Source organism: Dipteris shenzhenensis, chromosome 22 (genome assembly GCF_047967505.1).
Source record: "Dipteris shenzhenensis isolate YYH24624 ecotype China chromosome 22, Dip_SZ_1.0, whole genome shotgun sequence".
NCBI classification, from domain to species: domain Eukaryota; kingdom Viridiplantae; phylum Streptophyta; class Polypodiopsida; order Gleicheniales; family Dipteridaceae; genus Dipteris; species Dipteris shenzhenensis.
Window position 1 is genome coordinate 6,112,193 of NC_141617.1, and position 72,089 is coordinate 6,184,281.

The following is a 72,089-nucleotide window of genomic DNA, read 5'->3' on the forward strand; positions in this document are numbered from 1 at the left end:
TCATGATCTAAAAAATCTTAGGGGTTGCCCTATCTTTCATAAGTGCTATAAATTCCATCTTTTCCAGGAATCTCATTGCATTTTCATACGGCATTTCCCAATACTTTGGGAATTCCTGTGCCATCTCTCTCACCTCTTCAACACTACAACTAACTGCATAGCTTCACACCTATAAACTGAAGTGCACAGTCCTCCGTGGAGGCACCAAAACGTGGATGGACAAAAGCAATAGAGCCTAATCCGCCTTCACAGCCACCCTCATCCACGTTTAAAACAACTGAATAACACTATCAGAAGGTAAAAACCTTTCATTCAACATCCTTGTCTCTACACCCCTCTACATTCAGCACATACACTGGCCACATTTCCTTTGGAAGCCTAACAACCTCAGAAAGAAACCCAATGGACCACACAGCCCAACACAAGCTCCTACTGAAGCTCACAAAGCATTCGGATTCATAATGCATCCAATCCCACAATTCACCAGACAACCACCCACAAAGTGACCATGCTTATTATATCTTTCCCAAAGATCATCAACAAGCACTGGTAATGATGCAACCCACCATTCTTGCTCATCTCTGCCTTCAAGCGATAATAGCTACCTCATAGCTATTCTCTTGCTGACTCTATGCCCACCTCATGTAGTAGTGAATGATGCGCTCCTTTTAGAGCTCTCCTCTGCCCTCTAAGATCCCCCGATCCTTCCCCTTTTGCTCATGGAGCTCCCACAGATCTCTAGCCTTCATAATTCTCCTCCGCTCCACTACGAACCTCTGCTCACAGAGCTCTACTCTTCACACCCAAGGTATTCTTCCCGAGCCTCCATAGTGGCGATGCTATGCCACATCAAAGATGCAACCAAGTCCCCAAGCCTCCATTCAAGCATCCGTCGACCTCTTCAGCAAAAGCCCTCGATCTCTTATCGTCGCCTACTATCCTCCCACTCACGAGCGTGATCCTCCTCAATCGCAGAACCTCCCCAAAGCATCCGTCCCCTCGACATCATGGAGCTCCCACATGCAGTAGCGAGGCATTCCACCTCTAGAGATCTCCTTTTGCCACCTTTTCAAAGCTCCCAAAGCTCCCAGCCAGCACAATCCATTTCCCCACAGCCTCTGAGCTCCCATGCTCATCCCCTTCAAGCTTTAGCCGCTCACGGTTCTTCCTCCACCCCTACGAGCCTCCATTATCTCAGGTCCTCCAATGCGTAGTAGCCACACCCCCTCAAATCCTAGAGCTCCCGCCTCCGAGTACACACACCTTCCTAGCCTTTGGAACCTCCCAGGCCCCCCATCAGTGACGTGATTCCCCACCACCCCTAGCTCTTCTCCCCCTCCTGTGAGCAATCGACAACCAACTGCCTTAGTCTCTTCCCGTAGCTGCTCCTACAGCATCCCAGAGCTTCTGCCTCTTCCAAGAACCTCCTCTCCTATAGTGGCGACACCTCTAGCTCGGAATCCCTCGATGAGCTCCCCTACTTCTGGTTCCCGATCTCCTTTACGCAATCTTGGCTCCCTCTTCCACCACGAGCTCACGTCCCTTTCTGTGCACCATGATCCTTCCTACCATGTCCAAGCTCTTGACTCCCTCCTTCTCTCTGCGCATCGGCCTTTGGAATCTCCCCCTGCACAACACAGTAGCGACCCATAGTTGCGTCCCCTAACACCTGGCGCTTCTCCCACACCTCCTTTTCGTGATCACTGCTGCCTCACAGCTCCTCTTCTCCTCATGGAGCACACACCTTCTCCCAAGGCTCTCCTCCTCCTTTCTTAGCGACCCCAGCTCGCAGAACAAATGATCTCCACTGCTCCCTCTGAGCTTGTATGCTCCCCTCTTGCTCATGGAGCGCTCACAAATTCTTGGCCTTCATGTGATCTGAGCACTGTAGCTTTTCCTAGGCTTGCTCTCTGAATCCTTCTTCTAAAGCTCTCCAGCTTTCCTCCATAATGCTCCCCCTCCCTACCAATGTATCGTCTCTTCCAGCAAGCCTCCCTTCTCTCGGACTCTCCAGTAGCTCCCTCCTTCTAGAGCTCATGAAGCTCTCCGGTGTCTTCTCTCTCCCTGCAATCTCGCCACCTCGCCATCCAAAAGCTCCTCGCCTCATCTTCACGTAGCCACCTTTGCTTGGATACTTTTTTGATATGTGCCACATCATCTTTTACCTCTTCACCACTCTCCCACTCTCTACCAAACTTTATACCATGGCTATTAGTGCCTATATTCCAACCTTAGGCATACCAATGCACATAACCTCCTAACTAGCATTTAATGCTCACTTCCCTGCAGACTATCACACAACCATGAAGCGAATCCTGACACACTGGAAGCAAGGCATTCTCAACAAAAAAAACTCATGCTTTCATGCACATATGGCATAGGACAACCATGAAGAACACATGTCATCCCTCAGCAAAACACCATCACACTCTGATACCATGCTCTGGATTGCCTGCTGCAACCAAACTACTTTCCATCATCTCCCAAAAGTCCCTATAGAAGTGTCTCCCATCTCAAGGAAATATCTACATCAGTGTAGAGTCCCTCATGAGGGTGTCCATAACTCAAATCCACAACCAACTAGCTATGTACATAGCTAGGCACCTACCCATTAGCATGCAACAAGTGAAAAACATTTTTTCATTTTTGTCCACACAACGTGGCAAAGCCATGCAAAGGCAACGTGTTCAATGCTTGTGACACCAAGAGCAACCTCGCTTCATCTACCAAACCACATGGACTTGGACCCAAGTTGCACCAAGAGGAGAGATGAGACTGAGCACTACAACCGAACACAAGGAGGGGAAGCCATGCACCATTAGAAGGCTTAAGACAAAAGCCAATAGGGCCAGGCAATAATAGCCATTGTTAGAGGTTGGAAAAGGAAAGCCAAGTGGCACATGACCTCCGCATAGGTCAATACAACAAGGGCTACTACCTCTTATGAGAATAAGGGGGCTGAGCCAATACTATACCTCTCTGACAACCCAAAAAGTAGAAGGGAGACACGAAGACCTCTAGCATCGAGTGTTGGGAGCTCTTATACTACATGAAGGGAGCCAAGTGAAGGTAGATAAGTAAGAATTTAGAGCTCTTAACCCATATGATTGTGAGCGTTCTGTCCATAGCAAACACATCCAAGAAGGTGGTGTAAGGAGAATAGGTGATGATGTAGAAGGCTAAGCTGATGTATAAAATACCACCAATCAAGCCATGGCAACGACCAGTAGAAGAAGTGAGGTGGCTAAGGGAGCCAAGGTAGCGTAAAGGCATGTGTGCCAATCTGGGAACAATCAAGAGGCACCACAAACACATGGAAATAACTTTCTATGCACCATAATGTAAAACATTGTGCTAAAGGCCAGGTGTAGAGAAGAGAGATGTAGTTGGGGAGAAGGGAAAGCATACGGAGAAAACCATGAAGAATGCGCCTAGAAGGGAGTTGTGAATGAATGCTATGTGAGTAAAGCAAGGAACTGAGAATAAACTCCAGCCATGCAAGCCATCATCAACAAGGTAGAGGGAAGAATTCATAACGTTTGGTTATTCTAGCAGGCTATCGACTAAGTATAAGAGGAATGCAATGATAAAAAGGAGCCGCAGGCAAAGGAAATGCCCCACCAAGAAGGTGGCGGTGCAAAATGGTAAGTAGAGGGTGGTGAAAAGAGGGAGGGGAGGTTTTTTAATTAGGCGTTGGGGTTAGGGTTTTTAGGCCGAGTTTAGCAAGGGGTTTGGTTAGTTAAGGGCATGGTTAGGTAGGAGACTTAGTTAAAAAGGGTGCAAAAGAGCAAAGGCGAATTAGTTAAAAATGGTTGGAGGTAGGGTAAAAGAGGGTAAGGAGGCTAGTTTTTTTTTGGGGGGGGTTTTGTGTGTTTATGAATAAAAGTCCATTAGTGTGTTTTGCAAGGACCTAAAGAAACAATGGAATTAACCTCTTAAAAAAGTTGGGGCAATTAATTCTGTATAAAAATAAAAAATTAAAATGGGAAAAAGGTTAGGAGTTTGTAACATCAAGATTTTAAAAAAAAGGGAAGGGGGGGAGGGGGAGGGAGTAGGTAGATCAAGTAAAAAATAGGAGAGATCAATTAAGGGTTACCAGTCATACACATAGAATAACAATTAAATGTTATTTATCATACAAAGGGGTTAGTATTATGGGGGGGAAAATAATGGTATGAAAAAAGTGGAGAGCTTTGTGTATAGAATTAAGGAAGAGTTTCAGTATGTAGGTAAAGCACATACGAAATTGCATAAAAAGTATATAAGAGCTTTGATAAGAAATGACAATAATGTTTTTGCACAAAACAATTTTGCAAAAAAATTGAAGCTTGGTGAAGTTCTGATAAGCATCTCTTTTATTGAAGAGGAGAGTCTGCATACCTACCACATCCAACAAAAAAACAGGTAAGAACCAGCTTAACTTTAATTGGGAAGACAGGTGTCATAAACACCCCTCCCTTGTTATCAAAGTCACAATAAAATAGTGGCTTAAACACAGACTTAAAGAGCTCGATGTGGACTTTAAAGGTGTAAAAAAAGGGGCCTAGAGAGAATTTGAAAAAAAGGAAAAAGGAATTAAATTTTTAGTTTTAAAAAGTAATAAAAATAATTGGGGGAAAATTCAAGTGAAATTAGGGAAAATTATGGGGAAGGAAGAGGAGAAAATAGGGAAGAAAATAGGAGAAAATTGGTTAAAGATGTGGGGACGGGGGGTGAGAGAAAATTTTAGAGCTTTAAGAAAGAAATTGAAAAAAAATTAGGAGGAATCATGAAAAATTAGGGATAGTTTGTGAGATAGAAGGAAAAAGAATTAGAAAAAATAGGAAAAGGGAGAATTAAGAAATTAAGTGGATGCAAAATAAAAAGGAGAATAGTAAAAGTTAGCCCAGCTCACAGAAGGCCATGGCCCAGCAACAATGCCTGCTCCTGCATCGCGACCTCTGGAGCGAAAGACATGGCTCCTCCGAGTGCGAAGCCACAGTAGAAACGGCCACGCTCACAGCCAGCAGTCGCCAATGCCAAAGCCTTCTCGTCTAATGGTCTGTGCGCCTCTCCAGACGCGACTTTCTCCATCGACGACTGCTTCAGCCTATCTTCCAACGAAGGTCCAAACGATCTCCCTCCAGTGCATCGCCTCCTCCAACAGCGTCTCCAGCCGCAACTGCACGCTTCACAGCACAGAAGCTAGAGCCTCTACACCGAGCGGCGCCTCCTACAATGGGCTCGACGGCCGCCTCCATCGACTGAGAAGACAACGGAATCCAGAAGATTCCATCCGAATCTTGATAGATTCCGGCTTCTCACAGTGTGACACGTGGCCCGTGCGCCACGTCATCTTATTTGCCACGTGTCAATCCTATCTGCCATGTCATCAACCTATCCACATTGCCACATCAGCATTGACATGTTAGCAATCCACGTCAGCACTACCACGTCATCATCCACTGCCACATCATCACCGAGTGCCACATCATCACTGACTGCCACATCATCACCGACTGCCACATCACCATCGACTGCCATGTCACCTGACACATCATCTGTGCCACATCATCAGCCACGTCACCTGTGCCATGTCATCTGTGCCACATCATCAATGCCACGTCACTTGTGCCACGTCATCAATGCCACATCACCTGTGCCACGTTAGCATTGCCATATCACCCTGCTGACATCATCTGTGCCACCTCAGCAGTCCAGTCAGCACTGACCCTCTGCAGGCACAGTCCCTTGCCAGGCACACTGTGCACACACTGCATGTGCACACTCCTGCCACCTCAGCACAGAGCTTCACTGGCACACCTCTTGCTAAGCACAGTGCCACATCACTGCATGTGACTCACAGTGACACATCATCATTGAGCACCATTTGCACTCCTTTTGCCCCTCCACCTAGATCAAGTCATATCTCTTGATCCAGGAAGAATTTAAGGGTGCTCCAAAAAGGAAAGTCGCTCGGTTTTTCGTGCTCTACGTGCTCGTTACATCATGCACACATTTCGGTGCAAGTTACACTCACATTTGAGCCTCGCCGAAAAAACCACTTCCTTCACGCACATTTGCCTCTACATCGATGCATCTGACCCAGCACTTAAAAAGAACAAAAGAAAAGGAATTATTTGCTACTCTTTCATCGATCGACGGTTGGTTTAGATCTAGATCAGAATAGACTAGATCGCCATAGAGGGGACGCTTTGAATTCCCCAAGTTGCCAATCTAAGCCATGCCCGAAATTCTCGACTAGTACCTACTCGGAGTCAGTCCATACGCTCACATCCGATTTCACATCATTACATTACCTGAAACCTTACGTTCATCAGTTCAGTGAGCAGACTTCAGAGTACAGAGGCATTGCAGATTGGTTCAGTGGGCAAATAGCACTTGATTTCACACACACATGCCACCATTGTAAAGCCTATTTGGCTATCTCACGGCATCGTGCACATCATCTTTCAGCCTTGTAAAGCCTCTTGGCTATTCCCGGCATCATTGCCACAAGCCTTGTAACACAGATCAGATCTTATGTACTGCAGTTCTATCTTCACCAACGGTACAGAGATTTCACTTAGCATCTTCAGTGTTTTTGCAGTTGATTCATACAGAGTTTTCCAGGACACTTTTGAGTACATTGTTTGCACCATGTCGACTAGCAACCTCAATCTGGAGGCATCTGCTAAGTTAGACAACTCCAATTACGGTACATGGAAATACCGAATGGAGACCATTCTTGTGCTTCAGGACAAATGGGAGTATGTCGATGGATCTATACCTAGACCATTGGCCGCCAGTCTACATCTACACAAACAGTTTCTGCACTAGTAGCAGATCCTGCCATTGCCCGAGCTCAAGCAGAATGGGATAAGAAAGACAAGTATGCCTATCACCTGATCAAGCAAAACGTGCAAGATGTCATGCTAGGACAGCTCAACACAGTTAAGACATCAAAAGAAGCATGGGATATGTTCGCAGCTCTCTACGAGTCCAAGAACACATCCAGGATTCTCACCCTGAGAAACCAGATCAACCAGAGTTTCCGCAATAGCAATGAAACCGGTCATGCTTATGTACTCCGCATCAAAGACTACAACAATCAACTTGCAGTAGCAGGAGAGACTATGAATCCCGCAGAAATGGTTCAAGTAATCCTGAATGGACTAGGAGAAGGATATGAGAATCTAGTCCAGAGTATTGCCATCCAATGGCAAATTCCAACACTGGAAGAACTTCAGTCAGTTCTACTTGGTGAAGAACTCAGGACTCAGGCCATTCAAGCACGTAAAGGTCATTCTAATGATCAGACATTCACAGCTTCAGACAGAAGCAGAGGCAAAGGTAGAAACAGAGGTAGATCATATGAGAAAAGTGGTCATCATCAACAAAGTCAGCATCAGCATCATCCTTAGCAACATCAAAATCAGCAAAGAGGAAATCATTCCAACCGAGGAAGATTTCAAGGACGAGGGAATGCATCCACCAATGTGTCAAACATTCAATGCAACTATTGTCACAAGTTTGGACACTATGAAAGAGATTGCCGCAAGAAGCAGTATGACCAAGGCGGTCAATCCAGTAGTAATCGCGAGAGAATTCCCGAGGAAGAGGAAATCATCGTGGTGGACACTCACAGTCATTTTGCAAATGAACATGGCAATATGTTTCTTGCAAGTGAGGAATTGCATCAGACTGATACAATGCACCTAGACACTGATTTCAATCCTGAAGAGGATTTCAGCTATCAAGTCGACCAAGTGGAACAGGATCCTTGGTACATCGACAGCGGTGCATCATCTCATATGACAAATCATCAGGAATGGTTCACAGAAATGAAGCCATTAGAAGGTCAAAAGAATGTCATCTACACATCAGACAATACACCGAATCCGGTTCAAGGGACAGGTGTTATCCCTATGAACAATTTCACTGGTACAAAAGGATTAGTCAAAGATGTGCTCTATGTTCCGAAGCTCAGCAAGAACCTTTTGTCAGTAGGTCAAATGACGGAACACAACTACAAAGTCATCTTCGACAGTGATGAATGCACTATCAGAGACAAATCCAAAAGAGGTCAGCTAGTAGCAAAAGGTGTCAAGGAAGGACGCTTATACAGGATGCTAGCTACAGTACCAGATAAGCATGCCATGTCAGCTCAAATGCAATAGATGCCACTATCTGCAAAATGGCACAAGAGATATGGTCATGTCAACTTCAAGTACTTGTTAGATCTAAGGAATCAGAATATGGCAATTGGGATTCCGAAGCTACAGTTTCTTGGAAAAGTTTGTGAAGCATGCTGCTTCGGCAAACAAAAGCGAACCAACTTTGTCAGAAGTACCTCTCGTGCACGAGGTATTCTTGATTTGATTCATACAGATGTATGGGGTTATGCCCAGACCCGTAGCATCAATGGTTCACTTTATTACTTGACCTTCATCGACGACTACAGCAGATATTGTTGGGTCTACTTTCTGAAAGAGAAATCTGAAGTGTTTGCCAGATTTCAAGAATTCAAAGCCATGGTAGAAAACCAGACAGGCAGAAAGATCAAGGTCATGAGATCAGATAGAGGAGGTGAATACATGTCTTCAGCATTCATGAACTTTTGCAAAAATCACGGCATTCGAAGACAATTCACATGTGCAGATACTCCTCAGCAAAATGCAAGAGCTGAAAGGAAGAATGGGACTTTAGCAGACGGTGCTAGAGCAATGCTTAGTGAAAAGCATCTTCCGAATCAGTATTGGGCCGAAGCAATAGCTATAGCTAACTACTTGCTTAATCGGCTTCCTACCGAACCGATACAAGGTATGACTCCTTATGAAGCATTCACTGGACACAAGCCACGCATTGGGCATCTCCTCATATTTGGTTGCATAGCATATGCCCACATACATGATGATCATCGCAGGAAATTGGATGCGAAGTCACGCAAATGCATCATGGTTGGCTACAGTGACGAAAGCAAAGCATACAAATTGTATGATCCCATCAACCGCAAAGTCATTATCTCCAGAGATGTAATCTTCGATGAGGAATCAGAATGGAAAACCTCACCTACACAGGAGATAGAAGCATCGACTTCACAGTCATCTACAGAACAGGTTGATGAAGAAGAGCAAGAATTGCCAGCGACACCCCAAGCAGCGCAACAGCTCAGGCGGTCTACTAGGGAAAGCAGACCACTAGCCAGATTGACATCTGCTCAGAAAGGCAAAGCAATTCAGGTGGAAACCACCAACTATGCTCTTATGACTACCATCATGGCTACAGAAGAGCCAGTGTACTTCGAAGACGCAGTAGACAAGCCAAAATGGCAAACTGCTATGAATGAAGAAATGGATGCTTTGTATAAAAATAACACTTGGGAATTATGCGACCTTCCACCAGGAAAGAAGGCCATAGCCAACAAATGGGTATACAAAGTGAAGTACAATCCAGAGGGCAGTATTCAGAGATACAAAGCCAGATTAGTTGCAAAAGGATTTGCACAACAATATGGCCAAGATTATGATGAGACTTATGCTCCAGTAGCAAAGATGGATTCCATACAGTTCTTGATATCACTAGCGACACTCAGTAAATGGAATGTGTATCAGCTCGATGTCAAGAATGCATTTCTCAATGGTTATCTAGACGAGGAAGTCTACATGCAACAACCAGCCGATTATGTTGAACCAGGAAAGGAGAACAAGGTTTGCCATCTCAAGAAAAGTCTCTATGGCTTAAAGCAAGCACCCAGAAGTTGGTACAGCAGAATTGACAAGTATTTTGCTGATCTAGGATACATGAAGTCCAATGCAGATCATACTCTCTACTACAAAGTTCAAGGGGCAGATATTACTATTGCATTTTTTTACGTCGATGATCTGATTGTGACAGGAAGCAAGGATAGCTTCATCAGAAAATTAAAACAACACTTATCTACAGAGTTCGACATGAAAGATCTTGGACTTATGCACTATTGTCTTGGAATTGAGTTCTGGAGAGATTCAGATAGCACATTCATGAGTCAGCTCAAGTATGTTGACAGTCTCCTGAAGAAGTTTCATATGGCAGATTGCAAGATTGCAGCCACTCCCATGGAACAGAGTTTGAAACTTACTAAAGATTCAGAAAAGAGCCTACAGTCAATGACAGATACTACAGGCAACTCATTGGATCTCTTATATATCTGACAATCACACGGCCAGATATTTGTTATGCAATAAGCTCACTAGCACAGTTTATGGCAAATCCAAAACAGTCTCACTGGAATACAGCCAAAAGAGTCTTGAGATACATCAGAGGTACAAGACAATTTGGGATAGAATACAGAGGAAGTCATCCACGGTTGCATGGATACTATGACAGTGACTATGCTGGAGATCATGAGACCAGGAGATCGACACAGGAATATGCATTTTTCCTTGGTCAAGGTGCTATATCATGGTTGTCAAACAAACAGCCAACTGTTTCTTTATCTTCGACTGAAGCAGAATATAGAGCACTCACTACAGGTGCATGTGAGGCTATATGGCTCAGAAGACTATTATCAGAAACAGATTACTGTGATGAGTCAAAGCCAACAACAATATACTGTGATAATCAATCGGCTCAAGCATTGGCCAAAAATCCAGTATATCACTCCAGGACAAAGCACATTGATGTTAGAGAGCACTTCATCAGAGAAAGAGTGTTACTTGGTGACATCACACTGCAGCATTGTGATAGCAAAGAAAATGTTGCAGACATCTTTACCAAACCACTCGGTAAAGAGCTATTTGAGAAACACCGACTAGCTCTTGGTTTGATGCAGAGGAAGGACATTCCCATTAAAGGGGTGTGATGGAATGTAATGCTCAGTCCTTCTTCGATTCCTCAGAATCATCATCTTGAGGGAAGGCCTACTTCATGATGTTGATCTTGAGGGAAGGTGTTGAGAGTTCACGCTCAACATCATGTGATCATGTGTGCATAGCACCATCACGTGATCATATGTGCATAGCACTAACCTTATAGAGTGCTATAAAGGAAAGGGTTAGATCCCCTAACCCTAACCCTAAAAGGGTTTGTATATATTCTATTTTTTCAACTAATTCTAGTGTGTACAGTTAGTCATTTGTGGTGTGCTCTCTAGCTGTGCCCTCTCTCCTCATCTCCACTCTTCTCCTCTCCCCTCTTCATATTTTGTCAGAGATTTTATTAATTAAAAGGGGAAAAGGTACAGTGATAATAGAGGTGAAGGGGGACAAGGGTTAGATTTAAAAACCTATGAAATGAAAAAAAGAAGGGGGTTTAAGTTTAAAAAGGAGGGCATAAATGAAAAAGAGCATTAAAGCATGGATCTGTCACTTGTGACTCCAACAAGGGCTTGGAGGGAGGTGGCAGTATAACCGAGGGAGATTTTCTCGCAAAAGGCACGAGATGTGGAATAAGGCATGCGTGTGGCCATCAGAGATTCTATAGGAGAACACAAGCATGGCCAGCAAGGAGCAGAAGCCGTGGATAGTTTTGGAAGGCAGCGCCAGGGTGCTAGACTGTAGACAAGTTGGGAGTGGCGTCAGAGTGGGCAGGGTAGGGCAAAGACTAGAAAGTCGAAGGCTTGCCGAATGGTGGATCGTGGAATGAACTGGATAGGAGTGGTGAAGTTAGAGGAAGGGAGGGCGAGTCTTAAATAGGAGGAGATCTAAAGTTGGGGGTGAGTATGGAAGGGAATGGTCGGGTCTAGCAGAAACATAAAAAGGTTTGGGAGAGGAATAGTCGGGGTAGAGGAGCAAAGAACTAAGGAGAAATAGGGGAATGGGAAAAATGAAAAAAATCTAAGAGAAAATTAGAGATATAAGAGGAAAAAATAGCAATTAAATTGGCGAATTTAGAGTGTTAGAGAAATTAAATTGGAGAATTTAGAGAAAATTAGGGAACAATTGTTATAGGGAGAGGAAAGATTAATGACAAAAAAAAGGTGGAAAACTTTAAGGGAAAGTTAAGAAAAACATTGGAAAAAAGGGAAATATTAGGAAAAATTTTTGAGAAAAAATGGAAAATATTGGGAGAAAATAATAGAAAGGATAGGAAGAGGGGGTTGGGTTTGGGGGGGGGGTTGAGAGAAAGAGAGAGAGAGAGAGAGAGAGAAATGGTAGAGAGAGAAAGGAAGAGGGTAGAGAGAGAAAAGAAGAGGGTAGAGAGAGAGAGAGAGGGGAACATTTAGTGGAAAGCAAAGGGGAAAAAATATGAAAATTTAGGTGTAGTGGGATAAATTAGGAAAATAAGAAACAAAAATGGAAAATTTTTAGCAAATAAAGAAAAAACAAGAGAAAATATAATAAATAATTTTTTAGAAAATTTGAAAAAAATAAGGAAAGCTAAGGTACAAGAAGCGGGGTAAATAATTAACATTTTTTTAAAAGAGTTTAGAAAAGTAGAGAGAGAGAGAGAGAGAGAGAGAATGTAGGGAAGAAAGCAAAAAATAAGAAAATGTTAGAAAACTATTCAGCAAAACATTAAAAAGTAAAGAAATTTAGAAATAATGGAAATAATAGGCAAAACTAGGGAATAATTAGTGGAATTAGGAAAAAATATAGGAAGAACTAGGGAAAAATAGGGGAGAATAGAAAAATTAAAAGAAAACTATGAAAATTAAAAAAGGTGCTAGGTTGGGGTAAACTAAGAGGTTTTAGGGGAGTTTAGGAGAAAGAGAGGGGAGAAAAGAGAAGAGAGAGTGTGAGAAAAAAAACTAGAGAGAGGGAGAAAGGGGGAAAGGTAGTATAAAAGGGTTTTCAAGGGATTATAAAGGGAAGAAAAGTACTTAGTATGTTCAAGAGGAAAAAAGAGGATAGTAAGTGTGTGTGTGTGTGAACTTTTAAAGACAAAAACACTTACATTTAGTTCTTCAAAAAAGACATTACTCCAAAGTAATAAACATGGCTCAGCATGTGGGGTATCCATTATATACACAAAAAAGTACGGATAACTCAATTTGATAAGCTTGTAACATGTTTGCAAATGAAATTGAAGGAGCTCCACTCACCTACATCCATCCACAAAAAAGATATGTTAGAACAAGGACCTTTTATTGTGGGACTGCAAGCTTCAATGCACACCTCCACTTGTATCAATGTCACAATATCAAATGCACAAAAAAAATTATCAAATACATATCCTTAGCCTGAGGTACTTCATGATGCAACTCAGTGCTTGAGTCGTCATCATTAACAATGTTCCAATAGAAGTTCATACACCCTAAAGTTACAAATCTCTCTATTAAGTTCTTTTTTAAAGTTGGCAGGTGTTCCATAAAGAAGCTAACAAATCAAGAAATCATATTTCATAGAGCCAGTTATGACCATTAATATGTGAATGGTTGTATGACCACTAGGAAAATGCCATGCTTGCCCTATTTTTATTTTTCATAATCCTACATGCGTTTGTTGGAAACCCCCATGTGTTTGGGGACCAGTCATGTCCTTGCATCCATGTACTATTTTGGGAATAGTACACCATGTTGACTATATGAGTCACCAAGAATGATCCTAAAAACATTTTCATAAAACCACAAGTGTAGTGGTATGAGCATCATAATGAAATCCTTTAATGATATATACCACAAGATGGCCTAGGATTCTTCATCAAAATATTAAGAATTAGTGAGTTCATAAGCATTAAGAAGCCACATAGTAAAAAATAGAGAAGGTTATATCACATAGTGGCCACTCATGTAAAGGCGCACGAGATTAACTAAGTGTCCATTTATGTAAAGGAGCATGAGAACCCCATGAGAAGAACTAAGTGTCTAGTCTCAAGCAGCATGTAGTAGTTGGTCCCAGTGTTTTCCTCAGAGTATTTATGTGCATCGTGAGATCTAAGGGAAGCGGTCGATCAGCACATACCCGCGGTGTTCCCCTTCATAGGACTTAGGTGAGATATGGATAATTCTGTGATTGAGGCTCAGTGAGAAAATGGAGCACACAATCAAGGCATTCAGAGGCTCTTTGCAGATTGGTGATGCCAAGCTGGTCGCAAAGCATGTATTTATAGGTTCATCATATATTGGCCAACCCGGTTGGTTCACAAATAGTCGGTGGTGATCCAAGCAAATTTGTGGGAGTCGCTACACTAGTCGGTTCATTTTAACGTCGTTTTATGCATGTATCCTTAGTTTATGTTTATACATGTAATTCCAAGCGTCACAATCGGGTTGGCACATGTACAAACATTGAGTCAGCTTCATGACTCGTCATCGCAGGAATTCATCCTTATGTAAATTCATGCATGTATTTTGCATGACTATTATGTTTTATCATGTGTAAGTACCCCTCTTTTTGAAATGGAATGATTAATAGGGTTGTCATGTGTAATTACCCCTTTTAAGATCATGCTCTCTTTAAATTGTGACCATTAGATTCCATTCTATGGTACATTTTCTTGACTTCACATTGCCGAGCATGAATAATCATGGATTTTATTTCTTGTGACGCTTAGGTCTTTAGAGAAACCTCAGCCCAAGAAACCTTGTTTCTAACCTCTCAAACAAAAGTAACTCTCTTGGCTACTTGTGATAGGTTCACAAAATTCCACATGCCCTTAGAATTTAGCACTAAGTTTGGATCTAATACCAATTGTTAAGTTCTAAGATTTACCACACACACAAAACTATTCCGAAAAAGACACCACAAATGAGAAAAGCTCACATGCTGAAAACATTTCAAGCACATGTAATATGAAACTACAACAAGTTAAATCCACATAGTATGCTCAACTCACAGACATGAATCTTAAAATAAGAGGGGAGTCAAGTGTAGACAAAATGAACCTTGCATTGAAGACTGATGCAATGACCTATGGTCTGCAACTCATTGCTACTAGACTTGTGCTACATACAACAAACAAGACTCAAGGACTCAATGCAAGACTCCCTAGGCATACCTACAAGTAGTTGGTTAAGAGAAAATCAACCTCAATTGATCGACTTTCATTACAGAGACTCTACATGCTCATGGCCTAGATAAAATAGAGAATGCAAATCATCGCCTTAGCATGAATCTTAAAATAAGAGGTGAGTCAAGTGTAGACAAAATGAACCTTGCATTGAAGACTGATGTGATGACCTATGGTCTGCAACTCATTGCTACTAGACTTGTTGCTATGTACAATAAACAAGACTCAAGGACTCGACGCAAGACTCCCTAGGCATACCTACAAGTAGTTGATTAAGAGAAAATCAACCTTAATTGATCGACTCTCATTACAAAGACTCCACATGATCATGGCCTAGATAAAAGAGAGAATACAAATCATCGCCGTAGCAGATTAATAGGAGCCACCAAAGAAGCTCCCATGCACACATTGCCACCACTACCCCGACCACCACCATGAGCTCTTCTAACATGTGGTCTCCATGCATCGTCGTCTATCAACTCCACCAATGAATGAACCACCTTATGAGCAACCAATCCCCTAGAATGTTCCAGCACATTCAACCAAATTGAACAAGTTTCCTGCATCCACCAACCAATTGGACAACCACTAAAACAAAGTCCTATTAAACCTTTGCAAGGATGAGCCCTCCCATAGTCCAACAAAGAGAGGGGTATACATTGGAATGTTGTTTTAAACAAATATTGCAAGTATTTAGGGATAGTAGGATGATTATTATTACCTAAACAAAGTCCTCTTGAACCTTTGCAAGGATGAGTCCCACCCTCACTCCAACAAATAGAGGGGGATAATTCCTTGGAATGTTTTGTTAAACAAATATTGCAATGATTTAGGCATAGTAGGATGATTATTATCACTTGGAAAATATGAAGACTAGGATTGTAGAGAAAATTAACAATTGATAAAGCACATGGTGAAGATTATGATTAGAGAAGAACATAGTAGAACGGTTGTGGTTAATTGTTTATGTTTGCAATCATCCACCAATGATAGGTATAAATAAGCCCTAGGAGGCAATATACAAAACTATTGTCAGTATGTTGATAGTGCGCCCTATAGTTTGGGTTCCAATTCCCTGGATCCTTTGTGATGTTTGAGCTCAAACCATAAAAGATGACATATATGAGGCCATTTTGATCATGGAATATCACTTGGTAGCACAAGATTAAGAAGTCTTATTCACCATTTCTTCAAATTCTTAGAGTGATATGACAACAGGGTTCCCTACTATATGACATATCTATTCTAAAATTAGGCTAGAAATTAAAATTTTTGGTTTGAAACCAATATGGTAATTGGCAGTGCTGTTTGGCGATTAGAGTATGATGTGAAGTAGCTTACAATACTGCATTGTCTCCTACATTGCTAGGTTGATACTTTGTTGTATAATTATGAGTGGCTTTCCAGGGCTTGTTAAAGATGTTGAGTGCACAAAAGGGCATGGATTTTGAGTACACAAAAGGCTATGGATGGAGTATTTAATACTCTAGTAGAGCTCCATTCAATGGCTGGATGAAGGTTTTCCCATTTTCACTAAAATTCTTAAGTGAGTCTGTGGGGACAGCATAAATAGATGAGATCCACACACAACCATCTAGGCCCATTGCAATAATGCAACCAAAATGCATGGAAAAAAGGTGTTTTCTACAAAAGAATAACGCATTGCTTCCAAGGATGGAGGAGAGTCCTTTGTATCCTCCTCATTCATGTGGACCATAGAGCTTTCTGTGGAATTGGTGGACATCACAACAAAGCAAATGATATGGTGCATTCCTTGGTTATGCCACCACATTGTCACCTCCCAAAATTTTATCTTTATAGCCTTCAAATTTTCCACAAAGAGAAGGAAGATACTCCCCCAATGGCTCAGGAATGGTGTTGGGGAGTGGCCGAGTGAGTTATGGGAACCTTGGCTTGAGAAGCGCATGAAGGGGAAAATCATGGCCATGTCATAGGAATATTGATGTAAGGGGAGAAATTACCATTCTCTAAGTCATGGTCATTGGTTTCAAAAATGGAGCCTCAAGCTCCAATGTGCAATCCAAAAATTTTTATCGGGGATCTTGAGCTTGCAGGGACTTTGGGTCCTGCAGAGAAGGGGATATAATTGATGGTGCTTCGTTAGTTGGTAGAGGGGGCATATCATTGCTCAATATATAGAGGGGATGGTAGAGGCATTGGTTGATTAGTACTATTAAAATTGCTCGTTTGGCTGGTCATTTTCTAGTGATAGAGGATCATTTGCTAGTGGGGCTATTATAAGAGTGGGGAGGTTGGTCTTTAGGAGGAGAACATGGCATATTATCATTATTATTTTCCTATATGTCACCTTACTACCCATTCTATGTACTAAGACCAAACATATTGAGAGCTTCAGTGAGCTCATCCCTATCAGTTCTTGCAGGGTATTCAACTATATTGTAAACACTGGTTCAATAGAGTATATTGTAAATTCTTATGGGGTATTCAGCCAACTATATTGCAAATACTAGTTTAGTTGCAGATGCATTCATTGCCTCTTTATATTCTCTTTGGCATGAGATCATCAATGTTGGAGGATTGGGGGGTGAGAATGGATTTCACAAGATAGGTAACTATACACAAATGTTATATAGAATATTAAAGTGGAATACATACATGAATCCATTAGGGCTAGGGTTAGGGTTAGGCTATGACCCTATGCCCTTATGGTATGGTTCAATTTACGCCATCCTTAACATTCCCTCTTAAATTGCATTAGGTAAGTAGAGGGTGCACAGACAAGATCTTTTTTTGTGCATATGATAGCAACCATAACTGAAGAAATTAGAGTAGTATGTGCATGTGTGAGCACAAAAACTATGCAATGGAAGTCTGTAAAATGAGTACAACTTACAAGATCTTGTTCCCCTCTTAAGTTGTAGGTCATCCTTCAACTTTGGGAACAAAACCCAGAGACTAGGTTCAAGGGATGAGGGAAGAATGCAAAAAAAAAAAGAGAAGGCCACATGGATCAAAGGCTGCATGTTGAATGTCAAAGCTAAATATGTCATATTATGTCTCTATGAATTGTAAAGCTACTCTGTCGAAGAATCCCTTGATCTATGCAGCTTAGAGTTCATGATTTGGGAGGTTGTGACATTTGAGGATATCACCAACGCAAAGAGTTGATAGCATCGTCTGAGGTGTACTCTAGTATAGTAATCTCTATTAAAAGATGTGGTATCACCAATGCAAAGAGTTGATAGCATTGTCTAAGGTGTGCTCTAGTATAGTAATCTCGGTTAAAGGATGTGGTATCACCAATGCAAAGAGTTGATAGCATTGTCTAAGGTGTACTGTAGTATAGTAATCTCTGTTATAGGATGTGGGATCAAAGGAGATTGCATGGTTGATGTGGATAGAGTGATCCATGGGCTACATAAAAGATGGGACTAAAGGCACAATTATGGTACTATGATCTGTTAAAGAGCCCCAAAAACTGACAAGGTGTGGTAGCTTGTCAAACTTGTATGCTCAACTATTTTGAGCTATTGTGTGTATGGTTGAACATCCATCAATAAAAGATGTAACATCTAGAATAAATCATGGTGGTGCTGATGGTAAAAAGGCCCAGATGCCTGAAATACAAGTAAAAGAACATAAGATGTCCCTTAGGCATGTGAATTGTTGAATAATGATGTAAAGATATATCTGAAGTCTTGGATCCAAAAAATAATAAGCATCAAGTATGGATAGTATATGAGAGCCATAAGCGTATGTTAGAACACTGACGTTTCCCAAGTTGGATCTATGGCTAAACCCAATAACGTCCACTGCACTCTTGCATAAATGTCCTCATGCTAAGGAATGATCTATTGGTCACAAGAGGTGGTGAAAAACTAGAGCCTAGTCCTTACAAGCATATGATGCAATCGTTTCCATTCTCTCAAGAGCAATGAGGTGAGTATCAAAATTACATACTAGTATCTACCCTTTGACAATAAAAGGTCAAAGTAGGCTCTCTTTCTGATCATGGATCTCATCCAAAGTCATGGTTGGAACAACATTAGAATGATCACAGTGTGAATACCTCCATGCTAGAGATTTGCCTGGAGCTCCATCCTAAGGCTTACTTTTGTACCATCAAGAGTGTCTACCCATGAGAACATTGTGAGGAGCTGCTGATGTGGGACTTATGCTGAAACAACACTTTGATACTCCCATTAAAACCAAAGTGTTTCATTAGCATGATCCAACTATGTGGATGTGAGAGTACTTAGGAACTCTGTGAACCAAGTCATGGTGGAAGAATAACCATATGCCAAAGGTCAAGCCTATAGCAAAATGATGACAAAAATGTGCCAGGAATAGCAATGGGACCATACAAGGCTGATGCATTTGTAGGAACCAATGACAAAAAATTATCAACCAGATTGATTGTAGATGGGTGCATTGTGTTGAATCAATTGATATCACTATGTCAAATGTATCACGTTGTGATGAAGTGCCATTTACCAAGAGGACACAGCTAATGTCAGATGTATGACTGTGTACATCAATGATGGAACCGAATGAACAACATTGGTGGGAGCTAATCTAGTGATTCAAGCAATGGCTCAAGTGGATTAGTAGAGTTGGATCTCCTCTAAGGCTAGGTTACTCTATTCCTAGAGTACACATCGATCATAAAATGTAGCAACAGAGTTTTGCTTCCTTCATTTTATGTATTGGTTTAAGATGTTGCAATTGATCAATAGATGATTTTGATGATGATGATGATTCCAAATTGTGAAACGTGTAAAATGTAAATCTGAGGTGCTTAGCGTGTAGAGCGTGATCTACTATCATTTTTTCTCTTTACACCTCTATAAAATTCCTTAAGGATCTAAAGTTATGGACATTTGAAATTGTGCCAAACTTTGTCCAAGGAGTTGTAGAAAATTGTGATGTGGTACTGTGTGTTCACATGTTGATTACAAAAGTGTGTCAATGTGGCACAATGTGCTTAGGTGGCACATGATGATAAGGCATGATGATGGTGCATATTGATGTGGCCTATTGACATGGTTTGGCACTTCTAATTCATGTGATGATGTGGTACTTATTGATGTGGCACTACCAGGAGTGCGGATGAGGGAGGTAATTGTGAGGTGGCTTGCTGTGACTAGACTTCGTCTCGTGGCAATGATAGGGCCAACCATAATCGAGGGGTTTAACCATAATGATATGGAAGATAAGACTACCACATGTCATGACCTAAGCTTCTGCAATGAAGCTCAAGGTCATGACTATGGCTTCTATGGAGAAAGGTGGAATGCATAGATTAGGAAAATGGAGATGGAGCTACTCGTGTCTCTACCTTCATTGTGTCCGTCTATCAGAGCCGTGGCGTTAGCTTCTAGTCTTGTGAAGTAGTCTTGCTTTGCATTTGTAGCATCAAGTTTGTCGGTGTCTTTGTGTCACACCTCTTCTTTGTTGTTGTTGGGATGTTTGCGTAGTTGTTGTCTATTTGTTGCTTGCCGTAAATGAGGCGCCTGAAGATACATTGTTTTGGATGTCTTTCCTTTAAGTATTGTCTAGCGCTACTTGCGTTTGGTCCAGTTGTGTTGCATGGGTGATGTAATGTTGGCTCATGAGTCACATAGGTCTCTTTGCTGTCCTAAGCTTTGTTTGTGTTAAGTCAAATGTGATGCCTGCTTGTTGAGTCATGTATATGGTTGTAGTTGTCTTCTTTTGTTGATGGCCGTCACTTGTTGCTTGCATGTGGTTTAATTTGTATTTGTTGCTTTGAAGTTTGAAGCTCTTTGTAGCCATCTAGGATGCCATTGTTGATGTCTTTGCTGTCTAGTGTTGCTACCTTCAAGTCATGCTGTTGTTTTGGTCATTAATGTATCATTTCATTGTGGATCTACTATGGGTTTGAGAATTTATTTGCTCATGGTTGTGCCTTTGTATGCTACCTTAGTAGTTGTAGAGTACCTTGCCCTGCTATTGCAGTTGTGCGCCTTTACTTCTCTCTTAACTATCATAACGCTTGATTGGATGAAGGCTAGATATAAACTAAGAAGTATGCTTGTAGATCGAGAGTATCTTAGGAGAAAGATACAACCGATCAAAATTCTCTCACAAAAATCTCCTCAAAACCCTTACAGAACTTCACTAAACACTCAAGCCTTTGAAAAATTAGAAATGAACCTCCGAAAATCTTTGAAATCACTCCCTCTCAAAGAACATAATCACTAAAAGAATGATGTTATGAATGATGGAATTAGAAGTTTTTTGAACTGAAACGGAGACGAAGAAGAGCTAAACGAGATATGAAGATATGTCAAGAAAAAAGGCTTGTGCCTTGACAAGAGCAAGGGGCTTACACTCTCTCACAATGGATAGAACATGAGTGGCTCTAATACCATGAGTAGCATGACCCATCTCCGACGGGTTATCCTTCAAGTCCAAGGTTAGCAACCCATTTTCAAGCAACATAATTATAGGCTTTGCTTACAAATCTCAATATTTGAATGCTTTTTAAGGTAATTTTTAAATTGGATCTGACTAAGACTTATCATCGCTTTAGAATCCTTTATGTCTAAGGGGTGTGTGTGTGTGCGCGTGTGTGTGCATGTGCATGCGTGGGTGTGTGTGCGTGCATGCATGCACACATGTGTGTATGTGCATGCATGTGTGCGTGCGTGCGTGTGTGCATGTGTGCGAGTGCGTGTGTGTGCGTGCATGCATGCATGCATGCATGTGTGGGTGTGTATATATCGCGAGAGAGTGGGGCCCCATGCCACCTACCCACACCCACAACCCCCCCCTCCTCGCTTCCCTCCTTCCCCCCCCCCCCCACACACAGTGGGCCCCTATGCTGCCAACACAACAAATGTAAGTGATCCACACACAACTTTATGATGCCATGACAAAAATCAAATCCTAAAGCATCATTATATTTGCCCATTGTGGGTAATATTATGGACAATATTCACAAAGAAACATTGGCAAGAACTTCCTCCATCAACTCTACCACGGTAATGCTCAATTTTCCAATCATTGTGGTCTTTTATCTATGAATTTTTTCCAATATCTTGTTTTCCTCTTTTACATAGTAATGAGAGAGTAACGAATAAATTTAATGAAATTTAGTTTGAGCGAAGGAATAATAAAGGTTCCCAAGGTGGGTACACTTGGCAACTCGCTATTTGCTAAATGAGCTCATGGTTTCGATTTTGTAGATAATCCAACATAGAGGCCATTGCTTCAATAATCTAGCTTCATTGCTGAAGGAATATAAAACATCTAGTCGAAGAACTTGGGTCAGCAATCTGAGCTTGTGCAAGAGAAATTTAGAAATTTAGATGTATCACTTTGTATTTCATATCCCTAAATAGCATTCTTCTGATCTCTACAGCTTGCTTGAGTTGTAAAGGGAGGTGAAATATTGTATGTGATTTGAGAAGATGAGAAACATATCGGCTTTATCTAGAATTCAGGTGAAACAGCTAATTGAAGAAGCAAAAGCATTGCCTCTTCAAGCTATCCTCTTCCCTCTTACAGCTCGAATTGATCATCGTTTGCCTTCGCTCACCAATCATGCTTTGGGGATAGGCAATGCAATACCTTTCCAAAAGTTGCAAGCTTGTGCAGTTCTCTTTCCTCCAAATCATTGGGAATTTTTGAAGTTGAAAAGGTGTTATTCACAACATGGATGATATGCGTATTTAGGAATGCACCATAAGCAGCTCACTATTGTAATTTTTATTCTAGGTCTGGAGTGACCTTCAATGGGGATACTTTTGAGACTTTAGTGGTGGCCAAAATCAAGAAATATCTATGGAACAATCACTGGAACCTCATCATCACCTTTACCACGAAGATGCTGAACCACATGCTCCCAATTTGTGGACCTATTGCGAATCCCATCAGCCTATGGCATGACAATTTTATCCGTCACAAAAGCGCTCTCATTTTCTTTTACCGGAAGAAAAACCACCGATAAAGAATCATCAAACATAGCACATAAGCTTTACCGATTCACAAACCGCGGTCGAGTGATTGGGCATTCCTACAAAAAGATCTCTGTTTTTGGAAGCTACATCCTGCGGCTGCGGACGCAAATCTATTTTTCGTCTAGTCTCCATCTCGAAGGAATGTTGTTCCGACATGGTTAGCTGATGACGTTTTTTGAGGGTTCTACTTCATCCCCAGAAATGTATAGCACAACATCATCCCGAAATCCTTCTCTTGCAAAGTTCTGTAGCAGAAACTTTATTGTCGGGGGTACTAACGCCGATAATTTCATGGTTTCATGGACATACAGATTGCACTAGATTCTATATGCCTACATCTCGAGAATGTAAATTTGATGCCAAATCCGTCTCACGACGATGCAAAAGATGTAAATTTCATAGTTTCACAGCCTGCACCCGATTTGGTAGGTTTCTCCCTCGGAAAAGATGCAACCTGAAGATGTAAATTTCATGCCAAATTGGTCTCACGACGACGGAACAAAACTCTGTCGTGATAGTGTTGCAATGGCATTTCACCAAAATCGGAGAGGGCGAGGAGTTCATATCTCTCATCGCTACTAGGATCCGTTGAAAACAAAGACGTGTTGTACGCCATCTTGGTCAAAGATCCGTCCAAATGCTCTATATATTCATTGAAAATGGTGGCATGGCTTTACCTGTACAGGGCTTTACTAGTACCGATTGCAATCAATTGGCACATAAACTTGTAACTGCAACGTTTGAATTTGTGCCACGTGGAGAGGAGAGCCCTTTGATTAACACGTGGCTAGCCCCTTGATTGACACCTCAAACTTAGAAATAAGGAATATATAAGAAAGATAAGAAGGTATAAGATAAGATAAGATAAGATGTTGGAGATTGAGGGGAGAGAGTGGAGTGCATACGGCAGCTATGCTGTAAGTGGAATATATAAACTAACCCCTTAGGGTTTGACCCTAAAGGATTAGGGTTGGGGTTAAGTTTGACCCTATGCCCTTTGGTATGGTGCAATTTACAATATCCTTAATAATTTATTAGTCTTGACGAAGGATGGCCAATTTGTGCTCGATTATGGATAGAGCCCAGGGTTTAGGTCTAGAAGGCGAGACATCATCCATGAGAACCTCGTCATCATGTGATAGGGTAATTATCAAGGCCAATGCATCCACATCAAAACTAGGAGATCTAGTATTTGAACTCGACACGAAGAAACCAATTTAGGCTTGCTTCACACCACTTGTATGCTTGACTTACAATAGAGGTGCTTGTTAAAGGTGGAATGGACCCAATGGTTAGTGAGTTGGGCGGGCCGGCCCACCCCTCCTCCTTTTCCTACCTAAGGGCTAGTCACCCTCGATTGCACCAATCGGAAGCCTTGGCTGGCTTTGACAACCAATAAACCAGGCTGCATCAGGAGCTTAGGCTGGTTCGTGTGGAAACCACACCATGATAGACTCGTTCGTCACATATCCCTTATGAATTACCCTCTCTTGACCTTTCAAAAGGTGCTGTGAAGGGCGGCCATCCTAGTTGGCCCAGTATAGGAGGGGCGCGCCGGGACACTGACACAAGTGCAGCCCATGAAGGCCGCTCACGGCATGGGTCAACTTCTCGAACTGCTGCATGATTGGCCCATTCCATGTCCTCCAATCGCTAAATGTTGGTGAAATCCTGGTGATAGTCCGACGACGGCCAGCTCGGTGGCCATGCTCCAATTCACCATGGGCAGGCCGCCGATAAATTAGGAGCCCGATGATCGCCAAACCATGGACCTATGGCCATCTTAGGAGGTGATGTGAATGCACCCTTAAGGTTGCCCGGAAACGAGCTTGAAAATCCTCCTTCAATTCACAAGGAATGTTGAAATCAGGATAGGTTGAAGCGCAAGATGTCCGACACAAAGCCAAAGTTGAAGCTTAAACGGGAGCACGATGGCGATTACGAGCCTCTCAAGATCAAGTCCACCAAATCTCCAAAGGATCTTGTCAAGAAGGAATCCTTTCCGTCTAAGAACCACCCCGAAGCCCCGCTCAAGAAGGATCTGCAGTTAAAGAAAGAGCAGGAATCGCCTGTCAAGAAGGTCTCTGAAGGCCATGCCAAGATTGACAAGGCAAAACGGGAAGTCGAGACGGGGAAAATCGTAAAAAAGGTCAAGAGAGAAAACGAGCAGGTGAAGAAGGAATCCGAACCCCATGGGAAGAAGGAACCGGAAACCCCGCTCAAGAAGTACTCCGAAACTAAGACGGAAAAGTCGAAGTCGGAAACCGTAAAAATTGTGAAAAAGGAACCGCTCGCAGTCAGCACAGGCAAAGTGAAAATCGTGAAGAAGGAGGAGGTAAGGACATTTTTAGGGCTTTCTAGTGAGTTTTGCTATGTGGCTGTGTCTTCCATACCCATCGAGGAAGGAATTGACTAGTGTGAGGTGGACGGAAGAACGTTTTGAACAAGAATTGAGTGTCTGATCATGATTTTCCGTTCGCCCCTGACCTTCAAGTTGGCCTTTCTGTTTCGTGTGTAGCGTATAATTTCTACTGGCAAGACATCATCATCAAATGAGAAGAAAAAGGGGTCGAAAGAAGAAGCCGACAAAAAAGGGAAGAAAGTTTATGATTTACCCGGGCAGAAGCATGAGCCTCCAGATGAGGTTCTCTTCGGTGCCTTCTTTCTGTTTGGAATAGAGTCTTAGCCTTCGCTTGGGCGCATGAGCTGCACCATTTTACTTGAAGACATTTCACATTTTCGGAAGATTTTTTGTTCATTTCACTTTCCACTAAGTTAGTGTTAGGCTTTCTTGAAGGGAGATTGGCGGACTGATTCTTATATTTCTTGGTGTGTTTATCAGCGGGATCCACTGAGAATATTTTACGAGAGTTTGTATCAACAAAATCAAAAAAGTGAAATGGCGGAAGTCTGGTAATTGGAAGCATCTTCTCTACTTTCGTAGCTTTTCTCCAAGCTTAGTGATTGTAGTCGTTGCAGGGAAAATGATATATTTGCATGAGTGAACAATTCTGGTTCTGGTATAGTGCAGTCTGATTGCTATGGTAGAAAGTTCTTTTGTCTTCTTCTGTGTTTCTTTGGGGGGGAGGGACCCGGGGGAGGGGGGGCGGCTCTGGATGTGTAAGCTTCTGCTTGTCTTTTAAGCTATGTTCGCTCTATTCCAGTCGTTTAGGTTTGAAAGCAGCTTCTGTACACGATCTGCTGGATTGAGTTTTGTATTTATTTTTAGCTATTTAATCACGTGTAGCTACGTTAAGTCCGTCTCCACACTTGTTTCCCCGTTAGTTGCTGTTTCCATCGTTTAGACTTTGTGATGGATTTTAGTCATTTGTAAGCTGTCACCTGAGTGTTAAGGCAAGTTTTTTATACCGGCCTCCATGTGCCAATGACATGCATACTGAGCCCTCGTTTCAGAGGGACAGCAGCAAAGTTTTGCCCAGGGAGTTGCACCCACAGCAAGGGCTATGTGGAGACAAGGCAATATTTGGCCTGGAAGCAAAAACAGTCAGGTTGCAAGTGAAAGGGCTTTGTTACTGCAAGACCAAAACTAGTAAGCAATGTAAGCAAAGCAATATTGACTGACGAGATGGAGAGGAATGAATGAGTTATTGTTTTTCCACACCTTTACTAAAGAGTTGACTGAAAAGTATTTGGGCACTTTGCGTGCATCGTGCCCATTTCTGAGGATAGGTGCCTTTAGGGCATAAAAATAGGCAGGTGGGACCCATTTGGGTGGCCTCCGGACTAGTTAGTGAGCTCATTGGGCAGCTCATGGTGGGCTCGTTTGGCCAGCCTGGTTAGGTTGAGGTCGGCTATAGCAGCCCTCCCCCATGTCTATTTAAAGAGGGTACCCCATTGCTTCCCATGTCACCAAGTCAGCAAGCCGAGAAGTGTACCTTGAGCATGGATTGTGATAATTCTTTCTATCTTACATGGTGCGTTGCCCTATCAGCTAGATTTAGATTTAGATGGTCGTTGGAGAGAGACTAAAATGAAAATGTTTAGACTTCACAAGCAGTTGTAGCTTGAATGAAGAGATTTTGGACTACCTTTTGATTAGCCTTCTCCTTTAGTGCTAGCCTTCATCATGGCTGAGTCTGCCCTTCACCTCCGGAGTGCCGACAGAAACTCAGTACGAAGACTTTGTATAAATGGATGCTCAAGTATGTGTGGGTGTGTGGATTTGTATGTGTGAGAGCATATTTTTATACTATGGTCTACACCCACTGTTGGGCGCTGATGACGTCAGTGGGGATGTCATAGTAGCTAGTCCCTGCTATGCATGATGGAGTTTATGGTTTTCAACCTTGTGAGTGAAAAACAGGACCTCAACTTAGCATGGAGGTGTCAGCCTAGCCTCCCATTTTGGTATACCTCAGATTAGATTATTCCCAGCCTTGTTTGGCCTTGACATTGATAACTGACTTGGAGGGTACTCAAGGAGTAGATGGGTTGGCCGAATATGTGGTGCCAGTGTCTGCTGAAGATGTGTTTTCCTCTCCTCCACTGCAGCTGGCCTTAAGCAGCACCTCAATCCTTATCATGACACCTACTGGTCTCATGACATTTGTTTCAACTCATCTTATGTGTGCTTGGTTTCTTCTCATGACCTATATTGATTATTGCGCAACTCCCCCTTGCTGAGCAAGGGGTATGCATCCCTGATTATGCTATGGATGTGCTTCTGGCCACACTTCCAGGACCCCAGATGAAGCTATCGCAATGAGCAGGCAATCAGCCATCTGTATGTTGGGCACCAGAGCTTTTGGACATCTTGTCTGATATGCAGTAAGGTCATAGTCTGTCATGTAGAGTTTGGGCCATCAACAATGGACATCGGTACCTAGATCTTTTGATCGTGCTTCTGGTGAGGCAGAAATTGAATACAATAATTAGCGTTGGACCTGGATTGAAACCCACACAGTTTCACCAAATTAACAGGGATCACTTTCTTCTAGTTCATGGACATGGCTTCGTGCAAAGGCCTATGTACATATGTGTCATATATACAGATTGCTATAGGTTAGTACATATGCGTTTTTAGAGGATGAGTTTGGGAATGTTCCTGGATTCATCTAGGTATATGCTTCTGCCGTATTAGCGGACATGCAAATTTCACCTTGTGAAGTTTTCGTCCATGTTGCGGCCTGCTGGTATTGCGATAATTCTTTCGATCTTAAATGGTGTGTTGCCCTATCAGCTAGATTTAAATGCTCGTTTGGGAGAGACGAAAATGAAATCGTCATGGCTGAGTCTGCCCTTCGCCTCCGGAGTGCCGATAGAAACTCAGTACGAAGACTTTGTATAAATGGATGCTCAAGTATGTGTGGGTGTGTGGCTTTGTATGTGTGAGAGCATATTTTTATACAATGGTCTACACCCACTGTTCGGCGCTGATGACGTCAGTGGGGATGTCATAGTAGCTAGTCCCTGGTATGCGTGATGGAGTTTATGGTTTTCAACCTTATGAGTGACTATCATGAGATTGAAACTGCACTCTGTTGTGTTTTTAGAGGATGAGTTTGGGAATGTTCCTGGATTCATCTAGGTATATATAGGTTAGTTCAGATTCTCATCACAGACGAGTTAGGCCTGATACAGGACACTGAGAAGCTCCATGAGATTTGAGATTGTCATGGCGTTTGATTTATAGGAGACTAGGACAGTCGACTGAAGTGTAGCCTACCGATACATTAGAGGGTAGTTTTGTAGTGAGAGAGGGTTTCAAACACGTCTCCCCCATCAGATACACAAACTAGAGTTGCAAAGCCTGGCTTATCCTGGAGGTGAGAAGACAGACATTTGACGAGGTCGTGACGTGCACATTGTAAGGACCCTACCCCGACTTATCAGATCCTTCATATAGGAGCAGCAGGACCATCGATGGAACTGAGAACGGGAGGTTTCTGTCCAGATAGAATAGGGCACTCAACACTTCATTCACTGTACAATTGGCTTTCCCCCTTCTATGTCTGAGATCTGTATTTGTTGTCCTCTCGCCTGCTCTTTGGGCCTGACACGCAATCATTGTGAGGTGGCCTGGCTCTGTGATGCTGCCAGGAGGGTATCCTGAATGGGGCGTCTGCTCGCTGTCCTCATGCAGGTCTGGCATGGCTGGGAGCCACCTCTGGGGCCCGTGCTTGACGGTGGTGACTGAGTGTAGTCTCATCTCCTGTCAAGATGTCAGTGATCCACTGCTGCCTACGATTCTGATGTGTGCTGGTCGCATAAGTGTGCTGAATCGTGTAACCTCTAGCACGACGAGAGCCTGGGTATTCAATGATGCTCCACATCCTGGAACCAATGTGCAAAGAGGCAGTGTTATCTCCCATGCAACTCATAGTATTGAGGGCATCTCATGAGCATGTGCTCCTCTGTCTCCACCTCCTGCAGGTCACACAGGGTACATTGTTGCAGCAGCTGGCGGCAAACCTCAGCCCATAGCAAACTTTACTCTTTTAGGAGACTTTAGAGGTAATGAGGGGATGGGTTTTCCTATGGTGAAAGGAGTTCCCCTCAGGATTCAGAAGTACCAAGACGTAAGGGACTTCTTAGTAGCTCCTACTTGAAGTGGATGTGATTTTAGGAAAACCTTGGCTTTATGACTTTTTGCTAGATAGTGATAGGTAAAGGATCATGGGAGCAAGCAGTGCCTTATGATAGGCTGTTCAAGGGAGCAGCAGGAAGGCATGGTTGTGGGGTACCATTACGAGGCCCACACAAGCGCTAGGAGACGAACGCAGCACTAGTGTTTTGAAGTTGCCATGGGGAGGTAGGAGAACATTTTGGGAGCCACAGGGGTCCACATCTAGTCAGCACCCTGCTGATAGAGGGTGGTACATTGTGCTCATCTTTTGTATATAATTTGGTCCACCTTGGACAAATATATATCGACTCTCTCGAGCATTGTTTATTTACCGTCTGCACATCTACAGTAGTACACACTATGGAAAGAAGTTGGATTTGAATTAACCTTTGCGTGATTGCTGGGCACCACTCTTTGGTGAGCTTCCGCTTTGGGGAGTGTTGGCCTTAGCAAGCAACCTCCACCACGTTTTTTAAACAGTTATTAGCCTGTCTGTTGATGATTCGACACCAGCCATAGGTTCAGGTAGTTCTTGGACAGGGGTCTTCAGCGTTTGCCCTTTTTCCAGTTCCAGTAGAAGATGATGTCATGGGCATCTGCAGCCTTGCCTACATGGCAGTTCTACATCCCTGCAGCCACGGAAGCAGGGCAGTTAACACAGCCTGTTACGGCCTATGACGTCCGCACAGGCTGACATCAGCAGCATAGGACAGCTCCGGCAAGTACAGTTCAGTAGTACGTTATAGCATGTACAGTGCTGCCACGTGGATGCACAGGAGAGGCAGCAGGTACAGCAGGTACGCAATTGTTACATGGCCGATTGGGACTGGTCAATAGCGTGCAGCAGTGGTAGGGTGACACGCCCAGGGTCGATAGTCTGGAGGCCCAGTCGGGTCAGTCTGGCATCCTGTAGGCAGACTGGGTCGGCCATTCTCAAACCTATATCAACATGCATCCCCCTCATTTCAGTATCCCCCAGAGCAGTAGAAGCCTCAACAGCACCTCCAGTGGTGGCTCCAGCTTCACGTGGAGCAGTGCCATCAGCACAAGCACCTCCAGCAGTAGACACAGTCCATGCAGCCAGCTGCAGATAGCCCTGCAGCAGTCTGCATGGTCTCTCGATTGAGCAGCCCTAGGAGCTCACACAGCTCCAGCAGCAGCGGTTGGGCTCCGTAGCCTCTACATGATCCTTCCTCCCATGGGGGCAGATCAGACTTAGCCTCTACAGATAGCCTCAGCCATAGCCTCAGCCCTGGACAGCCTCATAGCCTCAGCATAGCAGACTCAGACATGCCCTCTTCAATGAGGAAGACAAGCAGTTGTACTGTCTGGTAGTAATGGTGATTTCCAGGCGCCAACAGAAAGAATGAGGATAGTAGGTAGCATAAATCACGATGTCCAAAGTTCTCTCTCTCTCTCTTTACAGTCAGCATTCCACGCTTCCACACTTAGTAGTTAGGACAGGCCTTGTTAAGAATGAAGATAGTAGGTAGCATAAATCTTGATGTTCACAGTTATCTCCTTCTCTTTACAGTCATCATTCCATGCTTCCTTGCTCAGTAGTCAGGATGGGCATGGATAGCCAGATTATGCTTAGTTATAGTGAGCAGTCCACAAATTTACATAGCCCTGTACTTGCTAGATGTTTGCAGCCCCCTCTTCAGCAAGTTCTTTGGAGTATTTTTGCCTTCATTCTCTGCTGCTCTGTTTGCAGTTCACATCTGAGTGAGGATGGGAGAGAGTTGAGAGTTCCTTCCACTATGTGAGGTTGCTATAGCAAGCTATAGCATTCAAGCAAAGCTTGGGCTTGATTGGTTGGTATGGGAATAGTAACTCTCATGATTGATTAGGGGCCTAGAAGGTGTCAAAAGTAAGATCTCTTATGAAGTACCCAAAGCACTTGGCGTGACATGTTAATATGGGATGACATATGTTCTCGTGGAGGGTTTGGCTTGAGGTTTCTAGACCTCAGGTTTGAGGTTCATGTGGGAGTGTTGGGCATATGAGCTTATGGCTGGCAGTGACAGTGCTAGCCTTTTTACAGTAGTTTTAACATTCAGGATTGGGGCTTGATTCAAATTTAAGTTTGTAATCAAGGTGCTCCACGTCTTTAGAGTCACCAGCAAGGCTAGCCTGACAGCTGGAGGAGGAGAACGCAGGGGTGGGGGGAATGTTCAGTGATAGCTACCTGAGTGACATAATTGCATCCAGCATTATGAAGTTGATAAATACTCATATCCTTCCAAGCTGTGCAGCGATTGTGTCTATTGATAGCAATTATTATATTAGTTATGTTGAAACTGAAGTTCTATTGCAGCAAGCTCAAGTTTTCTTCCAAGGGGCTGTCTATCTAATTCCTGTTCTTATCAACTTCAATTTGTATCCTTAGTTGTTAAAACAGGTCATATGGTTTTCCTTGCTGCTTTATGTGTTAGGGCTTGCTGCTGGAAATTGCAGCAGCAGAAAGTTTTTGAGGGTTCCTATTTTTATCATGGGAGGTTCTTAATCCATGCAGTGTCGTAACTATTTAAGGTTCCTTTCACCATTTTGTGAATCGTCTGAAGATTCTGGAACTCAATTCATAAGACAACTTGAATACCTTGATAGGTATATATTTTGCTCTTGAAAGGGCATAAATTGTGTTTCCTGTTTTATAAATTCATATCTTCATTCAGCTCTAGGTTGAGAACGTTCAAATGTTGTACATGTTTTGACTTTGCCTGGTGGTATTTTGTATGTGATTAGCACGGTTCCAATTTTCTTATGGTTTTGGTTTTTAATATGGGGTTCTCCAGGTTAGATATTAACTTGTTTGTCTTGGTGTCAGGATGATGGAACATGGACTTCTAGCATATGACGCAGCAAAAAAAGCATTTGAACGGAAAAAGAAAAACCAAATGAGTCAAAAGATGGGCTCGCCTGTAAAAGTATCCAAGGATGTTCTTGTGAAATCGGAAAAGAGGTCATCCAAGAATGTCATTGTGAAATCTGAAAAGAGGACTTCCACTTCGAATGGTGATAGTAAATCCCCAATAAAGGTCAAGAGGAAGCTAGACTCAGATGATGATGATGATTTCATTTTGAAGCCCAAAAAAAAGCTGAAAACAAACGCATGATGGTAACAATTCATGAAACTTTAGCCTCAATTAACCTCAGGTGGAGACACTACTGCTGTCGAAGATTTCAGAGTGTAATGAACGAACTTTCCCAACTTTCTTCCACCCCAATTTCCTCTGGCTTTGGGGCTCTGCTACTTTCTGTTCCATCAATTGACGTCCCTGTAAGTTAGATATTATCAAGCCTTCGTTGTCCTTGTGTGTACAGGAAGCTGGTTGAGGAAGTGTGAAGGAAGGTGGCTAACATTTTGGTTTTGCTCACCCGTGTTTTTGATGCAAGGAAATTATTTGGTGCTATGCCTTCTGACCGAAAAATCTCTGTAATGTAGTGCCTTGACATAATGTGCAAGAGGCTGGATATTCTACCTCTATCACTGTGTCATTTATCTTTATTATGGGAATTTTTTGTCTCCTTAATATGGTCTGATGATGGCTAAAGTTGACAGGATTTCTGTGTGCTGACGGTTAAGCTCTACAGGATGAGGCAAAAAGTCATTGATGATATCTGAGATTGATTTGCAAGTCATACTATACTTGCCGGCTGGCAATATTTGAAAATTTGGAGTAGGTTATCCAGTAGGTGTGGATGCCTTCAGATCCACACTCTAGGTTTGATGGATAAAACATTTGTTCAGTAATGCACATTTTACTGGCTTATCGGTCAGCTTACACTCTTTACACGGATGTAACTAGATCTCACTTATATTCCTCATGACAAATAAGTTAATAAGCTTATTTTGTCATGTGCTTCATGAAGGGAGATGACACTTAAGACGAAGCTACAAATTGGTGCACCTTCAATAAAATATAAAAGACAAGGGTCTTGTTATATTTGTTAGGCTGTGTGCGCATCCTACATGGCTCGTAAATGAAAGCCTTAATACCTTACTTTTTGTTCAATCATCTTGAATGCGCATCCTACATGGCTCGTAAATGAAAGCCTTAATACCTTACTTTTTGTTCAATCATCTTGAATGCCTAGTACCTTTGAATGAGCAGACTTATAGTAACATTGTGTCTGCCAGGCAGTCCATCTGAAAGCATTCGAAAGTCACAATTGCATTGTTATGGTAAGGTTGTGTAATTTGGTGTAAAGCTTGCTAGAAAGCTCAGTAGTTGTAACACAATAATGCTGGATTCAATCAAAGTTGTATGTTTAAGATTAGTTGATTTGTGGCAATGGCGAAAAGGTACTGCAAACTGGGAAAGTCCTGACTGCAGTTCTCCACTAAAACTGTGGTATTTCAAAAGCAAAGATGTTATTCAAGATCCCTTATCTTGCGATCTGTGACGTATGCCTTCCCTATACCATATACTCATGGGTGGTGAGATGAATGGATGCTTGTGGAGGGGTCTGCCATTTTTGATATATGCTTCCATGAGGCACAACCCTTCACATGAGCTAGGACGAAGAGCTACAACTCTTCCAAGGAGGCACACTTATGAAGATGACCTCGATTTTGTAATGCACCCTATCAAGGGTTGCACTGTTCATAAGAGGTACACAGTTTTTCATGCATCTCTCATGTGTGGCTCTTGCACTCTTCATAAGAGGTACACAGTTTTTCATGCATCTTCTCATGTGTGGCTCTTCGCTCTTAGATAAGAGAGGCCTCTTATGCAAGTAGTTGCCATGTATCTTGTATGCTTCACATTACAACCATGTTTCCTAAGGTCACCTTTGGAATGAACTTTACGTCGTCTAGTTGTAAGAGTTTCCCCCTTTAGGATGCAGCGAATAGAGATATGTCTTGATGCTTTGCATTCTATCAGAGGATGACAATCAATGTTGTTTAAAAGGAGAGGTGGAAAAGTAGTTTGTATTTCAAGCCAACACAATTGTATCCTAGTGGCGTTGGAATGCCTACACGTGTCAAATGAGGCCAATAGAATAATTTCACAAGGTTGAGGTTGCTAACTTCTAATTTTGTTCCTAGATAAATTGGTGGGCCATATCCCACCATTGGTCATCGTTGTTGGATTCTTGCCTCCTCCCAGAATTCCTTGTTGGCATTGCTTGGACCTTTGCCACTGCCATGCTGTCTCCACCTTAGCTCGTCGCTTCCACGTTGTTTGCCACCTCAGCTCGTTGAGTTGATTTGTGCTAGCCCAACCCACCATCTTGAGCCTTTTGTTAACACTCGCCTTGACTAGTCTTTGAGATGTGACATGCTCACCACTCATCTTGATCGATTTGTTCTACTCGTTGCTCGAAAGACAAGGAACACCAATGGTGCATCTTGGATTAGAAAAATATTGCCTATGCTTTCTAGGAGGGGTTCAATGTTTCAAGTGAGGCTTGAGTGGAGGCGACCTTCTCTTTAGTGTGGGTTCTTGGGAGCATCATGGATGAGGTCTTTGTTGGTGCAACAACTCCACTATAGAGGCAAGGACTTCTTGTCCTTCCGCTTGTTGCTCAAGAGGGTCACAAGGGGTTATTTGCCACGTTGGAATGGGCCATGGGGAGACATAAGAGATCTACCAATCAATCTCCATTTGATAACTTGGAGAAACTAAAGACAATGGACAAATTCTTGTAATATCAAGGTGACACTATTGGGACATGTTACCAAGCATCTATCCAAATTCATACCATATCATCGAGGTCAGGGTGCATCCAGGCTCAGTTCTCGAACATATTGTTGTACTAGTAGTAAACCATGTTGTTGGGCCTAATCCACTTTTTATAGGATTGTTGGCACAATTGCTTGATGTGCAGAAAGTAGGTCTTAGCTTCTATCAAAGCATTGTTGAGGAGCTGTTCAATGAGTCGAAGGACTTGGGTAGATTATGGTGATAGTGGCTGTGACATGCTCGAGAATTGGTGGGTGCAACTAGAACTTTTGGTACACTTTCCTCTTGAGGCAATCTTCCTTATCCAAGCTCCTGTAAGGTTATTGTAGCATTGTGGAGCTCAACAGCCCCATGGTTGACTCGAGTGATCACTATCTCTATACCATCGGAGCTACAAGGACTGTTGTATTTGTTTCCAATTAATTAGAAGTCATGGGGTCGCCCTAGACTTTTGTAGCTACCTCGACCGAATTTCGCTCGACTTTGAATGCAACTTCTTTTGAGTTCGTAGGGGCAGCTGTTGTGGTTGGCGGGTTGACTATTGTTGTGAGCTGGGGGTTGGGCCCATCATGCTCTTCATTTCCTTGTTCAACCCGTTACACTCTGTCTTTTGGACAGGATCAATAGATTGCTCAGTTGCTGTGTTGGGCTCAAAGGCAAATGGCTTTTCCCCTGTATCCTTGGCAATTTCCTTCTATACCTCCTTGTCTGGATTTCTTGAGCTTGTTTGGTTTTTGTTGATTTCCTTCCCTACCGTGGCCTGCTGATGCTCTAATGAGCTTGACTTCTATGGGGGAGAGGGCTATACCTTGGGATTTGTAGGAGAGGTTAGGAAAGTCAATGCCTCTCACTTAGGCTTGTGTGATGCCATAATGGTGGTTGTAGGAGGGTCCTCTGGAATTAGCTTTAGCGTATGTTGATGAAGAAGAGCCATTGTTGAGTGAGTCTTCTATAAGAAACTCAAAACAAGGGAAGGTGATGGTCCAGCTCGTGACCTTGTGACCATAGCTTTGCAGTTATAGCTGTCGTTCTTGATCTGCCCGTTTCCTTTTTTGCTTCTTCCTTCTCCACTCTCGTAGAAGTTTTTCTTGACCCACTCGGTTCTCCAGTAAGCATCAACTATGGAGCTGGCCCTTCAAGCCTTGGAGTTCATGGCCATCCTATTGCCTTAGACTCCAGACGGTGCCAAAATCATACAAAAATGTGGGCCAAGATTACAATGAGCTTGATGTGCCATGCACACCCCCATTAGCTGCTTATTAACGGTTTCTGTAAAGATATCCATCTAGCTAATTTGGACCTTAGTGCCTTGGCTATAAATTTTTGGGGAATATATCCTAGACTCTTCTTTAGTCCGATGTACTCTATAGAAACCTATTAAAGGGTTGAGCATTGGCATCCTTGGCCTTGCTAATTAAATAACCATATGACTGGAAGTTATGATCCTCAAATTGTCTGTCACAGTGAGCTGCTGTTGTATGTTGCTAGGCTTCTTTGAGTGCCCTACTGGCATCGGAGCTAGCCTAAGGACTTCTGCATAGAACTACCAATTAGATGGATTCTTTTTCTGAGCACACCAATGCTGTGCATATCCACCTCCTAGGAGTTTAGGATCTCTTGCAACTTTGAGGCTCCAAATATCTGCCCATGGTAAGTTTTCTATGTCCAAGAGCTTATTCCTCTTTAGCACCTTGTAGCTGTAGAGCCACTTGGTGTCTCTTGGTAGCTTACTCACCTCTACTAGACATAGATAAGGGCCATGGCTATGGGGGAAGATAGGGAAGTAGATGATAACCGAATTTTCTTAGAAAGTTGTGAGGGAAGCTATGGGTATGCGAATGCAGAATGAGCAAGACGAGGATAACACAATGCAATGTTGTGCATGAGCCAACAGCTTGATGCTAAGAATTCACTACCAATTGAAGCATCCCATGTGACTCCTTGGACGGAATCCACTAGCTTTAGTCCTCATGATTAGTGTGAGTAGTGGTGAGTCTACGAGACTCAATCCCATGTGGCATTTGATTAAGCCTTCGTACATTGTCCACTATTACTAAGCTCGCTATATAGCACTATGGTAAGGCTTGACTCGTCTCCCATTGATCATCTTGGGAATCACTTTGCCTTCTTGTTTAGATAATTTAATAGTGCCATTATTATGAACTTCCACCAACTTGTCTAGACCATCCCAACCAAATTTGAAATTAGGCTTCATCTTATCATCTTGTATATTGTATGACAATATTAGCATACCCTTCTTCAAAATTTTGGACACAATGTACTTGTCATGCCAAGCCTTCCTCCTCCTTTGAATTACCTATTGTGTCCACCATGTAGCTCTCAAGCATAATTCATGTAATTAAGTAAGCTGTTCTAGTCTCTACTGCAATGCTTGAGGTTCCCCAAACTTATGTTCAGAGCTACACGTAAATTCAGGACAAGAAACTCCTCTGGGACTACAAATTCCAATCCAAAGGCCATATATAATGAACCAAGAGCAGTTGTGACCTTATAAGCAGATCTATATGCCCATAATGCTGCATGTAATTTGGTGTCCCAATCAGTTTGATTAGAATTAACGGTCTTTGTAAGCACCAAATTCAAAGTTTTGTTAGTGGACTCACCTTGTCCATTGCATGTGGATAGTAAGTAGTAGCCTTTGTTGAAAAATCATGAACTCCTTTGTCAATATTTCAAATACTTCATGGATGACTTGATCACGTACAAAATCAATTGGACATACATATCTTCAAATGATGTTCTCAAAGAGAAATTTAGCAGTAGTGTGAGCCATGTTATCTCTGACAGCTTTTGCTTCAGCCCACTTAGTAGCATAATGAGCTACAATAATCACATACTTATTTTGATATTTGGTTGTTTTGACAAGACCAATGAAGTCAAGGACCCCGTGTTGGAAAGCTTCCCAAGGATCACTTGGTTGCAAAGGCATGTGATTTGGTGGAAGCATCCTATTTGTACGTTGACAAGCATACACTAAATAGTAGAGGCATGGGCATCCAAAAATAGTGCGCTCCACCACAACCCTACTTGCAACACTTTTTGGGCTATAAGATCACCTACAAATTGACCTCTAGCAAGGCCTTTACGAGCCTCTACAAGCACCATCATGTGCTCATGCGAAAAAACCCACCAGTGTAAAATACCGTGAACACATTGGTGAAACAATTGACTACCAATCAGAGTGTAATTCTAGGCTTTGACAACAATTTGCCTACATTTCTCTTTTGGCATGCTCAAGAAAAGTGCCTTGAGATAAAAATTGTAGCACCAGATTCATTGAAATCGATAGCAAAGAGATTAGCATCAAAAAGCTCAGTAGTAACCGGTGTCTCAGGTGGCTTTTGTGGTAGTCAAGAGAAACAATATGTCCCTACATGTGCTTATGAATAATCCTGAAATTAAAACCCTACAATTAAAGCATCCATCTCACTAACCTTCCTTGTATGACAGTTTTGTTGAGAAGGTATAATACAGCCTGATGATCCATATTGAAAATGAACTGATTACCCAACAAATAATGATGAAAGTTATAAACACTGCAAACCACTCGCAAGGCTTCACATTCAATGGTATTGTAATTACACTCGGGATTGGTCATTAATCTACTGGCATAGTAAACATGATAATCCATGTTACCCTCTCGTTGAGCTAAAATAATCCCAGTGGCATATCCAGAAGCATCAACATGCACATGAAATATGGCATCCCATCTCAGATGACATGCACATGAAACATGAAATCCCATCTTGGTTGTTTGAGAATTGGTGTTTCAAAAGACTTTTGCTTCAGTTCATGAAAAACTGTGGACAAGTTGGCAGTCCAGCCTTTGTTTGTGGATTGCCTTCCAAGGTTCTTGCTACAATGCACGGGGAGGATAGTTTTGAGGGGACTCGAGAGGCATTGACTTATTGCCTGCCCAAGCTCTCCCTCAGCTTGCCGTGGCTTGTTGAATTATTGCAGAAAACTAGAACTTGACATCCTTCTTAGTGAGATCATATAACGGGGTAGGTATCTTAGCAAAATCCTGAATGAAACACTTGTAGAAGTTGATGAACCCAACAAAAGATCTTGGTTGAGTCAATGTCATTTGTTTGGGCATAGACTCAATAGCTTTGATCTTGCCAGTTTTGGTTTTGATTCCATCCATAGATATTACAAGACCAATAAATACACCAACTCGGACACAAAAAACACTTTTTGCTAGATTCAGAGAGAGACCAATTTGTTTGCACCTATCAAAATCTTTACTCAAATATTGCAAATGAGTAAAAACAGCTAAGGAGATATAGAAATCATCCAAATATATGGCAATAAACTCGGTCAGATAATCCCTGAAAGTTTGAACCATAAATATTTGAAAGGTTTCTAGATAGTGCATTTCTGAGTCCAAAGGGCATAACCTTAGTGGCATACAAACCCAATTTTGATATTTTGGTGTTACAAAATTTAATTATACCCACTATAGCCATTCATGGATGAGTACATCTCATGTCCTACAACCTAATCAAGTATACCATCTATGAAAGGAATAGGAAAAGGGCCTGGTATAGACTGAGCATCTAAATTTGTGTAATCCAGACAAACTTAGCGCTTTTCATTTTTCTTGGGTATTACCAAAATAGGAAAAATCTAATCACTTTTGTCAATAGAATAAATGAAACTTGCTTGAATGAACTTATCTATATTGGCTTTGACTTTTGTTCATCCTATACCTTTGCTGCCTTGCTGATAGGTCTGGCATCAGGGATCAAGGGAATTTGATGCTGACAAATTTGTGCATGAACCCCTTTTAAATCTATATAGCTCCATGCAAAAACATCCTTATATTGCATGAAGAGATCCTTAACTTATTTTAAATAGTAATCCACCACATAAGCACTAATGACCACTAATTTGAGCTCATGTTTTGATTCTAGATTCAGTTCCTGAGTTAGATTTGGGAGTAATTGATCAGAGACTAACTGAGTAATTGTTAGTTGAGGTTCAACAATATTTATTTCCCCAACTATATCTTTAGTGAAATTGTTAGGATACAAGTGTTGTGCAACAATCTTTTCTTTCTTAACACTATTTTGGTAACAGGACATAAAAGTGTCCTAAGACATAAAATTATCCTGCTAAGGGCCCATGTTTGTGGAATTTTCATGAGCTACATAATGAATTTTCATATCCTATCGTCATCATGTCCTTCCTTATCATCCAAATTTTATTTGAAAAATATTTCAGGGTATAATTATGTGTCTCATAGTTAAAATTTATAAAACTTTCTCCATCCTAAAATCTTCATGGTCAAAGAGCACCCAAAAATCACATCCTTAGGTTTTGTGGAAAGTGGGTCTTATAAGGTCATAATGCATAATTTGTTGGATGTATACAATTATAATCATTGCTATATGGGCAAAAGCATCTTATTTGAATACTTCATTTCAAAATTTAGGGATGTATCTAGGATTTGAGTGCTATTTTCTCGGATTTTTGTTGTTAAAGAGATTGAAAATGACTTGTAACCAATGATTTTTTTCTCAAAATAGGTATATATATTTTGAGGTTTCTATATATGGTTGGAAAATTCTTTGTATATTAAAGATAATGTTACATTTTATAATTCCTTGAATTGGTTAAAAGAGTCATGTTACAACATCATGGGAATCATTGAGATTTTCTTGAGGACATGTTAGTTGGTGTTTGAATAGAGCTCGCTTAATAATAGCACCACCTCCATCATGTTCCCCCTCGCCATGGCTAGACCCAAAGAAATTTCACATCATGTTTAGACCGGTGAGGGATTCAAACCTTGAGACAGAGTAGAATCCACGGGCTAATTTAAAGTGACAGGAAGCACCATCTAACCACACCCAATGTTGTTTCATATATTCTTGTACATGGATATCATCATTTTTAAGCCATTTCCAATGCAATAGAAGCATGTTGCACAAAAAAGGCATTGGGTAACCTATCATTCGAAATGTAGAAATGGTATGTGCATTGCATTGACCTGGGCTCCGAGTCAGCTAGATTGGCATCAGTTGTACAAGGAACAAGCAAATGATTATACATGATATGCACTAGAATTGATATCTATTGATTGTAATAGTGAGCACATTGTATCTCATCTTGTTCTCTAAATGAGTAACTTTTAGCAAAATCTATGACAGAGACAATAGTGTCATGGGGAAAATTGGCAAGGCACTTCTTGAATTGTGTATCTTGCTAGCTGGCGGTGAATTTTGGAAAGGATTGAACCAAGTGCTCTACACTCCCTTAGCTTAATGCTCTTATAGAATAGTAGCCATCTCTTTTTCTTCAATCCTTCATCAACATGTTTAAATCTCCTTCATTTTAGAGTAGCCGAGTTGTCTTCCCTCATTTTATTTGGGCCCATATCATATTGCCTCTTCTTCAGATTAGAATCTATGCATGTGCCACGAATGCATTCAATGTAGTGCCACTCAAAGTAGACTAATGGCTCCCACAGAGAACTCACACTATAAAACTTGGTCTCCCTCACAATACATGATGAGGATCCGACTGGCCTACAGATTGCACATTCATATGCGAGACACATGCATATATGTCCATGGAGCTATGCTCCAACACAACCAAATCTCAAGTTATTCAAAGCTTGCCAGGCCAGGTCAAAGTCTATGCATGTTTTGCAATAACACACATTCTTGTCTTCTTTGAGTTTCCTGATGTACCAGGACTTATAATGCTCAAAGATCCGTTGCCCAATTGAAAGGTTAGGATTTAGAGCCATAAACTTTAGATACCATAAGGGAAAATTTGGGGTCTCAAAAGGGCCTCGTAAGGAATGGATTAAGTTAATTGGAAGTGAACCTACTATGGTAACCCATGGGCTAAGGGCCCCATAGTAATAAATCAACTGACATGTGTACCTTTATTTTGAAATAGGGCAACCTTGGCCTTTGGATGGAGGTGGATGGTGAATAGATCAAAGGCCTAGGATGTCTTTTGGTGGATGGCCTTTGGTGGGCTCCAAGCTACAAAATTTGACTTTAGGGAAGCCTAATTAAGAGGGAGAAGGCACTTTCAATCTGGAACCTTGATCAAATCTAAGATCAATGGCTAGGATGGAAGTGCCTGTTTGGAGGGCTAGGATGCAAGCGGATTTTGGATGGTGGAGATCAACATTCCAAGATTAATGGCCTGGATTAAAGCATCATTTGGATGGCTCGGATTTTAGCACCTTTTGCACTAACGTCCTCCCTTGATCCTCTTGCCAATTTAGGGGCCAGATGAGTACTTTTTGCACTCATCTCCTCCCTTGGAACTTTATCAGATATCTTGATCAAGTGCTTATATTGACCTGCCTCCTCTTTTCATCACATCCATTGGATCTTGTTCTTGATCAAGGGTTGATCTTTGATGCTATCCCTTAGATCTACCCCTTGATCTAATGGATGGGAGTGCTCTACCTCAAATTTGAATGTATCCCTTGGATTGGAGATTAGATCAAGGGTTAGAAGTGAACATCATGTGTCCAAACTCTAAGTTAGAGGTCTCCCTGCCCTTAAATGCTTTTGTCAAATTCAAGATGGCATTGATCCACACCTTAGAGGGCTCTCATTGGTACATCTCAAATTGCTCTCTAATCCCTTAAAATTAGGAAAGCCTAATTGGGTGCCATTTTGAGACCCCATTTCTCCCCTAATGACCTCGGTCTGCTCACCCAACCACCCAACATGCGGGAAATAAAATTTTGTTGAAATCAAGAAATAGTCTAATGAAGCTAATCAAACTAATCAAGCTACTAGAAAGCAAAACAAGATTTCTACTATAAAACAAAACAATTTCAACCACCGGGCTGGTTTAGGATAGACACATAATTGTATAGCTCATGTTTTGATCACCTAGCTGGTTTAGGACAATCACACTACTAATTAAACTAAGCAAGCTAGTCCAAGCATGACCTGAACCAACCCAAACATTAAACCAAAATAGATTGAGTACTAGTAAAATAAACTAATTTAACTACTAGGAAACACAACAATTTCAACCACCGGGTTGGTCATCAATTATTTTGATTTTGAATTAATATATTTCTATTTATTTTTTGTGCAACTATGCTGGTTCATGACAATCACATAACTACTGTTTGATCTAAACTAGCTCGGTGATATATTTCATAATGTTCCAACCACCGAGCTCGTTTAGGACAATCACATAAGTCCAAGCTAGCTCGATCACTAGTATATGACCCAAACCAACCCGAAAATTAAACTTAAGTAATTTAACTACTATGAAACACAACAATTTGATTATTTCCATGATGTTCCCAACCACTTAACTAGTATTCTACTACTAGGAAACACAACACTGGTTTAGGAAAATCACATTAAGTCCAAGCCAGAGTCCAGTTTAGTAATTAAACAATTAAATTATTCCAAAACTCATTCACAAACAACCACCAGGCTGGTGAAATATATTGCTATTCAACCACACTACTTTAGAATAATCACGTAACTGGTGTCTGACCTAAACAATTAGGGTGATATATTGCATGATGTTCCAACCACTGGGTTGGTTTATGACAATCACATTAAGTCCAAGCCATCCTAGTTTAGAAATTAAGTTAAACAATTAAACTATTCCATAACTGGTGTTTGACCTAAACCAGCAAGGTGATATATTGCATGATATTCCAACCACCTGGTTGGTTTAAAACAATCACATTAACCCAAGCTAGCTAGTTTAGAAATTAAGTTAAATAATTAAACAATTCCAAAACTCATTCATAGCCAGCCAATGTGCTGGTTTAGGCAACCAGTGAGCTACGTTGTATCAAGCACAAGGATTACGATCATGTTTTCACGTTTGCATTAATGGGTTATTAACTTTTGTTAATTACTCTTCCAAATAGTGTGAAAACAAGGTGATCACGTAGCTTACAAAAAAAATCACCGGTAAATCGGATAAATGTACCGCTAGTACACAAGACACTATTGACGGTAGCACTCATATTCTCGACGGTAATATTAATTATCCCAGTGGTGTAAATACTGACGGTAATATATACTGCTGGGATAATTAATATTATCGTCGGGAATATGAGTTCTACCATCGGTAATGTCTTGTGTATCGCCGGTGCTGTGGGGTGCAGATTCCTAGTTTCCTGCATGCCCTGAGGCTATATATCGATGCAAATGGCGATAGAGGCTCGTCATTCGATCCGGTTGTGGTTCATATCCCGATAAGTTGGGAAAGAAAGTGAACCACAATTTGGATTTGAATAGTTGTAAGGCTAAGTGGGTTAGAGTGAGAGCATTCATTATACCTGTGGGTGTGGTTTGCTCCTCTGATTCCTTGCGTCTTGGAGAAATTGTAGACCACAAACACGAGGGCTAGCGGATGTGAGTGTTTGTTTTGTGTTCTTGAGGGTGGTCTATACTCTGACTCCTTGTGTTTTGGGAAACTTGCGGACCACGATCATGAGTACCAATGAATGCGATTGTTAGTGAGCAGTCTTGACTCTTAAGCTAAGGGCCTTAGGTATGGAGAGAAGGGGGTGATGAGATGGCAATGACAAGAAAAAATAGGGTACGTGTTGCGACTACGAATGCACAATCGAAAATGCTTGAAATTAGAAATGCTTGTTCATAATCTTCAAGACAAGTTGTGACTAGGCAAACTGTGGATGCATCGAGTCATGCCTATGCAAGTATTGATATGCCCGAAAATGCTCCCGGGGTTGAAGAGGGAGTTGGTAGAAGAGGACCTCATTGCTGAAATGGGCACTACCCCAACGCTTGATCCACCCTGTGAGGTTGTTAACGAAGATACAGGGAGAGGATTTATGCGGGTGTCACAATCCTCTCAAAGAGTTGTTCCACGTGCATAGGGGGAAAAATGTAAGTCACATGGTCCAAAGTGGGACTTTGTTATTAATATTTGTGACTACGTTGAGTGGAAATGCAAGTATTGTGGAATACAAAAATTAGGTGGAGCACCTCCCATAAGGGGCCACTTGCTTGGTGACTCAAGAAAGAGCATCTAGCATTGTGCGGCCTTAGGAGCTGTTGCAGCAGCTCGCACCTTGACAGAGAAGATGCAAGATTTTGGAAAAATAAAAAGAAGATCAATTTGGGAAAGTCAAGGTATAAGTGTAGTAGAGTCTGTAAGCATACATGGTGATGGAAGTACTAGTGTTGCAAGTTCCCATGCCAGAACTCCTTGTTGGACACTAGCATGCAAGATAGATCGCCACCTTTGGCTCATGAATCTAGATCGACAACTGCTACTCCTAACTTGAGGCAACCTGATAGTTGAGAGCATCCGGGTTCAAGACTTAGAGAATGCATAGTATGTACTTGGTAGATCAATCTTGTTATCAGGATATCCACTAAGTATGGTTGATAACACAATGATATGAGAGCTACATGGAATTGCATTACTAACTATGGGCCGGGCTTCAAGCCGCCTTCTTACCACACATTACATATGTCATTGTTAGATAAGGCATATGCTGAAGAGAAAGAGCACATAAATCGTAGCATTTTCAAGCAACTGCATAACACAAGATGCACAATTGTCTTAGATGGGTGGACAAGCATAAAACACCATGCTTTATTGAATGTGATGGTTATATCGCCACATGGGGAGGCCTTCCACACATCGATTGATGCCTCACATGTAAACAAGTCGGGGACATATATGGCTGGTGTATTATCCAAGGTTATAAGAGAGTTAGGCCCTGAAAAGGTTGTTCAGGTTGTCATGGATAATGCCAAGAGTTGTAAAAATGTGGGAAGAATATTGCAAAGGGAGTATACTAATTTATATGCATTTGCATGTTGTACACATACTTTAAATCTTGCATTGAAAGATTGTTATAAACAAGTGCCATGGTTCAAAGAGATTTTTTGTGAGGCTCGAGACATTGTCAAGTTAGTATGATTGAAGTAATCTTTATGTCTCGTGATGGTTCTACCATGTTGCAATTGCCAGTAGCCCACGAGATTTGCCACGTACTTCTATACTTTGCAATCTCTCGTGGAAAAATGAGTTTTTTTATAGAGACATTTCATTGTGATGCATTTGAATGATGGATGACAGAGTTGACCGATAGGGCAATAAAGGAGAAAATGCATGACGTGAAAGAAACATTGGGATCCCCTACATTATGGAAATGGTTTGAGGATGCCACTAATGCTATGAAACCTATTTTATATGTGCTTAGGGCATTGGACTCCAAGTCTCCAACAATCGGAAAAGCATGGATGCACTTTTGGAGTATTGAGCAAGCTCTTATTGCAAGGAACCCCCCTACTTGCCCGGGCCAAGAGAATGAGAGAAGACCATTTAATGCTACAAAATGCAAGGAATTGTGGCAATTGTTTAGGCCACGATGGGAGCAAGCTCATAATCCATTGCATAGTGTTGGGTACCTTTTAGACCCTGAGTGGTGGAATATGAAGCCCGAAGAGATCCCAATTGTTATGCATGACTTTCATAAGGTGGTGTGACAATATTATCCCCAAAACCATGAGTTGCAAAGTGTTGTAACAAGTTAGCCAAGTATCGATGCAAGGAGGGGTTGTTTGCATCGAGTGATGTTAAAGCATTGGCAGAAACTACATGTGCTTGGAAATGGTGGATGATGAATGGTGGCACGTGTGAGCTTCTAAGCCCGATTGCAATGAGGGTTCTTTCTCAGACATGCTCAAACTCGGGCTCAAAAAGAAACTGCAGTCATTACAAGTACATTCACAGTACTTTATGAAATAGACTTCTAGAGGATCGGGCTGAGAAGTTAGTGTACATCTATGCCAATCATAAAATCCTAGAAACATTAGGAGATGTGGGATATGAGGAGAAAGTTCCAAAATGGACCTACGATATCTTGCCAGATGCTATACAACCTGAAGCAGTCTCATCGTTGTTTTAGATTCTAGAACCCCAAGAAGAGGATGAAACTGGGACTGATGGTGCAACATCCGAGGAAGATAGCGATGAGGAGGATGAATCTAATGAAGATGAAGGAAATAATATTCGCCTTCCACATGGGTCTAAAGATGAGGACATTGATGATGAACATGATGAGGATAGTGACTCATGAATTGTGGCAATGATGGCAATAGGGTTTTGAATGTCTCATTGTATTCTAAACGTGTTCTTGTTTTTTGATTACAGGTTACGGTTTAGGGTTGGATAAGAATTGTCTTGTTGTGCATTGTAAATATCTTGTGTTAAGGGATTTGGCTTGCATTCTTCCTTGTTGCCATCGCATAGGCTTTTGGGTTGTAATGCCAATTGTTGTGCTCTTGACCAAGTTCAATTGATCAAGAGCATAGCAACTGGCATACCACTCTGTCTCATATGCAATAGAATCCTATGCGAGGACGTGAGGAAGAAGCATGTGCAAAGTTTGATTTCTTGTCTTTGGTAACACTTATATAAGCTCACTGACTTTAAAGATAAGTTATAATTGAGTGAGAGAAAGTGAGACATGACTTTAGTATTGCTGTAAGAATTGTCTTGTTGTGCATTGTAAATGTCTTGTGTTTAGGGTTTGGGATTTGCTTCTTCCATGTCGCCATCGCATAGGCTTCTAGGTGGTTATGCCAATTATTGTGCTCTTGACCAAGTTGAACTGATCAAGAGCATGGCAACTGGCATACCACTCTATCTCATATTATTTGTTTTCAATTAACCATAGCTTTCCTTAAATTATTTATTATGAAATAATATATTGACACTATTCCAATTGATGACTTTAGGATTGCATGTGATGCGATTTTTCGATTGCATAGTGCAAAATAATTATGAACATTGGATGCATTTAAATTAATCACTAAGTAGTTAAATATATGAATCCCACCACATCATATAGTACACCATCATGTAACTTCAATGAACTTAAAACAAAGGCATATATTTTCATCATAAAGAGATTGTATACATGGTTATGAACTTCATTCATTGTCATGGTCTTGGATACAACTGTCCTAAGCCCAACAGCATGTACAATGCCATTGATAGTTGGGATTTACAAAGTGGACAAATTGACCTAGTTGGCAGGTAATCTACAAGACAATAATTATGAAATTTGTGGCTGCAAGGCAAAGAGTAATAGCCAGTACAATTATCAAACAAGCATTGGCATATTGGGAACAAGCAATTGTCTGAACTATCGGAGGGAAGGGGTTCCACGGCATATGGCTGTGACAATGGATGGTGACAAATAGCTAACCGCGCCTCCACACTTGCATCTTCGATTAGTGTTGGACGTGCTTTGTGGGCCTCTTGTGGCAACCACGTGTTGAGGTCCTCCAAGCTCTTCGATTGGGCATGCAGAGCAATAATCTCGTTCTGCAACTCTGGCTCTATTCATGGTCTTTCAGTCTCTAGGCTTTGGACCTGCTCAAATCGGGCCATGTTCTGTTCGCGAAGTTGCGCCACTTCTTGCTCTAGTGGGTCATGTGCACCCTCCAATGCCATAGACAATTGGGATTGGGTGATCGTCACTTCTGTATGACCATGTGTACGCTTGTCCTTGTATGAGGAGAAGTCCACTTGTATACCCTTAATGAAGTGCAAACAAGAATTTGGCGAAGTACATTGCCCCTTCATTATGGTCTAGGGGCTTTCCATATACCTCGATGTAGATTTGCCTGGCATTTTGTCGAATCTGTTCATCTCGGCAATTGACTATCTTCCACCTCCCGTGCTGGCTTGGGTTTGGGTGCTTCCATCTCCCTCTATTCTTTTGCATCTCCTTGCCTAACTGCCTGAGGCTGCCTCTTCATCTGCCTCTAAGGGCCAGATTGCTTGGAGCTCTTGTTTGGAGACCAACTTGTGTACTTCTTTCCATTGCATGGTTGCAAAACCAATGCCCATGCTGTTGATTGCTATTCAGATACTTATTGGCAATATATTTAAAAAAAATTAAATTATTAAACATACAGACCTCCAGGTTGAGCGTACACAGATGTACGCGCAATAGTCTCTAGCACATGCTCGGGTGCTGCGTTGGCAACCCTACGTAGTTGCTCGAACTGTAACCATTGATGCTTGGCACATCCTGTCTCCTCTTCAGCATCGTCTTGTGTCAATGGATGCTTACCTGCTCTTCTAAAGACTTCCTCCTCCCTACGTGGAGGAGGAGTATCCTCTCCTTGTGACATTTTCCAAAAGTGTAGTGCGGATACTGTAATTCACATTGTGCCTCCTCTTCAGCCTCGTCTTGTGTCAATGGATGCTTGCCTGCTCTTCTAGAGACTTCCTCCTCCCTGTGCGGAGGAGGAGTATCCTCTCCTTGTGACATTTTCCAAAAGTGTAGTGCGGATACTATGATTCAGATAGCTCAGTATAGATAAATGCCCTGATTGTAGTATGCAAAGTCTACATGCATCAAAATTAATATTTGTGAGTTCATCTTGTGTGAGATAGGACACAAGATGCAAATGTCACATACAATATGCTTGATGAAAGATGAAGATGTTACAAATGCCATGCAAAATGTACATGTTCCAATCTTGAATAAATGCTTTCAAATGTTGCAATCTTTACAAAATATAAAAGGCTGTACATCCACAACATAAATGACATATTTTTTGAATTATAAATGCTTTCAAGGCCAATAATTTTATTTTTGAACAAGTTTATTACAATAAGTTTGATAGACACATGGTGTCCCAAAAATATTACAAGGCAAAAAATGTGGCTTATGTTGCAAGCCTAAGGGCAAGAGACATCTCTTCCATAGGCCGTATAGCCAATTCTCCCTCACATTCCACTCTCTTTAAGATATCACTGGTCTTTGCAGGCAGCTTTCTGTGATCAGCAATGCGATGCATCATTTGTTCATGTGCATGACGTTTAATGGCATTAACAACATGAGAGGGAGGCATTTTTTGAACATTCTCAATATAACCCTAGGCATCTTCAAAAAATTGAATCATCTCAACAATGATCCATCCCAATGCATAGCTATCTGCATGGCATGTATATTTGCCTCTTAAGGCTACTTCTTATAGCTCGGGTGCAGCCACTTTTTTTGCCCATGCTCTTCCTCTTTCCTGCAAACTTTCTCAGCAAAGTCGGAATCTGTCTCCAAAGATTGTCTCTTCATATGCTTGAGTGCCACTTTCGACTCTCTGAGAAGTCCATGGCCATCCCCTAATCTATGATGCCTACTCGGCATCTAGACTTTCCAACAAAATCCAATAAGATGTTGCCTGGGTGCAAGTCTGTGTGCATCCACCTTCCTACGTGTAGCCTTGCCAAACCATCCACAAGTACATGGATGATATGGAGGAGATTCTCACAAAAGACATTGATCTGAGCAATATCTTCTCCAATGTAGATGGGACTTTTGATGAGTTACTAGACTTGGTATTCTAGGTATACATATTGATGCACATGGGATGCCCATAGACTTAAAGGTTGCAAGATATATCTCATTCCACTTTAATGTAGTCTCTATCAAACTTGAGGAAAAATTAAAAACATTGAATTTTTATGGTTGGATTAGGATACTCAGTTAAATGTGTAAGAAGAGATGCTATTATGTTTGAGGATGTATCCGATCCCCCCGGGCTTCTTGGCATATTTCAGACCTACTTTGGCTCCATGTCTCCTACATTACAATTCTTTTAATAGAATATGAATCGGTTCATGATTGGGGCGATGTGAAGAGCATTGTGCTTCTTATTGATGTTCACACACCCTACATCTACTAAGAGAATATCAATTGGCTCCTGATTGGCGTTATGTGAAGAGCCTTGTGCTTCTTATTGATGTTCACACACCCTACATCTACAAAGCTACTAAGGATGTGATTTTGCTTTTCCATGACTAGAATATTCAAAGGCACCACTTGTTGGAGTGCTTTAGGTGCTCCTACCTTAGCTAATTCACTTTCAATTACCATAATTTTTTCAAAAATGGAGAATGTTCTCTCTTGCATTAATTAGGATAGTCCACTGCCTTGTGAGGCCCTCTATGTTTTAAGCAAAGCATCGGTCTACTAATCTTTGAGTTATTTTATGTACTTATAGCTGGATTCGTGCCCCATTGTAGATAGATATGTGATTGTCACTCTAGTATCATATGTAACATAGACTAGTGTGCAACACATGGCTAGCCACATGATAGAAATCAAATCTTGAGGCCACCTACAAATTTCCTCCACCTATGGCTTTTCAGCTTTGATCTAGATGTCCATCATGGCCAGCTTGGGAATCACACAATCTATGATATTCCCTATCCTAAGAGTTTTGACCAAAACCTATAGATCGACCAAAATGAAGACATACAACAATTAATGTTATCTTTCCCATTGCATAGAAACAAAAATAGATTAAATTAGAGTACGTCAACTATTTGATCCCCTGTTCATTGCAATCTAGAAACAAAAATCGATTTGCTTTTGCCTTAGTAAAACTTCATATGTATACAAGTATGAAACCTGTGCTCTGCACATTAGGGGAGAATTGGGGTCTCAAAAGGGCCTCATAAGGAATGGGTTAAGAAATGGATTAGGCCTAATGCAAGTCCTCTTGTGGAGTCCAAGGGAGTCCTAACCCCCCCTAACTAGGTGGGTTAAGCCCAGTTGATCCCACCTCTTACACCTAGGAGGGGGCCACCTCTTACACCTCTTACACTAAGGAGGGGGCACTTTTCCCAAAGTCAAAAATTTGAATTTTGAATTTGAATTCCCTCTCTCTCCCTCCTCTCCCCATCCTCCAAAGTCAAACTTTTGAATTTTGAATTCCCTCCTCCTTGTCTCCCTCCTCCCTCCTCCTCTTCCACATGTCCCATTCCTCCTCCTCCTCCTCCTTCTCCTCCCTCCTCCCTTCCCCCCTCCTCCTCCCTTTGTCCACACGCCTCCTCCTCCCTCCTCCCACATGCATCCTCCTCCTCCCCCCCCTGCTGCTTTTTCCTCCCCCCTTATGCACCCTCCTCCTTCCCCCCCTGCTACTTTTTCCCGCTCCTCCTCCTCCCTCATGCTCATCCATTCTCATCTTCCCTCATGCTCATGCCTACTCCTCCTTCCTCCTACTCATGCAAGCTCCTCTTGCCTCATGCTCACACCTGCTCCTATTGCTTCTACTCCTCTACTCATGCGTATTCATCTGCCCTCATCCTCACGCCTAGTCCTTCGCTTGCTTCTCCTCCCTCGTAATAATTCATGGTCCTTCTCATCCCTCCTCAAACATCACCTACCTTCGATCATAGCCTATCACAGTAGTCTCTGTAAACTCTGCGACTAGATGGCACCATTTGAGGAGATCTCCCATGTTACCATGTGACCACAGTTGCAGGATCAATATGTGATCCATGATTTTTTTTTCAAGAAAAGAAGCATCTTGAACATCAGTAGGTGCTCTAAAGAAGAGAATATGAGTTAAAATGTTAATTTCATCTCAATTTCATAGTATTTCAATGTAATTTCTTACTTTGGATTATCCACAGTGGTGCATTGCTTTTGCTAAGGTTCCCTTAGTTGTTCTTTTAGGAACTTCATGGAGGATGATATGAGAATGGTGGCCATGGATGATATGGACTCTTCATATCAAAAGACACAAAGTCATGCATGAGCAAGTTGTTTTGGAGGTGATGTAGGACTTGAAGGGAATGGTGATGCAAAGGAGATGCCTGGAGCTTGTGATGCTGCTAATGTAAGTCTTGAAGCTCAAAAGTTTATTGAAGAAGAAGAATTCACATGATGCATTACATCTATTTAAATTTAAATTTCTAAAATGATGTTTCTTCATGTGTGCAGTAGCAAGCAGGAATGGAGAATCTCTCCATTTGGAACAAGAAGGCATGGAGAATTCACAATATTGACCCAAGGCAACCTACGTGATCCATTCCAATGTGTTGTACATGAGATTATAAGAACTTACGAGTTGAATGTGAGATTCCAAATAGCATAGTGGTCTTTCTAAGGACTTAGTCAAGGATCCAAAGACCCTATTATTGGTGTATTAGAGATGAAGAAGAAGAGAAACAGGCTATGAAGTGTCTTTGTAATACAATTTGAAATACAAACACCTATTTCTAATAATATTCCAAAGCAAAATTTTTTAATGTATCTATCGCCAAATGCTGAATCTTTTGTTATGTCTATTTAAGTATCTTTTGTTTTTAATATTGCATCTTTTTTTATATCAACTTACACACAAAAGTTATATCACATTTTGATGTAACTTACAAGTCAATAAAATGTTGTTTGCCAAGTTTGGCCATTCCAATACATATGTAGAAGGGATTTGACCATGGCACCACATTGATTAGATGGAGTGTTTAAAAACCAAAATTTGAGATTTTCCTACATTACCTTGTAAAGGATTGATGCATTTCATGATTTTCTATGAAGAAATATAGATTTTTAAGGGGTAGATGAAGAAATTTGACAACTTTGGCCATTTCAATGTCAATTTTTGACAAATGTAGGAGGAATTTGACAACCGCAGAGAAGGCAAAGTTGGTCGGGACATCATGGGGTGTCCAAAAATGCCAAAACCCACCATGGCACAAATTTGGCCATTTGGACACCCTCCAAATGGACAAATTCACACCATGGTGGGTTTTGGCATTTTTGGACACCCCATGATGTCCCGACACCATGGCACAAATTTGGCCATTTGGACACCCTCCAAATCAACAAATTCACACCATGGTGGGTTTTTGCATTTTTGGACACCCCATGATGTCCCGACCAACTTTGTCTTCAGTGCCGCGGTCAAATTCCTTCAACATTTGCCAAAAATGGACATTGGAATGGCCCAAATTGTCAAATTCCTTCATCTATCTAATTGAAATCCATGTGTCTTTATAGATGCATCAACTTCAACACAGATAAATATGGAAAAGAAAATATTTACAAAGTAACTTAGCGATGGTTGGTCAATATGACAACTTATGTGCCTTGTAGCACAGCTCTGGTAAGACCCTTAGGCAATATATTTTCTATATAATTTCTTGCGCTTTGGAGGAACCTTGTAGGTTGACTATGTCAATGTAATTTTTTAATCAAGAAGACTTTGATCTTCCACTACATCACCTTGTAAATTTTCATTTTCTTTGTTTATCTTTCCTTTGGAGCCACCTTTTAGGTTGGCTATGTCAATGAAATATTTGATTTCATATCACTAAATCACCTTGAAATAATTTCATGCATTACATGAGAAAATATATATTTTGAAGAGGAATCTAAAAATTTCATTTTCTACGTTTTCTTAGTCATGGAAGTTGGCTATGTCCATGTATCTTTTATTTTAATTTTTAGGTTGGCTACTATATCACCTTGTAAAGGATTGATGCACTTCATGATATTCTATGAAGAAATATAGATTTTGAAGGGGTAGATGAAGGAGTTTGATAACTTCAACCATTTTGACGTCCATTTTTGGCAAATGTAGGACGAATTTGACCGCGGCGCAGAAGGCAAAGTTGGTCAGGACATCATGGGGTGTCCAAAAATGCACAAACTCACCACGGCACGAATTTGACCATTTGGAGGGTGTCCAAAATGCCAAATTCATGCCGTGGTGGGTTTGTGCATTTTTCGACACCCCATGATGTCCTGACCAACTTTGCCTTCTGCGCTGTGGTCAAATTCCTCCTACATTTGCCAAAAATGGTCACCAAAATTACCAAACTTGGTTGAGAGTATTATTTTGACTTGGAATATTCATAATATTTTCCTAAATTAAATTTTAAAAAATATATATACAAGTAATAGAACTTAATTGCATGGAATATGAAGAGAATAGTAAAATAGCTATAACTTTTGCGCTATAACTCCGATTGCAAAATTTTTTGGTTTAAAATCGAGAGCATGAGTAGCTCTATGATATTTGACTATTTTCCCCCAAATGTTCAAATTCAGTGTAAAAGACCTTTAAAAATCAGTCACAAGTTGAGGGGGTCATAAATTTGTAATTACTTTGGATACAAATGAAGGAAAAGGGACAAGTTTGCATCTAAAAGGTTCACCTCTCTACACAACAAACTTGGAGAGGTGAGAGAGAGAGAGAGAGAGAGAGAGGGTATTATCTCCAAGTTAGACTCTAGTTGCATGTAGTTGGTTTGGAATATGTCTAAATTTGGAAAAAGTTTAGGAGAAAGAATTTTTGAAAATGAAAATTCTTAATTTCACTTCTAAGACGAGTTTCATTACTATGGCTACCTTTAGGCAGGCCAAAAAGGGTTTTATGTACCCTTATGTTTGAATATTTTCTATAGCTCCATTAAAAACCAAAACTCTTTGTGTTGAAGTCATGAGCTATCTTTGTGTTGAACTCATGAGCAGTGAACTCCCCAAGATTCAGACGCTAGGATGATTGAGCAGAAGGACTCTTTAGAGGCTTTGATGATTGAGCATGGGGTATCGATGTAAAACTATATTGTTATAGTTTATATGATTGAGAAGAAAGAAGCATTGGCTCAAGGGGAAGTGGAGAAGATGAAGGCCTCCAAGTTGGGCGATTTGGGCATCATCAAAGGTGTGTTTGAGCTGGTGGTAGCTGCTGCAGTTTTGCTTCCATCGCCAGCAGCTGAGTTTGAGCTGGTACAGCTAGCTGCTGGACTTTGTCTGCCATCACCAGCAGCTGAGTTTGAGCTGGTACAGCTAGCTGCTGGAGCTTTGCTGCCATCGCCAGCAACATTAGCAGCTGCGCTTGAGCTGCGGCTAGCTGTTGGAGTTTGTCTGCCATCGCCAGCAGCAGCTGCCTTTGAGCTGCTGGTGGCTGCTTGAGTTTGTCTGCCATCTCCAGCAGCTCTAGTAATAGCTGCTGTTCGGGGCACTTGCATGTGAGTTTCAATGATCTCCTCGTCACAAGCCTTCGAGAGTGCCTGTACCCCACTTCCCTTCTTGCTTCTCTGTCTCATCGACGTACGATTACCTTCTGCTGCTCCTGCCCAATGTTCCATCCGAGCCTGCTTACATACAATACTGTTTTAGCATAGTCATTTGGCCAAACACTATTCTACACATGAATTATGCTTGATTTTCTGTGAGTTGTAATTGCTTCTTTTCGCGGAGTGCTCTTACCAGGCAAACTTTTAATTCTCCTCGGCCTCTCGTTGTAATCTCATCCAGTATTTCTGCATCACTTACAGATTTCCGGATGCTCTCAGCTCTTCCAAGTCCATGTACCTCAGCTTCCTGCACCAGCATTACGAATATCAAGCAAATTAACTGTAAATTACGCAGCAGGTGATTACAAAACTATATGTTACAGTACGCGAGTTTAGTGTCAAAGCCTGCTGTTGATATTTGTTTGCGAAATCATCGATAATGTTGGTTCTGCACCGTTTCACAGTAAAGCTTTGTCATACGAAGTGAAAGAACTCCTCACCGTTACAGCTCTTTGATGAGGGATTGCAGGGGCCTCCTCATATTTGGCCGCATCAAGCTCCCAAAGATGACGTGACTCAAAGAATCTCGGCAGGATGTATTGGCGCATGAGGATCAACAGGACGAACATCATGGGGAAAAGCACGCCGGCTACAGGTATCCAAGTGATGCCGAAACAAATAAGCAAGTATACGAGCTGAAATATCGTGAAAGCAGTGATCGTTCGAAAGGGAACTGTTTCAACAAATGAAGCATGAAATTCTTCAAGAACCCTGCAAGATGGAATCAAAATGTGAATTCTGTATCTCCATAGAATGGCATGAAAAACTCATGAGTTCAATGTTCAAGGGGCACCGTCAAGTGTTTACTTGTATCTTCGGCCGGGTGAAGTCAAGACGAGCAGCAACCTCTCCCAGAACTGGTTCCCTGATAACGCGTCAATGCCCATGTAAAGGAAATAGCCCCACAATACCGATGCGGGAATTCTCGTAATGAATGGCATTGCGCCCACGCAGCCACCTACTAGTAGAGCTTGCGCTAAATTCGTTAGCCTTTGTTCATTGACCGTTACAGGAAGGAGGGCATCAACGTGCTTCTCTGGATCGAAAAGGCGGACGTCCACTGGAGCAGGGGAATCCATCAGACAATGAACAGCGCTTGCCTTGAAACTTCGTAACGCATTTAGCTCTTTGAGATCCTGAGAAGACAGCCGGAACAATTGAAATGAGCTCTACGATTGAACGCTGTTGACAAATGATATGAACTCGATGGTGTTGTGGTCCCGTGGAGAGATAGGTCACCAGATCAATGGATGTCTGAGGAGACGGGGTTCTCATTTCCCTGTACACTTCCTGCATACTTCCATAAAGCTCCTCTAATGTAACACGCTCTTCTATGCCTTTCTTGGCTGTTTCGACAAGCCTTTTCCGCACGATCTGCATATTAGGAAGCTCGGTTGAATGAAGGTGCAAAAAACCATCAGACAGGTGAGAGAGCTGCACAGGATGAGAAGAAACGTTTACTAACATGCTTATTCAATTTGGCGAGGCTCTTTGTGTGCATTGGAGACTGAGGAATTAATCCACTGCACGGAGGGAGTCCAACAAGACCGCACATGAGAACCTGCATCCATGTAAAAATGGTTTGGATCGGCTCGAGAAATTCATGAAAGAAATCTGAAAACCAGTACCGATGTCCGATTTTTCCAAAATGCAATGCTTTAGGGCGTCAAGACACTGGGACAAAAGGGTAGCGACCAGGGTTGGCGGAGCACCATGAATCCCAGGAGAAGCATGTCATAGTGATGGGCTGATGGAGCTTGCAAGTTGTATGTTTCCTGCTCAGCCATCTGGGCGGCAACACTATGATCGAAAATGTAAAGCCCGGCGAGCATGACGGCAGGAGCGATGGCCATGAGGATGTAAGTGTAAGGAACATCGCCCATGTCCTGAAAAGAAACGAGCGAAGGAGTAAGCTCTTTTCTTCATGCAACGCACAATTCTGCGGAATTCTGCGATCGATATCAACTAGCAAGAACATCCAACAGACGGTGTCTTTGAACTTGGAAGCAAGTCTCGGTTGCCATTCAACATGGTTTTACAGGAGTGTAAGACAACCTTAATGACTGCCCAGCGCGCCGTGGTAGCAGGCTCCCAAGGGCTGGGACTAAATAAGCGCCTTGGAACCTCCTCGGGGGTGCTGTCTCCTGCAGAGTATGAAACGCCAGTCCAGAGCAGCACCATCATAGGGACGCCATAATCGGCAGCGAACGACCTTAGCCAACCTGCAGTGAAAGACGTAGAAAATTAACGTGGGTGTGTCACGATAGCAGCCCCGCAGAAACGAAAATCACAAATTGTCGTTGCATGTTGTTGCATTCCATTTCGCGTTGTCAAATTGAATATGGAACTTACCCGAGCCATATCTCCAGGACCTCGCGCTTCTGCTCTTCAACGCTGTTATTAGGAGTCCCAAACAAAGCAACAGTCCAAACAACCCGTTGACGCAGCGCCATGGAAACTCATACTGTACTTCCGTCGGGTCCTGGCCTTTGGGGATTCGAAACTCTCCCAGAATACCCTGGCAAATTTGTTTAAAACGTGCAACTTGTAAGCAAGCCGATTTTGTGGAGAACATAAAGCATCTGAGAAGTTACAGCAAACGTTGTGTAACCCAAGCGAAATTTCGGTAAGCCAGGTTTCGTTCAGAACATAAGAGACGCGAACCTTTATAGCCTGTTGTATGAACAACAACGCGATTAACGTTTCGAACAACTCCCCAGCAATCCTTGTAAACCTTTTTGTGATTGAGCTAGCTCCCAAAACGGAGAAAAGTATCAAAATAATGCTCGTCCAGACACAAACCCTGCACGAGCACGTGAATGCTATGTGAGCTGCATGTTTTAAGGAGTTGTGCCGTGGAAGAACTGCACATTTTCGTTTCTGACAAAGTGCTCGCCTTGCACATAATTTTCTGCCTTTCGTCCACTAGCGTACTAATGCTACCAGCTTGTCAGGCGTGATTCCCTAGAGTATGGACTGTTGTTGTACGGTTCAACTTTCAAGAATGTCTACAGTCAAATTGAGACACCCCTACGCTTGCTGATGAGAATTACTTCGATCATCATTGATTATTGTGAAAATTGTACAGCGATATATGTTCTGGAAGTCATCCGGAAAGAAAAACTCATACCATCCTGCCCAGGCTACGAAAAGGCGTTGTCCCAAACTCTGTTTTGTTTTGGCAAATCTGTACAGATACGTGTAAACGTAGACAGTTGGCTCAGAAACTCCCAGTATTATTAATGGTTGGCCTCCTAAGATTGAATGTATAGCACCGCATATTGCTGTAGATGTAAGTGTCTCGAGGGCAGATAGGGTACCATCTACAGGAAAAACGGAGATTAAGATGTCAATCCAAAACAAGTTCATCAGGTGGATATACAACTGGAATGGTATATCATGCCAAATAGGAAATGCAAACTGTCAGGCTTCGTCTGGAGATTTTGTATATGTAGGATTCTGACCGGTATCCCTGTGAAGCTGTTCTCCGAAAACGATGACAGGAAGAGCGGATGCAAAGAAAATATACGTGGTTGGCACCAGTATTCTGTCAAAACAAAGAGCCATTACTTTGGTAGCTAGGCAAGGTCCAGCAAAATAATTTTTGAATACACAACCCGCAGCTTTGCAAAACGATTCAGGAATTGGAATCTGGTTTATTCATTGTAGTCGAACAATACCTGAAGCCGGCAGTGAAACCATTCATCCAGTCTCGTTTGTAGAACACTGCTCGGCCCTTTATGTCGTCAAGGATGCCTCGAAGAAGAACGATTTGTAGTTTCATGGCTTCTGACGCTCAACTAGAGCTTGAAAGTGACCGAGAAGTAGTTCTGTTTACGAATGGTGAAGAAAGGAGACGCAAAATGCAGCGGGGAGAAGATGCTTTAAAGGGATGACGCAGAAAGCATTGTCATTTGCGGCATGTGGGTGGCTTAGGCATGTTTTGAATGAATAAACAAGTCCCTTCCCTGAAAAGCTGGGGCTGTATCTCGATCGCGTGCTTGTTCCAGTTAGAGACGAGAAGAACTCACGTACATAATTATAAGGTGTGCGAAAGAAATGTGATGAGAGGAAGGGAATGGAGGCTTCAACCCATGATTTTATAACGAAAGATCGAGAAGGTGACAGCAACTAAGACAGGAGATGTGGTGCGAACATCAATTGAGCTTCAACCCATGAATTTATCACGAACGATATGAGCAGCCAGCTGATACACAATATCGGTGGTCAGGATAGCAGGAGCAGCAAATGGAAAACGAGATGTGGTGCGAACATCAATTGAGTTGAGGATGATTCGGGTTTCTGATGATCAGACAAAATATATCTATATAAATATGTTGCTGAGCAGCAGAGGCTAGATAGTAGTAAAAACCCGAATGCAGTTTGCTGAGAACTATAGGAAACGTAGCGCCGGAAGTAGTAAACAGGGGGAAAGAAGATGAAGGAAGCAGGCAATACCAGGAATGTACGCGAGATTACAATAGCCACAGAAGAAGAACAGAAGTGTGTGGATCGATAAATCCAATGCATGCATGCGCGTAGGGCGATTGATCATTGGACGGCCCATTGGATTCAAGGATTTGAAGGTTACGTAGTCTGTTGATCAAGAGAGGGCTGTCGGTTTGCGACAAGTACGAGGTGCGTACGTACGTTTGTCCGTGAGAGCGCCGGCCAACAAAAGCAACGCGTTAAATGTCCCCAAAGAGCGTGCTTATTCCTGTACGGCCCTCGATTCCCGTAGTCGTACGGTTTCCTCTCCATCAGCGTGCTGTACTACTTGGGCGTCTTCTGCCACATCATAGATTCTAGCCGACTTGCAGGTGCCAGGATGCATGCTCCGCATTTGAAGATCGTCAACATGACATCTGCAGGATCGAATGACAGCGTTTTGGCAAGAACACAGAGGCAGTCCAACCCAATGAAGGTTGCGTAGAGCCATCGTTGGAAGGCAAGCTGTATGACTCTTGCTGTAGGCTTTCAAATGCTTGCTGTGATTTTTCGTTCTTCTTGACAGCTTGATCGAACGATTGCAATCAAAATAGCAAAGACAATCACCATGCATTTTCCTGCGTGGGCATAAGGTAGCATTTTCGCTGCCTTTATGCCTGCGATCACGATGCTCAAAAGTAGCATTTTGAAGCCCCGTTGGACACGGGAAATTTCCCTCTCCACCCGGAAATTCACGGGCTTGGCCATCTAGAGCCAATTGGATTCGTTTGCATCTTACAAGAGGCAATGGACCCCGGTAGCCGGCAACACATACCCTAATTGAATCGTGGCCCTTCGTGGACACCTACGCCGGACTTCGCGAGGCATGGTGGCATATTTGCCAAACAGGCGGTTTGTGTGAAAGCCCTCTAAGAGCAAGGCCCCATGGACCCGCGAACTCCACTGTACAGCAGAATTTTTCGTTGGTGACGAGGCCCCATGCAACGACCTGTGAGCCCGCCCCGAGGATTGCGGAACCTGCTGACCGGATATTCCAGCACAATGTAGGGGGTGCTCGATGGCACCCCTTGGTAGATGGAAACTCCTCCTACGTGATTTCCATTCCATTTTTGGAACGCCAGCCATGCAAGGTCGTTGGCTGCAGTCGGTCACCACAAAGTTCCCTCCATTTCGCGTTGCATGGAGAGTTCCTCTCCAAACCTCCGCCTGCGCTATTTCCTATCGCTGCTCACTCCTACGCGTACTGCTCCAGCCGCAACCCCCTCATAGCTTACGCGATGGCGCAAGTCAATCTGTTTGGGATGGACTTGAACAACTTGCCTCCAGCATCGCATTTGGAGTTCGCCCCTCATAGCTCACGGGATGGACTTGAACAGCTTGCATTTGGAGTTCAGCCTCCTCCTCAGAGTCATCTTTGTTGTCTGTGCTATCATATTCTGAGTCACCCTCCATACTGGCCGCTGTATGCTGTGTGTACTCTGCATATATGGATTGCATCATCTACAACCACTGGTGAATGTAAAGGCCGATTGCCATGGCAGTGGCAGCGAGAGATGGCATCAATTCAGGGTCCATTTGTGGAGACGGTTTTCGTGCAGGCTGAGTAGCTGAATGCAGGGAAGGTGGGAGAAGTAGCTATGGTTTTCGAGAAGCCGAACGCAGGCAGGAGCAGCTGAACGTAGGGAAGGTGGGAGAAGTTGCTGTGGTTTTCTTGTAGAGCAGCTGAATGCAGGCAGGAGCAGCTGAACACAGAGAAGGTGGGAGAAGTTGTGGAGACTATTGAAGTCCAGGCAGGAGCTGTTGAACGCGTCTGGAGGCTGTGAGAGAAGTTGTGGAGATGGTTTTCTGTGTGGTTCTAGAGCTCTTGCAACCAGTTGCCAATAGCGTGATCTGTAGGCAGGTGGAGCGAAATCTGCTGGCTCACATGGGGCCTGGCCTGCGAATCCAAGGTCATGAACCGCCTTCCGTGCAGCCAGAAAATTGGACGTTTGTTTGGCGCTGTTTGCGGGTCCATGGGGCCTTGCTCTAAACTGCTTCAACACAGTAGGTGCCCACGAGTTCCTCAAATTTGAAGCCTTTGGGAGAGAAGGAGTGTAAAAAAACTTAGCCGTCAGAAGAAGAGGGATTATCAATTTGGCCCATAATGGCAAGAAGAGTGACTAAATCTAGAGATTATCAAAAGAAGGGTTGAGGGTCCAATGGACAATCAAATAATAGTATTATCTTCATAACATTATCTCTTCCTCCTAGCCTTAGGACTCAAACTCAATTTCCCTCCTTGCAGTCTTGTAGGTTGGGCGTGTCGAGTGCTCCAGCCTTCTAGTGTGTTGCCTCTTCAAGCATTGTGCCCCAACAGAACTTCAAGTCCTTTCCTTCATTGGGTGACAGATCCCTTCATTGTCTTCTCCTTTCATAGTAGGATTTATCCTTGTAGCCCAGTTTGCTCACCCGGTGAGATGCTTTCCATAGTTGTACAGATCGTGCAAATGTGGCATAAGATGATGAGTGTGCAGACATATGATTCATGGAGTTGCAAGGAAATTGTAAAGACAGGTGCCAGCAAGATCTCTATTGAATGAATCCACGATTTGTCTTGTAAGTTGTTGCAATTTCCAAAGCTGTAGTGTATAGCTTGTAACAACATTTTCTTGCAAATTAACATTGCCTTCTGTTAGACTATTAGCCTTTGAAAAACTTCGCTTGTTTTTACAACTCTATTGATCGTCATAGTTGTACTGATCGTGCAAACCTAAGATGGCGATTATGAGAACATAAGATCCTGCTACACCAAGATCTCAGTCGATTGAAGCTACACTTTGCCTTGTAAGTTGTCGTTGCAAGAGCCTATAACAACATTTTCTTGCATTGCTCAACAATCGTAATTCATACACATTTTTTCTTGCAAAATAACATTTTTCCATTCTTTGAATCCATGCTTTGTCTCGGTGCAATTTTGCGAAGCTATCACCTGTAGCTTGTAAAAATATTTTCTATCACTATCATAAGTCATCAATCAAAGCTCTTGCGTCAATCATTCTCCCAGTCATTCACGATGGCTTCATGTGTACTCGGGGGGGTGGGGGGTCATTATGCAAAAACAAGAGCGGCTAAGAAGCGAAAAGACAATTAATTACTTAAGACAATTATGAAATTCAAACTCATGAAATTATGAAAAGGCAATTAATCACTTGTGAAAATTATGAAATAGCATCAACACATAAAGGATAAATATGAAAGGGAAATTATTTACTTAAGACAATTATGAAAAGCCAGTTTTGAAATGAAAAATATTTATGAAAGACAAGTGGAATCCAAGAAGATTTTCATATATAAAAAATATCGCCTGCAAGTATGTCTCCAAAAGTATGTATATAAAAAATATATGTCTCCAAAAGTATGCTTAAGCAAAATTTGTCTCCAAAAGAGACATTCTCCAAAAATGCCAAAATGGTGGATGCCTACTACTCTGTGTTACTCTCCGACATACTTTCCTCCTCTGTGCTGTTAGGCAGGTCACTAGGGACCTCATCCTCCACTTCTTCTAATATGTGGTCTGACATGCTCTTCAGTGATTATGTACTCTCAATTCACGAATGCCTCCACACAATCCATTATGTTCTTTACACAATCATATTTGAGGCTCCACCACTCCTGGTGGTCTCTCCACAACCTACAGAGATCCCGTAGGTTGTGTTGTGCATTCCTCAGTTGCCCCTGCTCCACTACCCTTTGGCTTGGACCCCACCCAAGCGCACACACCCCCACGTTGTACTTCACTCTATTGCACAATCTTCTCTTTGACATGAGCTAGCAGAGAAGCTATGTCTATAATCCCTATGATGTGGGGAACCGGGTTGGGGTACACCCATGGGTGAGGACATGAAAGAGGGGAAAATGAGCATATGCTAAGCATAAGCATATGCTCATGCATAAGCATAAGCATAGGCATAGGCATATGCTTATGAAAAGAAGAGAAAAAGAGAGGAAAAAAGAGAGGGGAAAAGAAGAGAAGAAAGAGGGGAAAAGAGAGAGAAAGCATATGCATAAGAGAAAAAGAGAGAAAGCATATGCTTATGCTTATGTATGAGCATATGAGCATATGCTCATGCATAGGCATAAGCATAAGCATATGTTGATGCATAAGCATAAGCATAGGCATAGGCATATGCTTGAGAGGAAAAAAGAGAGGGGAAAAGAAGAGAAGGAAGAGGGAAAAAGAAGAGAAGGAAGAGGGGGGATTTGTTGGAAAAGGAAGAGGGGAAAAGAGCATAAGCATAAGCATAAGCATAGGCATAGGCATAGGCTTATGAATAGAAGAGAAAAAGAGAGGAAAAAAGAGAGGGGAAAAGAAGAGAAGGAAGAGGGAAAAACAAGAGAAGGAAGAGGAGAAAAGAGCATAAGCATAAGAGAAGGAAAAACATATGCATAAGAGAAAAAGAGAGAAAGCATATGCTTATGCTTATGCATGAGCATATGAGCATATGCTCATGCATAAGCATAAACATAGGCATATGCTCATGTATAAGCATAACTATAAGCAATATAGGCATATCATTATGAAAAGAAGAGAAAAAGAGAGGAAAACTTGGGAGGGGAAAAGAAGAGAAGGAAGAGGGGAAAAGAGATTGAAAAAGGGGAAAAGGAAGAGGGGAAAAGAGCATAAGCATAAGAGAAGGAAAAACATATGCATAAGAGAAAAAGAGAGAGAGCATATGCTTATGCTTATGCATGAGCATATGAGGGAAAGAGGGGGGAAAAAGGGAGGAAAAGACAGGGATGTCCGAGATGTCGGTCGAATTGTAGTTGCAAGCACAATTGCTAAGTGGTCGATTGAGCATACCCTCCTTAGGTTCAAAAGTTGAATTGTGAATTTTGTGGGGGTTAGAGATGTGTTAGCATTTTGGGGACTAGCTTGTTAGGGAATGTGTCTAGGATTGTCCCTCTTGAGATTGGGAATGTTCCAGTGCAAACATATTGTCAATCGAAGGTCATGAGTGAAAGTTATAAGCAAATTAGTGCAAGAAATAGCCCACATGGGAGTGCATAGTAATTGAGTGCTTGGGATGCCAAAATGATGTGTAATTTCCTGAAAAAATAAAGTATAGCATGGTATTTTTGTGTGTGAAATTCGAGTTCAAATGAGGTTCACTTTGGGTGCCAATTGATCGAGCTATGTTCCATTAAAATTAATGTGAATATTTGTCTTTTCTTTTTAGCTTAGGTATGAATAAAGCCAAGAGAAAACTAAACCTAACTAAGATAGTCTAGCCTTTGTTAATTTTATAACCTTGAGTTAGTTTTCCATTAGCTAGCTTATTTCACTCGAGTAGTTTGACCTACCTATGGTTATGTTTAATTCACCCAATGTTAGTGTAACTCTTTTTTAACCTATGGTTAGTCTAGTTAGGTCGTTAGGGTTAGTTGGTTAGATTAGGATTATGGTTGATGTGGCATGGTCAGAGGCAAGAAGCTAAGGGGCAAGAATGGCAGGGGGAGGTGATTGAGGAGGGCATGTGCTTGGATGTGCACCGGGCTATGTGGGCCAGTGGTGATGTTTGGTCCTTGAATGGGTGGTAGATGCAAATGGAGGCGGTGGCCCTAGGCAGTGACATTGAGGGCCTATGACTTTCAGTGCAGAGGTACGGAGGGGCATTGGACGGTGAGGCAATCGAGGCAATCGTGACATGGAGTTACATGGTTCGGGCACATGGTAAGGGGCTTGGAGCAGAGGCGGCAAAGTGGGTATGCTCATGCAGGTCATGGGTTGTGGTATGTGGTGGAAATCTCATGGCACGGTCACGGCTTGGTGCCCAAGGCGACAGATGAGGGGCATGCACCAATAGTGCAAGTGGATCAATGCACAATGAGTAGGCAAGCAGGAGGCTACTAGGTGGAGGCTGGGGAAGCACGACCAACACCTAGTGCCCCAGTCATGGCGACACATAGTGTATGAGAAGGCAAAGGCAGAAAAAAGGAGGTGTGGGGGCTGATGCCATTGGCACGATCAATACAAGATAGGTGGGATTGATGACATGGCAATGGGGATGGTGCTATGATGACATGGTGGCAAGACAGTATGCTCGGCGATGGCAGGATTTGATATATGGTAGTAGGGGTAACATTGTAATGATGTGGTGATGGGGCGATTGTTGGAAATGTGATCTTCGGAGGTATCTGTCACCTTGTCTTTTCATATGACAATTCATGTGGGATTGTGGATTATGGTTCAAGGGAAGGTAAACATGTGGATATTTACAATGGCTCTAGGGGCAACCTCAAGCGATTCAACATGGCGATTGCATGTTATCATGTGGTAGTTTAATAGCGGTCCTATTGGTAGTTTGATGTGGTAGTTTGATAGCGGTCAATGGCTTCTCAAAACATGTAGGGTCAAGGTAGTTTCTAAGCATCTACATCTACATGTAGAAATGGCAATTTTTCTCTCTATGTTTGAGCAACTCTTGCTCATGAGAGCCATTTAAGCTTATTGCTTCTCTTCATGTAGTTTTTGTGTTAAGCAGCCACTCTTAGAGGTTCATAGGAGTCTCATGTGTTGTTGTAATTGTTGTAACCTACAACAAATCTGGTAGGAGTGATTAGGAAGACTAGAGTCATGTCATTTTGGGTCAATAGAGGTACTCTTTTGGTCATAAGATGTGTCACTCTTTCTTCTTGTTTTATGTTTTATCACATGTGTGTGTTTTGGGCTCTCTAAATCAATCTTGCAATATAATAAGATTCCAACAATTGGTATCAGAGGAGTATCGAAGCAGTCATCAAGGCTCTGAGGTCTTGTGGGATTTGAGAAGAGACTTCATTGGGGTCCTGAGTCAGAATCATTGGTTCTATGTGTGAGTGCTACTATGCAAGCATACATTGAGAAGATTTTTCTTAGAGCCAACACTTTTCAGTCTATTCTTGATGGGCTCAAAGCTATGTGGCTAGTTCATTTTATGTATCCTTGATTCTACCTCAACAATTGCGTGGCAATTGTTAGCTGGTGTCAATCTTTAGTACGGGCCCTAGAATTCCATTCATGAAATTTTGAAAACCATTGCTTCTGGCAAAAAGTAAAAATTGCTCGAGGTAAAAATGATTACATTTATCTGATTAGCATCTATGCGGAGAATTGTTTGCAAGTTTCATCGCTCTTCAGAATCAACCACAGTTTTGACAATTGTAGGGTATTTTCTTCTTCAAACTTAAGTTCAGAGCGATCTTGATTATGTCAATTTTGTGATGGCAACTTGGTGAGCTATTTTGGAAGAGTAGCTACTAGGCCTTTGAAGTTGAAAACATTCGATAGTTGCAGAAGTTTATCTTCATCAATCTATCTGGGCCTTTCAAAATTTTGGTATTTCGGATTTTCGCTCTTTGCAAGCAATACTCAGAACTATTGGCAGTTGCAGAGGTGTGAGTGTAGAATATGTTGAGCACCTTGAATATCAAATTTTATTTTTTGGTCGTGCCCCCTTTGGGTGACTTGATTTTCCTAGCCTTGTCCTATGTGGATGGCCATTTATTCATATCTACTCTTCTTTTTATTTTGCTCAGCCTATGTGGGCACACGTTGTTTCTATTTGGGTGTTCTCTACATTGTTCGAATGCTTTTCTTCAACGACTATTTCACTTTGATCACCACCTTTAGATCAAGGGGGGAGGCTGGAAATGTGATCTTCCGTATCTATCACCTTGTTATTTTTTGTGACAATTCACGTGGGATTGTGGATTGTGGTTCAAGAGGTGGTAAAACCCATGGATATTTACAATGGCTCTTAGGGGAGCCTCAAGCCAATCAATGCGGCAATTGCATGTTATCATGTGGTGGGTTGATAGTGGTCCAATTGGCATCAATCTCACTTCTCAAAACATGCAGGGTCAAGGTAGTTTCTAGGCATCTACATCTACATGCATAAATGGCAATTTCTCTCTCTTTGTCCAAGAAACTCTTGCTCATGAGAGTCATTTAAGCTTAGCTCTTCTCTTCATGTAGTTTTTGTGTCAAGCAGTTTCTCTTAGAGGTTTGTAGGAGGTGCTCTTCATGTAGTTTTTGTGTCAAGCAGTTGATCTTAGAGGTTTGTAGGAGTCTCATGTGTTGTTTTAGCCTTTGTAACCTTCAACAAATCTAGTAGGAAAGAGTAGGAGTGAGCAAGAAGACCAGAGTCGTCATTTCAAGTCAATAGAGGTAATCTTTTGGTCATAAGATGTGTCGCCAATCTCAGGCTCTCTCTTCTTGTTTTATGTGTTCTCACATGTGCGTGCTTTGGGTTCTTTAAATTGATCTTGCAATATAATTAGATTCCAACAATGGTGCTATGATGACATGGTGGCAAGGTGGCATGTGTCGTGTGGCGATACTGTGACGACGTGTTGGCACGGTGCATTCAAAGGCAACGCAGGTTATGAGGTAGGGGAGCACATATAGTAGAAATTGTCCAGACTCCGAGGCATGGGAAGGGTAGAGGCAACCTCGAGAGTGGCATGGGGCATGCAAAGGAACCCCAAGGCACCGCATCATGGGTGGGCCACTAGTCATAGGTTCATAATTCTTTACTAGAAATAAAAAGGAAAAAAGTGTTGAATGTGGGAGAATATATATCCTTTATCACCACTAATGAAAATCCCCTTAGGAATGTATATCTAAGTATCCAAAGTAAATGAAGTACAAAGGAGAAATAGCTATTAAATAGCCACTTAAGTAAACAAAGAAAGATGGCACTAGCCAGTGGACTAGGATGCTATCTAGCAAAAATGGAGTTACTCCACAACTAAGTAGGTAGCCCTAGGTATGATAGAGTCCGATAATAAATTCCAATGCCATCTAGGGGGTAATTCCTTTTAGTTCCACATGGACCCTCAAACGCACTTGTACATGAGGGAACTCCCATCATATACCAGTTTGTCCGCATGCTCCCTACAACCTCCTCTCCATGGGCACACTTTGATCTTGCTTGAAGTTGCATGTTGGTGATTTGGAATCAAGGGGTGAGAAGAGAGCTCATGAAGCACATTGCCCCTCTATATGTTAAGGGCATTAGTTAACACCGCCACATTTTGATATCTTTTAACGTATTTACAAGCATAGGATTTTGCTTTGGAGCCACATGGTCCCAAGAAATTTGTAAAAATAGAAATAGAATTGTAGAACAGTAGAAAGAGAGCACAAGCTTGGCCCTCCCTTCAAATGTGACATGTATAAAAGGGAAGACCTATATTGAATTTGGTCTTCGATTGTTGCATGTAAGTTTATGGAATACAGGCTCTCTTCTCTTTCATGGGTTGTGTCTTGCTTCCTTCTATTGCCATTTTGGGATTGCCACTTTCTCTCCCTTCATCCCGTCTCATTCCCATTCCCTCCCCTTCTCTCATTCCCATTCCCTCCCCTTCTTTTATTCCCTTCATTACCCTCTTCCCATCCCTTTATTCCCTTGTGGAGGCACAATTACAACCACCTGGGAACCACAAAGTTGACATTTGTGGATGGTTCATGCATGCATTGGTTCTCACCAATAATAGCTAGGATTGGACCACTCTAGTGTCATTATTCTAAGATCCCCATGATGCGTGAGTGACTGCTCGAGACCACATATATTGGTTTCCATTGCCAAGGAGTTCAACGTACACTTTTGTGTGCATTCTCTTCTATCATCATCTACCCATTGCCCAATGCTTGGTAGCTCAATGAAAGGCTATTGGTTTTGGTGTATAGAGGATTGTGTGTGTGCGTGTGCATGCACGCGCATGCATGTGTATGCATGTGTGCATGCGTGTGTGTGTGTGTGTGTGCATGCATGTGCATGTGTGTGTGTGCGCACACGTGTGTAAGCATGCATGTGTGTGTGTGTGTGTGTGAGAGAGAGAGAGAGAGAGAGAGAGAGAGAGAGAGAGAGAGAGAGAGAGAAGAATTAAAAGATGTGTTTGAGAGTGTTTGGGAGTGATTTGGAGTGATTTGGAGTGGTTTTGAAGTGTGTTAGTTGTCAAATCATAGGAAAAGATAGGCTGACATGATTGCTCAGGTATTTTTGCTATTAAAAGCAATAAAAAACACTAAAAAGTGATGTTGTCTGTGACTTTTGAAGTAGTTTAAAGTGACAAGACAGTCACCATTTTAAAATACTCCCCAATGTGCTTGTTTTAAATATGTTGTTTTTTGTTGTTTCTTTGCTTTCTTAGGTAGAGTAGGTATGGTAGCATCCCCTAAGCCCTGAAAATTCTACACTTAAATCATAACTTGAGGAAAAATCATCACTAAATTGGACCCGGTTCAATGCCACGTGGGGTTAACACACGATTCGATGCCACACAAAGTTAGCCCCAAATGTAGCACCTACTTTAGGACACTAAAATACTCAACAAGAATCAGGGTGAATATTTGACTCTCAATTGACTAAATCTAACTAGAACATTCATACCTAACCCTAAAATTGCACTCAACAAATATCAAGAAGGGTTAAATTTTCCATTGTGGAAACTAAGATAGATCTAGTAACTAAGTGCTTTTAAAAATTATTAAGATTGGTGTAATTAATAAATCCACCACATCAAAACTTAGAACAAACCACCTGTGATATCATAACCTACCAACTAGATGCCACGCTAAATTAGTGCCTAATGTAGTGTAACAATGAGATAGACCCTCATTTAGTGCAACACTAAATTAGTGCAACACTGAGATAGACCCTAGTTCAACATGTTGATTCAATGCCTAAGAGTTAGTAGCTACTAATTCAATGTAATATTTTTACTTCTAGTACTTGTCTTGGCTGTTTACATACTATTAGCCATATACATGCATTTGGGGTTTGGTAGAGTGCTGCAACAGAGCCTGAACCTAAAGATAGGCTTCAAACAACATTATGTCTAACTACCTACCCGGTTTTACATCAATTCAATTTGGGAACATAGTCTTAATCTCATACTCTGTGCATGGAACATCCAAGGGAAAAATATCCAACTTGCGGTTCATGCACAATCCCCTAACCCTTCCACCATATTACGAGGAATAATTTCTAGTATAATGGGAAATTTCAGGCTAACTGAATAAGCCGACCTGGTGAACCCATTTGCAAGGAAAAACAGACAACCAGTAGAGCTGCAAGCTCCAACCCAACCAGTTATCTTTTTAGAAGGCATGCATGGAGAACCAACCCGCACCATACTGATAAGTAATGAGATGAATCGCATTTTTTAAAAGGGGAACCTTCATCTAGCCATGCATTTGACCCTAGAATATCACAAGCCTACCAGCCATATGGCCAACTAGGGAAAATGGATGACCAAACAAGCCACTAGAAAACTCGTGGCCCATATTCCCAATGTCCCAAGCCGCACCATATCCTACTTGGATAGGTGGTATAAAAGGCATACAAGTTCTCCTTCCACTAGAGAGTGATTGTAAGGAGAAAGGGTTAGTTCCTGCGAAATCAAGGGACAAAGGTGCATGTGTGATATGCTACTCTGCTAATGAAGAGGCCCATAAAAATGACAAGATATAGGAACCTGTCCAACCCGTATGCTCAATTATCATGAGCTAGAGGTTGTCTACTATGTGCATGGCTTAACATTCATCAGCATGGGTTG

The 72,089-nt window shown here is 42.0% G+C and overlaps 2 protein-coding genes across 2 annotated transcripts; one reads left to right on the top strand and one right to left on the bottom strand.

Annotated features, from left to right (window-relative positions):
• The first annotated feature begins 24,674 nt into the window (after positions 1-24,674).
• LOC147887657 (uncharacterized) lies at positions 24,675-33,409 on the top strand. Its single transcript, XM_087393888.1, has 4 exons — positions 24,675-25,209; positions 25,393-25,518; positions 25,717-25,787; positions 32,288-33,409. Exons 1-4 carry the CDS (start codon positions 24,763-24,765, stop codon positions 32,574-32,576), a joined length of 933 nt encoding a protein of 310 aa, XP_087250014.1. The 5' UTR covers positions 24,675-24,762; the 3' UTR covers positions 32,577-33,409.
• Positions 33,410-55,586: 22,177 nt separating this feature from the next.
• On the bottom strand, positions 55,587-59,844 carry LOC147887658 (putative boron transporter 2). The gene is made up of 13 exons (XM_087393080.1): positions 59,741-59,844; positions 59,525-59,607; positions 59,191-59,383; positions 58,725-58,863; positions 58,413-58,578; positions 58,116-58,282; positions 57,773-57,946; positions 57,526-57,621; positions 57,300-57,434; positions 56,868-57,196; positions 56,501-56,771; positions 56,194-56,307; positions 55,587-56,078 (listed from the first exon to the last, which is right to left on the bottom strand). Exons 1-13 carry the CDS (start codon positions 59,842-59,844, stop codon positions 55,587-55,589), a joined length of 2,463 nt encoding a protein of 820 aa, XP_087249206.1.
• Positions 59,845-72,089: the final 12,245 nt, after the last annotated feature.

Coding starts and splice junctions, on each gene's coding strand:
- LOC147887657 (XM_087393888.1), top strand. CDS start 24,763: ATGTCCGACACAAAGCCAAAGTTGAAGCTTAAACGGGAGCACGATGGC. Junction 25,519..25,716: donor AGCATGAGCCTCCAGATGAG/GTTCTCTTCGGT, acceptor TGTGTTTATCAG/CGGGATCCACTGAGAATATT. Junction 25,788..32,287: donor AGTGAAATGGCGGAAGTCTG/GTAATTGGAAGC, acceptor TCTTGGTGTCAG/GATGATGGAACATGGACTTC.
- LOC147887658 (XM_087393080.1), bottom strand. CDS start 59,844: ATGAAACTACAAATCGTTCTTCTTCGAGGCATCCTTGACGACATAAAG. Junction 56,308..56,500: donor CTCATCAAAGAGCTGTAACG/GTGAGGAGTTCT, acceptor ATGCTGGTGCAG/GAAGCTGAGGTACATGGACT. Junction 56,079..56,193: donor GAGAATTAAAAGTTTGCCTG/GTAAGAGCACTC, acceptor GTATGTAAGCAG/GCTCGGATGGAACATTGGGC.